A 72089-nucleotide genomic window follows, 5' to 3' on the forward strand; every position below is an offset into this window, starting at 1 on the left:
TAAAATGGCTTCTCTACAGCTAAGAGAGCTGGGCTTTCTGAATAGGTATCAAATTTATCATCATTGCTCCCCTCCATGAGCATTTGCATATACCTGACAACAATATCTGAGAATTCAGAATCATCTGGTGAATCAACTGCGGCGCCTGAAGCCAGCGGTGGCACAAGGTGGGTGATTGGGTCAGAGACAGAGGGCAAAGAGCTGGGCTGCACACTTGTGAGGTCGAACAGCATACTCTGATTAGAAGACTGCAGTTGCCCTCCCAATTCTAAGCTGCTAAAAGCGTTCTCCTGACTGATGAGATTATCATAACAAAATTCCACATTTAGGAGGCTGCTAAACGAGGGCATGACAGTGGCACTGACGTCGGGCGCTGAAGGGGTTTGAAGAAATGTATCGTTAGGGAGTTCAAAGACACTGTTTGGGATAGAGGCAATGGTGGCTGACGCCGACTGTGATGGCTGCGGCCCTTTGGCTTTGAAGCTATTTGCAGTGGATGGATCAGAAACGAACTGGTTATTATCAAATTCCTCTAATAGTGCTCGCAGATCTCCAATTCCACTGTCCATGGCTTGCGGATTCTCATTAGCAAGCCTGAAAGACGACTATCACAAGTCAATAAACCCTAATCGAACAACACTCTTCGCAGCAAATCACAGACACGGAAAAAAATAGAGACTTTTACGAGTCAAATGCAAACTCCTACTAATGCATAAGAAATCTGGTGCACTTTTTTTTTCAATTCCTAATTTTGAATAAGAAATCGTGTAAACTTAACAAAACCTAGAACCAAAAAAAACGGAACTGAGATCGCCAAGCACCATCCAAATACCTCGATAAGCCAATCGAAAGTAGAAACAGCTAAAAGCTTAAAATAGCATTAAGATTTCTGGGAAACGCAAGCAATCGCATCTTTCAGAAACCAACCGATTGGGAATCAATGGGATCACCGACAACTAGTCGAAACGAATCGACAACAACAAGAAAAAAAAAACGAACTGATTCAAAGATGCCGACATAACCAAGGGGAGGGAGAAGGGCTTACCCTAAACCGGGCGCCGAAGAAGAACTCCACCAAAAGGGGCAATCTTCGTTGACTACTTCCTTTATCTGCGCCTCGCTTTATATACGTGTGAGACTGATAGAGCGATTCCGCGACCAAGGTTACAACAAAAGCCAGGGCACTAAACACTGCAAGTTCAAAGCCAGATTACGATCCTGCCCTTCTCGGATCGATCGTCCACACGGCGGCCATCGTGAACGCGGAGTTGACCGGCGACTCGTCGTCACTCGGCGCCGACGAACGAGGCCAATGGAAGGATGAGGACAGATGGCTGGATCAAATTGGTGGTCGAAAAGATTTATATATTTATTGTTTATAAAATTATCAAAGACGCCCCTTCATTATTAAAAATTTGTTTTCCAACCCTCAAAATTGACATAATTTTTTATAATATATTTTATCTCATGTGAAATCGTCACATACCATTTAAATAGGTCTCACAAATATAAAAAAAATAAATATATATATATACATAACTGAAAGCACATAAACACTTAACCTCAAATAATGACATTTCGATAATTAAACCTTAAATTTTTCAACCATAAAATCATGCCCCAATCTGTGTTACTAGTCTAATTGCATCACACATCAAGATATATATATTTTGTCTCGTGTCACTGAATGGGAACATACAAACAAAAAAACGTACGAAATAAAATATTTGATGTCTTTATCAATTTTATATGTTTCTTAAAAAAACTATGACAATTTTTCTTACAGTAAAGTGTAGACGAATCGAATATGAGGAACAAATCTGAGGTTCAATTTACTAAAAATTTATTTACGCTGATCCAATACACATAATATTAATTAGATAAAAATGATTCGTTAAATTAAATGAATAAATTTAAATATATATTCAATTAATTAATATTTGTGAATTAAATTTATCAACAACCTTTTTATTCATTAATAAAAAATTTTATCAATATGTTAAATAAATAAATAAATAAATTTTTATTATCAATTTTAATAATTAATTAATTAAATTTAAAATATAAAAATTCTAAACAATTTAAATTAAGAGTTCGACTATATCTAAATATTTTAACAACACAAATAATTTTAAATTTGACTTGATTTAATTTAATTTAATTTAATTATTTAATCGAAAAAATTAATATGGTAAAATTAGACTTGATTTAACATATTTATTGTAGTATGTATCTAAGCAAAATATATATACTATAAAATAATGATGGTAATAATAATATTTTGTATAATTTCAAATTTTTTACTTTTAATAAAATATTAGGATTATTTCTATCTACTTGGATGAAATTGTTAGAATTAATCTACTTTCGGCAATTTACCAAAACGCGTACTACGGTTAATGTATTTACCAAAAAGCGCATCACAGTTTTGTATTTACCAAAAGGCGGATTTTACCAAAATCAATCCCCAGATTACCCCTCTGGCTAACCTGGCAACCGCCTTTTTCAAACACATTTTTTCAAGCATCCAAGCCGAAAGTAGAATAGAAAAATAATTTGTGGTTCGGATACACGTCTTCTCACCGTCTCTCTCCCTTCGTCCCTCTGTGTGGTGTTATAAACTTGAAAGAAAAAAAAATAAAAAAAATATGAACCCTGCGCTTGCCATTACTGCTCGTGGTGGTTGGCGATTGCAATAGACCAGTTAGGTTTATGGCATAATTGCGTAAGAGTTGCTAGAGGAGACCAAGGACAAATTAAGTTAAGAAGGTCAGCCGAGAAGGACAAACTTCTTGCAAGAGGGAAATGAGTAGAAGCACACATTTAAAGATTTAGACATGTATGTATGGATTTTTTTTACTGTAAAATAGGGTAGTGAAGGTAAATAAAAAGTACATCATTTGTCTGTGAATGGTGGCAGCAAAAAATGATTTTATGGTTAATTTTGGTTGTGTGGGGAATAATATTCAATAACACCTGAATTATGATGTAATAGAAGACTTAATCGATTTAATTCATGTTAGTTTTTGACGTTGATAGTTAAGTTTGGCTATGGTTTAGTCAGTGGTGGTCCTAGTTTACAAGAAGTATCTGCTTCAAAAGTGGCTTGATATCTATGAGATCAGGCCCAACGTGGGCCTGATATCATAGATATCAGGCCTAACGTGGGCCTAATATCTATGATATCAGGCCCACGTAGAGCCTGATATCGATAATGTGTTATGTGGTTAAAACTTTACTTTTGCATCAGACCGTTCCTAGTTTGAGCAAAATTACAATTTAACTACAAAAAATGATTATGTAGTTGCAAATTTACTAAAATAGTTTTTTAATTTATTTATCAGGGATGATCATATAACTGACGAAATTCTATCTGAGATATGGAATACTCTTGATGCAACTTCTAGCATTGGACATGCAGATAATGTAGGAGAAGTATCCAGAACAAATATTCCATCATCTTCACAGTATACTTGTGTGCATAACACAAATAGAAATACGAGCAGTAATTTCACATTTGATCTAAATGAAGAAGCTAGTATTCAAGAAGATGAGGTTCTGAACCCGTGTGCAACACTTGTTGATTACTATGAGCCTAGTTGGAGTGAGGAGGAAGGGTATTATAACCGAAATGAAGAGGAAATGCAATGCAATACAAATGTACAAGAATTCTTTGCTGATGATATGCAGATTGAACAATATGAAATATCTCAAGAGCAGTATAGTGACTTAGAGGAGGAGTTCCCAATAGCTGATGATCCATATATTCTAAATTCTCGATTGCTCCAAAGGCCAATTGAAGAGGCAACAGATCAGCATGAATTTTTTGTAGGACAGATATTTCAGTCTCGACAAGAGTTCAAGAATCAACTTGTGAAGCATGTCATGGTTAAACATATGAAATATAACCCAGTTGACACTCGGAAAAATAAAGTAAAAGCTGTCTGCTTCAATCAACCGTGTAAGTGGAGAGTAGTTGCCAGGGGGGATGTCGAGTTCATTGTTACGAAATATATAAAGGAACACCAATGTGACACAATTAGGGAAAGTGCTGATCATCAAGCATGCTCTTCATCCTTTGTAGCTTCTTTTGTTGAAGAGCAATTTCTTGCTAATGAACAATACAAGCCAAGTATGATTATAGCAGATATAAAAGCCAGGTTCGGAGTGACCATATCCTACAGAAAAGCTTACATAGCTCGAGAGAAAGCGATAAAGAAAGTTGTTGGAGATTATGATCAAGCATATAGAGATCTTCCACTATATCTGCGTGAGTTAAGAGTAAGGGATCCTGAAACCTATGTTGCACTACACAGGAATGGGGATAATCAGTTCCAACGATGTTTTGGGGGTTTTGGAGCTTGTAGGAGAGTATTTAGGTCTTATCTGCATAAATTAATTGGAATTGATACCACACACCTAAGAGGCAAATATCCGGGTGTGTTGTTGATGGCTACATCAATAGATGCTAATGACAATGTCCTCCAGTAGCCTTTGGAATCGCTGAAGTTGAATGTGGGTCTGCATGGGAGTGGTTTCTGGATCATACGAAGAGATTCTTTAATGTTGATCCAGAGTCAATGAGTATAATATCAGATAGACATCGTGGCATTATAGCAGCAGTTAGGAAAGTATACCCTACTGCTCATCATGCTTTTTGTTGCCACCACATGTCTTGCAATATGATAACAGATACTGGCAGTAGGTCAGGTTTAGGGTTGTTTTGGGCAGCTGCTCGAGCAAACACAACACTACAATATGATCTCATAATGTAGTCCATGCTTGAAAAACATCCAGATGCTCATAAGTGGCTTCAGAACATTGACCATAAAAGATGGGCTAATGCACACTTTAGTGGGAGAAGGTACACAATGCTAACCACCAATTGTGTAGAGAGTTTAAATGCTTTGTTCAAGGAAACGCGTGAACTTCCGATAAACAGGTTAATTGATAATACCAAAAGAAAGGTAGCTCAATGGTTCTGTAACCGTAAGGAGGAAGCGTCGAAATGGTATGTAGCGTTGACACCTCATGCTACCAAAGAAATGCAATCAAGGAGGGAGAAAGCTAGACGATATAAAGTCCACCCCTACTCTCAATCCGAAATGGAAGTAGAGACATGGGGTGCTTCATACATTGTTGATTTGGAGAGGAAATATTGTAACTGTGGGGAGTTTCAAATTTCAGGATTGCCTTGCTCACATGCAAATGCCGTCATAATTCACAGGAACATGGATACACTCTCATATTGTGAGCATTACTTTCATTCACATAATTGAAAAACGACATACATGGATCGTATTTACCCCTGTCGAAGCAAAGAATTTTGGCCTAGGGGTGTCAACAACATTATAGTGCTATGTCCCCGTAGCCTTGTGCAGCCTAGTAGGCGAAAGAAGGCAAGGATCGAGTCAAAACATAATGAGAAGGTAAAAATCAAATGCAGCAGGTGCAAACAACTGGGCCATAATCGGAGGACCTGTAGAATGCCGCCAGCCCCTGGATCTTGACTGAATTGTAAATTGGAGGAGTTGAGGCATATGTTTTGTATGAAGTACATAAATAGGTTTGTAAGACAAACAGTTGTTAAAAGTGATGTTTCTGTTATATACGTTTATGGAGTATTTAGTTTGTGTTACAGTTTTATGGTAGGTATGAGAAGTGTAAACCATCACCTGCAAGGCAGAAATAATACTTCACACCATATCTCTATTGTGTCAAATAAAAATGCGATACATTTTAATTCAACAGGAAGGGGTTCGTAATTTCAAAGTCACATTAATATGTAGTGAAATATAGATGTGTTAAAACATGCACAAAGGGAGTGTAGTAATCCATTCCATAGGGTAGAAAAAGAAAAGGTGGCACGGTGCCATACTTCCTAATCCATGGTATATAAATTATGTTTGACACCATAAATATCATCTCCCCACCAAGACCTTCACAGGGGACTTGATTTCATGAAAATCCAAGTAGGGGAGGGTCATCAGTGGGTTTTGGTCAAAACCCACTGATGGACCTAGACACATCGGATTGGACCCATTTCAGCTCTAGTGGTATTCTGGAGTTGCAAGGACTCAGAATCTGGTGGCAAATCATTATTTAAATATTTATAGGTGCTGGGAAAAATTTAAAATACAATCAGCCTCCGTTGGGCCTGATATGCTTGGATATCAGGCCCAACGTGGGCCTGATATCCAAGCATATCAGGCCCAAAGTGGCCTTGGCACTTATAAATGGCAACTGGCACGGAGCCATACTTCGTAATCCATGGTGTATAAATTATGTTTGATACCATAAATATCATCTCCCCATCAAGACCTTCACAGGGGACTTGATTTCATGAAAATCCAAGTAGAGGAGGGCCATCAGTGGGTTTTGGTCAAAACCCACTGATGGACCTAGATACATCGGATTGGACCCATTTCAGCGCTAGTGGTATTCTAGAGTTGCAAGGACTCAGAATCTGGTGGCAAATAAATGTTTAAATATTTATAGGTGGTGGGAAAAATTTAAAATACAATCAGCCTTCGTTGGGCCTGATATGCTTGGATATCAGGCCCAAAGTGGCCTTGACACTTATAAATGGCAACTGACACGGAGCCATACTTCGTAATCCATGGTGTATAAATTATGTTTGACACCATAAATACCATCTCCACACCAAGACCTTCACAGGGGACTTGATTTCATGAAAATCCAAGTAGGGGAGGGCCATCAGTGGGTTTTGGTCAAAACCCACTGATGGACCTAGACACATCGGATTGGACCCATTTCAGCGCTAGTGGTATTCTGGGGTTGCAAGGACTCAGAATCTGGTGGCAAATAAATGTTTAAATATTTACAGGTGGTGGGAAAAATTTAAAATACAATCAACCTCCGTTGGGCCTAATATGCTTGGATATCAGGCCCAACGTGGGCCTGATATGCTTGGATATCAGGCCCGACATGGGCCTGATATCCAAGCATATCAGGCCCAAAGTGGCCTTGGCACTTATAAATGGCAACTGGCACGGAGCCATACTTCGTAATCCATGGTGTATAAATTATGTTTAACACCATAAATACCATCTCCCCACCAAGACCTTCACAGGGGACTTGATTTCATGAAAATCCAAGTAGTGGAGGGCCATCAGTGGGTTTTGGTCAAAACCCACGGATGGACCTAGACACATCGGATTGGACCCATTTCAGCTCTAGTGGTATTCTGGAGTTGCAAGGACTCAGAATCTGGTGGCAAATAAATGTTTAAATATTTATAGCTGGTGGGAAAAATTTAAAATACAATCAGCCTCCGTTGGGCCTGATATGCTTGGATATCAGGCCCAACGTGGGCCTGATATCCAAGCATATCAGGCCCAAAGTGGCCTTGGCACTTATAAATGGCAACTGCCACGGAGCCATACTTCGTAATCCATGGTGTATAAATTATGTTTGACACTATAAATACCATCTCCCCACCAAGACCTTCACAGGGGACTTGATTTCATGAAAATCCAAGTAGGGGAGGGCCATCAGTGGATTTTGGTCAAAACCCACTGATGGACCTAGACACATCGGATTGGACCCATTTCAGCTCTAGTGGTATTCTGTAGTTGCAAGGACTCAGAATCTGGTGGCAAATAAATGTTTAAATATTTATAGGTGGTGGGAAAATTTTAAAATACAATCAGCCTCTGTTGGGCCTGATATGCTTGGATATCAGGCCCAACGTGAGCCTGATATCCAAACATATCAGACCCAAAGTGGCCTTGGTATGGTATCCTTTCTTATAAATTTAATTTACAATAATTTTATTCACCATAAATTTTAGTTACACAAACAGTAAATCATTACTACAATAAATTATTACAATTGTTCACTATTTCTATAGTTTAAAGTTTTTGTCAGACATGATTTTGTGTCCAAGTCTAAATCTATAAGCTCTCATATCAGCTTGTACAAAGTCTGTAGATCTCCGGAACATCAAACTCTCTGCATAGCGCATTATAAAAAAAGCACAATCCAACCTACAAAACAAATGCACAATCCATCATAGAAAAGGCAAATAGAATTATTATGGAACATACACTAATACTTACGATTTGCTTTGTGTGGGGCCAATAACTTGCATCGTTTTATACTCTCTCCCGGAGAATGGTTCTAAACCTTTATGCCATATGTGATAGTATGACCGGTTCAGCTCCTTATAAAACAACACCTACAAATATCAAACCATAGTAATTAATACATAAACAATGATTATTGGATATAAGAAATTTGTTACTTACAGTTTGATTAAAAACAGAAGTGTAATTTTCTGTGGTGCCAAGAGAGTTATAATGAATTATTTGTCGTTCCTCCAGGTCCATGACCATTAGATGCCAATGATCATCTTGGTTATGTAGAGGACAAAAAATATATCTAATGTCCTTGTCGTCATCTGTTTTTGCAGTTTGTTTCAATGCATCCACGTGCATCATTCCAAACAAGTCCTATACAAATAATAGAGCTATTATGGTGACTGCATCCAATATATAATTTAAACAATTTACAATGAGATAAGGGACATACTGGGAATCCAACCCCACAAAATATGGATGGGTGGTATGGTGAGTTAGAGTGTTTGGCTTCATTAGCAAGAATATTCCAATAAACATTTATGCAATCCCCATTGGTATATTGTGTCCAATCAAATATTGTCATAAAAGATTGCATATCTAAGGAGAAATTATCATTTGCCCATATTGGTTGCACCGTCACCCTACACACAAGTATACAGTCAATGGTATTTAATAAATTGAAAATAAAAAAATTATCATTAAACTCCAATAATAATCCTTTGTTGACATGTGGGTTAAGAATTTAGGTTGGCAACTACGTTACCTTAACTGACTGAGCTTCAACAATGCATCGGCTATCACATCATCTTTGCTCTTTTTAAAAAATGTTTTTGCTTGCTGAGATAATTAAAATAATACTATGTCATTAAGGATTCTAAAATAACAACTTACCTACTCTCGATCGTACCTTCAATATTTTGGTTTTGACCTTGTTAATTTCATGACATTGTGTTTCTATCTGTGATGAACTTGTATTTTCTGTCTTTGATGGTGCAGGAGCATCTGGTTCGACACTAAGAACAACCTGTTTGCCTTTTTTTTTGGTGCATTGGGATATCAACCTTCTCTGGGTTCTCTTTCTTTTGGGGCCTACCCGAAAATTAGTTGGAATTATAGGCAGATTAGGGTCTATGCCTTCTGATGCTGGGTCTATGCCTTCTGATGCTCTTGGCTCCCCTGATATGCTCTGTATGACTTGTTGGAGCTCTTTAATCTTATTTTCGGCATCGGCTATGATTTTGTCTTTTACAGTTAAAATTCTGTTATCCACGTCAGAATTTATAGTGTCAGCCTTGTTGCCACTCGTATCCCGTTCTTTACGCAGTTCACTTATTTGTTGATCCTTTTCTTTAAGCATAGCTTCCATATCAGCAATCACAATATCCTTTGCTGCTACTAGACTATCCTTTTCTTCTATCACCGTTGCCAGGTTTTTATTAGCTTCCTCCAAACTTTGAGAAGCTTTATGTAATTCTTGCTTTAAACTCTCAATTTTGTTATCCTTTTCCTTGCACAAACTACAATCTACGGTATCGTCACACTGGAGTTGGCCTTCTTCGGCTTGATGTAAAGATCCTTGGCCAACCAACTCAAGATACTCAGATGGCTGAGGCCGGTTTGGTAGTAAATTAAACTCTGATTCTGTCAGAATTAAATCTACTAAAATTTTATCTGCAGTTACACAGTCTATCATTTTTTTTACTGTGTCAACATGATAGTTAGGCCACCTCCATCGTAGTATTCTTGGCAATTTTTCTGGATGGTCTGGATCAATAATGCTGATGTGCTCACACACTCATACCTACAATATGATTATAAAAATAATTCATAATCTTTACACATATCTTGCTATATATGTAATCGGACTTACAGCTAAAATATTTGGAAATCCCTTTAGCAAGGGGGCCTTGGGCGTTACATCAGCAACCTGTGGTTTTGGTCTTAATGTAAGCTCCAATCCAATGGAGTCTAATTGTTGAGCCATGAAACTGTATACTGCATTGCACCAGTTAAACCTAGCTAAGTTCTCAAAATCATCTACACAGTCAATTAGGGAGAGCACAGGTATTCTGAGAACACTGCTACTCCCACAAAATAGAACTGTTGTAAAAAAATACAGGATAAAAAGCTGACAGTACAGCTTGTCGTTTGATCTAGACTTCCTAATCAGTTTCTCTAAATGTTTGGCAGAACAATATGATTCTCGGAAAAACTCCATGTACAGTGCGCTTGAAGCCTCATTTAAATCGAGACGAACTATATCTCCATTGTTGGGTAGGCCAAGAATCAGTCCCACATCTACCTTTGTAAAATTGAGCTTCTTCCCATGGAAGATAAAGTTTTTTTCCTCATGATCCCAGTTATCAAACATATTTTGTACCTGAGCTCTTACAAAAGAACTATCAGGGAGGTCTAGGATCCAGGAAAAAGGTGTGCCTCGAATCATCTGTTCTTGTTCTGCAGTCGGGTTAACAGAAGAGATAAACTTTCTGAAGTGGCAAATGGTACTTTTCCAGTTCATTCTTTTAGTTCTTCCTCTGTTGACGTAACTTTGATAATTTGGTCGATCAGCACACAGACTTGTGGAGACTTCTTTTGTTGCCATTGCGAACCTACGTACTATATAACCACACACAGAAAAACAACTCTTAGTTCCCGTAATAACGACTACGCTCTTATTCTAACACACCCATACAAACCCCTAGGTTAACCGGTTATAGAAAGCTTAACTACATGAGCAACCGACCTCCGTACGGAAATGATTCTTGAACGCCGGTGAAGGAAGAGTGGGTTTTGGCCCGGAGCTGCGTTGAATGGCTTCGAGAAGAAGATGAAGACCGAAGCAGGAGAGTGTGCGTTTTTGCAGATTGAAACTTGGGCCTGATATCTCATTAATTTATTTTATTTAATCGCCTCGATTTATGTGTAAGATTATTTATTATTATTTTGAAATAATAGTTTTTATATTATCAGCCCCTACGTTGGGCCTGATATGCACTCATATCAGGCCCACGTTGGGCCTGATATCCAAGCATATCAGGCCCAACGGAGGCTGATTGTATTTTAAATTTTTCCCAGCACCTATAAATATTTAAATAATGATTTGCCACCAGATTCTGAATTCTTGCAACTCCAGAATACCACTAGAGCTGAAATGGGTCCAATCCGATGTGTCTAGGTCCATCAGTGGGTTTTGACCAAAACCCACTGATGGCCCTCCCCTACTTGGATTTTCATGAAATCAAGTCCCCTGTGAATGTCTTGGTGGGGAGATGGTATTTATGGTGTCAAACATAATTTATACACCATGGATTACGAAGTATGGCTCCGTGCCAGTAGGCACGGAACAGTGCACACCTTTTCTTTTTCTACCCTATGGAAGGTGACTATTAAAATTGATGTTATTTTATTATTTTGATCAGGCCCCTGTAAAAATGCTTGGAGTTTTTATTAGGGGGAGATAGAATACTGCTTTATTAAATGATATTCATATCAGGCCCACGTTGGGCCTGATATCCAAGCATATCAGGCCCAACGGAGGCTGATTGTATTTTAAATTTTTTCCAGCACCTATAAATATTTAAATAATGATTTGCCACCAGATTCTGAGTCCTTGCAACTCCAGAATACCACTAGAGCTGAAATGGGTCCAATCCGATGTGTCTAGGTCCATTAGTGGGTTTTGACCAAAACCCACTGATGGCCCTCCCCTACTTGGATTTTCATGAAATCAAGTCCCCTGTGAATGTCTTGGTGGGGAGATGGTATTTATGGTGTCAAACATAATTTATACACCATGGATTATGAAGTACGGCTCCGTGCCAGTTGCCATTTATTTTTTCATAAGGAGCATGGTAGCACATTTTGAGTTTATAGAAAAGGGGAGATAGTATAAATTTATAAGAAAGGATACCATACCAAGGCCACTTTGGGTCTGATATCCAAGCATATCAGGCCCAACGGAGGCTGATTGTATTTTAAATTTTTCCCAGCACCTATAAATATTTAAATAATGATTTGCCACCAGATTATGAGTCCTTGTAACTTCAGAATACCACTATAGCTGAAATGGGTCCAATCCGATGTGTCTAGGTCCATCAGTGGGTTTTGACCAAAACCCACTGATGGCCCTCCCCTACTTGGATTTCATGAAATCAAGTCCCCTGTGAAGGTCTTGGTGGGGAGATGGTATTTATGGTGTCAAACATAATTTATACACCATGGATTACGAAGTATGGCTCCGTGCCAGTTGCCATTTATAAGTGCCAAGGCCACTTTTGGCCTGATATGCTTGGATATCAGGCCCACGTTGGGCCTGATATCCACAACGGAGACTGATTGTATTTTAAATTTTTTCAGGACCTATAAATATTTAAATAATGATTTGCCACCAAATTCGAGTCCTTGCAACTCCGAATACCACTGAAATGGGTCCAATCCGATGTGTCTAGGTCCATCAGTGGGTTTGACCAAAACCCACCGATGGCCCTCCCTACTTGGTTCTACAAATCATGTTCCTGTGAAGTTCTAACGGGAAGATGGTATATCTGTGTCAAACGTATTTATACCCCATTTCTAATAAGGTATTGCTCCGTGGCACGGAACCTAGTGACGTGCTCTGGAAACCGACTGTTGGTCCGAGCCTATTTGATTTTTTAAACAATTCCAACCGTTACCATGTTTTCAGTTTTGAGAAGATAGAAATGGTGTGCATTACAACTTATATACATTGTCTCTTTCCACTGATAAGCACCAGCATTGCATTTTGTATTTTGTGATTTATATTTCTGACTAATCACTATGCAATATTATTAATATTCCAGTGACAGTTTCTAATCTTCTCATACACTACATACCACCGTATTATACAACAAAGACTACATACAAAGATATTAAAAGTCCTACACTACGTAATAATTGCATTTACATTCTATACAAGTTTTTGCCTTACAAGACTGGATATTTAATCCAATGTTTGAAAATATTTATCCCTCAAAATTGCTACCATTACATCAATTCTAATCTTTTTCATGTCTCCTTGTTTGAAGTCCATCTTCATATCATATAGGAGACATCGAATGTATTGCATCACAAAGAAGCCACAGTCAACGCTATAAAGAACAACAACATTTTAATTGTCAATAATTTTTTATCAATTATTTATATTCACACCTTGTGCTCGATTTACCTTGCTTGTTGTTGTGGACATTCAATTGTGCGAGAGACCCATCTATCAAACGGATAATGCCTTTCCAAGTTTGGATGAATAGCAGCAACGTGCTCACGACTATATAATTTAAAATCTGATACCTGAAGATTGAAGAGAAAATTTTCATTTTCCATCAACTAGCATTTATATTAAAATACAAACAATATCATTATTATTAGATGCTCACCGCTGCTTCAAATTCATATTTGTATTTACTTCCACTTGCAAGAGAATTGTACTGATTGAACGTCATTGATTTGGTGTCCACCACCAGCAAGTGGAAGTGTGCATTATCACTGCACAAAGGTATAAATATATACCTTACCTCTTCATCTCATCTATCCGTCTTTATCATGTGTTGGAAGGCAAACTTACTTGACGATTTCATTAATGACTACAAATATGCAAAGTCATACATACATAACCAACTAATAAAAAGAATTCTATTTTTTACTATCATCAAATCAATTCCTTACTGTGAAGAATGTTGAACAATATATTGACTTGTTGTATGTGCTTCCAGACGGGAACGCCCCCCTAAATAAAATTTTACAATACGTGTCGATTACATCCCCTCTTGTCAACATTTCTCCATTCACACCAGATAAAAGGGAATACAAATTTAAACAAAAGGGTGGTTCCTCCCAAACTATATCATTTGTAAACCTACAAAGTAAACAAATCACAGATTATTTTTACAAATTTCTTTTTGATAACCTTAGCCCAAATATGTAATCAGATATGCATATATTATACTTTACTATTCAACTATTTAATTTACATACTTTATTTCCTCCAAGGCTTTTAACAAGTACGCCACCTCTTCGTCTTGTTTTTTTTTCTTGGAAGACTTAAATTGCTTCTTCACATACTATGCATACAAACAAAAAGGCAATTAGATAATCCATTATATCTAACAAATTGCAAAGAAATTTGCATATATCGTCTTACAGCAATTGTTTGTTTTCTCATTTTGTCATATTTAGCAAACATTTCTACATCCTTGTCTGTCTCTTCATCAGATTTATCTTCCATCATTTGTACAATATTAATTTCTTCTTCCATTTCATCCAAACCTATTTTTCCTTTCCTCTTGCCCACAACAACATATTCTTTGATAAATTTTTTTCCTTCTCCTATACTTGTAACTTTTTCCGCAGGCTCACTTATATGTATATTTCTACGCTGCCTCTTATGTAAAGTTTTGAGCCACAATGGACTATCAATTGGAGTATCCCTGTAATCATAGCGACTTCTGTCACGTCCTCTCCTACTTCTTGTTGTAACACCTACAGGTTCAATTTGAGGATCGTCTACAGGCTCGCTATATTGAGATTTCATGCCTTTTTTTTCAACTATTTTAAGTAACTCTTTCACCCTCTCCTTCAATTGCATGTTCTCCATTGTTAGCTCTTTATTTATGTTTGCTTGAATAATGCAATTACAACAATCCTTATTAATCTGCCTTCCTCCTACACTCACTTCAATTTGTGATGCCTCCATTGCATGTGGACTGTCCTCAATGCCAGCAAGGTTCTCAACCAATGATCTTTCATCTTGGTTAGGGATTAGGTCAATCACAACCTGTAAGAATATTAAACCACATGTTAAAACCATACTTTTTTACCAAACTATAGTCAAAGTATTCTAAATTTACCTCTTCAGATGAAACTTGGTTAATCATTTCTCTCACCTTACTAATATGTGAAGGAATATTCCTCCACTTATTTATTCTGGCTCCTTTTATTTTGTATGGTTTTTGGATTGGAACATGCTCCAAAAACCATGCCTGATTCACCATGACAACGGTTAACTATTTTATAATTGTTCGCAAAATATTAAAAATTTTCACACAAATTAAACACTTACTGCCAAAAGACCAGCAAATCCCTTTAGGTAAGGGAGGTTGGTGTTAGCATGTTTTGTCTCAGTTGATGAAAATATGTCCCCAATCTTAGGTAATTGTGGAGCCATAAATTCATGGATTGATTCAACCCAGTTGAATCTATCAAGATTCTCAAAATCATCTACTATATCTACAAGACTTAACGGGACCTTATATGTACTAGAAGAAAATAAGACACAAACAAATATATACAAAATATAGAATTTGTAAAATAATAAAACATCATCTTCGACTTCAACGCGATTGCCATAAAATTTAAGCAACTCCTCAATTCTTGATCTAGTAGTTTCTTTTTTGTTTGAGAAGTAAGTTAGAAAAAGGTCACTGGATGCTTTAGCTGAATCAATCGGAATTGAAGCTCCTCGGTCTGCAATACCGAGCAGCAATGAAACATCTCCTCTTGTGAAGCAAACCGAAACACCTGACCAAGTTAAATTATTATTAGAATTCTACCAACACATACAAAAGTATTAGGAACACCGTGGACATGATACAATGTCATATCAAGAACTGATACTCCATCGTATCAGGCCCACGTTGGGCCTGATAAGATGTCGTATCAGGCCCACGTTGGGCCTGATACGATATCGTATCAGGCCCACATTTAGCAAAAGCTTAAATTTTATCATACAACTACTTTGTAATTAAAATACAAATTTATAAATTGTACCTGAGAATCTAAAGGTTTGATTACTTGAATCCCAATTTTCAAATATATTTACCAAAATCCCACGGATGTGTTGCATATCTTCTATGTCCAAAAAAATATGAAAGGGTGACTGTTTGATCAACACTATGTGTCGGTCATGTAAAATAACACCGCCTCCATGCGTTCCTTTCTTCGTGGATGGTTGAAAAAACTTTTAAAGTGACCGAGGACACTGTTCCAATGCAGTTTCTGTCCAACATCAACTGAACCCTATACTTTATAAAAATAAAAAAATTTAAATCATACTAGTTCGGCTTCTCAATATCACAGAGTTTGTAAAATGATAACCTTTACAACTAATTGATGTGGCGAGGATGATGATTCACCCGATCGACGTCTTTGCGCCATTATGATACTAGCTGATTAATGTAATGTAAACCCTAGAATCCTTCATTGATGGCTCACGAACACTCCTGGTTTTTAATTAAACTGAAATGCTAGCTAGATGGCGCTTGAGAAAAACTCGAACTGATGGCTCACGAACACTAAACTAGGGTTTCACAAGACCGAGCTGCACTCGCTCGCATGTCACGAAGAAAGGAGGTACCCTAATGATCGTTTTTTTTTTAATATCTAAGTTCGTTTTTAAAAATGTGGTTCGGATGCCTGGGAATTGATGACTGATCAGAGGTGTTGGTTGGCGGTAGGGTTATATTCGGTAATATACATCACTTATCTATACCTTTTGGTAAATATAAAATCGTGATACATTTTTTTGATAAATACATTAACTATAATACGTCTTTTGATAAATTATCGATCTACTTTTGACTTCTCAATCATAAACAGTGCCACTATAAATCTTAATCATTATTGTCAGTGTGTCATAGCAACAATCAAATTAACTGTCGTCCTTATCTGACATTGTTGCATCTTCCTTTAACCTCAGACAATGACCGATCTTTCTCTTTGCTACCGTACGTATGATTCTATAGCTAATATAATTATATAGTTGGAAGAGTTATGATCATATAAGGGTATTGTAAGACAATGTTAATTAAAATTGATTAGAAATAAATTATTTATATTATAACAATTAGGATTTGTAACTATTATAAGGTGATGTTAACGCTTTCATAGATTGATACAGTTAATATTTATATATAGTATTATTATAATAAATCATGAGATTAATTTTTAATATATAAAAGATCCATCACAAGCCACCTGACTCTCCTGCAAAAGGTTACAGTACTAAATAAAGGTTTTTTTTATGATTTATCTTCCTTCTATATTATCTTTTACTTCTATAAAATAATGTTCATGGGCGAGAGATAAAATGTTTATATTATAATAATATACTAACAGTTATGATATTGCAGTAGTTAGGATTTATAATTACTACATTAAAAATAAAAAATAAAATAAAAATTAAAATATGGATGAGACATCTTTCTGGTAAAAAAAAAAAATAAATAAGGGACCATTTCAACAATAAAAAAAGGGCGTCCTCTTATTTGTTTTCCCCTTATTATATAAATTCCTAATCATGTGCCTCCAACCTTGCGTACCTCAAGCGATGACCGGTCTTCCTAATTCGAGTAGTAAACGTAAGACGGAAAATACATTTTACCTCTCCTCCCATGTCCTTCCGCGGAAGCCATTTCCATCCGCGGAGATAAACGAGCCTAGTCCTCATGCTCAGCGTTTGACTCGGCTCAGCTCGGCCTATCACGTCACCCTCATTAAACCGTTGACTTTGACCCGAGCTAATTTTGACTTTAGAAGCTGAAGAATCTTAAAAGGACAAACATGGTCCACGCGATCAATGTCTCCTTCATTTCCTCAATTTCGCTCTCTCTATTTAATGTCCCTTCAATGTTTTTTAAATCTTCACAAAATTAAATGTTACAATATTAAATCACTTTCATGGTTCATTCAAAATTCTTTCTTAATCATTATTGATAAAACAAAAATGTTACAGTATTAGGAAATTATTATATTCTATTATTATTTTTTATTTATTTACTTTTTGGAGATAACATGAGAGAAATGGTAAGAGATTAGGAGACATTCAAAATTGTTATTATGATTTTATATTTAGGGAATTATTATGAGAAAATGGCAAAAGATAAGGAAACATCACGATAATTATATTAAATTGGATATGCTTAATAATTTATATAAAAGATTAAGAAATCTTCCAAATGAGATTTTAGAATAATGGGATATGCTTGGGTTCACATATGTATAAGTCCATTTTTAAAAAATTAAAACAAAAAATAATCATTTTTTAATTGGCTAACCCAGTCAATTTATTTATCTATCTTTTATTTAATAATTGATATTTACATTTTCTATTATAAAAAAGTAAAAGATATATTTTTTTTTTACTTTGGAAATATTCTTATTTCAATAATATTTATTAAAAATATAATCAATCATAATTGTTATAAAAATGTTTAAATAATTTTAATTAAATTCAATAAAAAATTATAAAATGTATTTTTAATATAATAATACTATTATATATAATATTTTTAATTAAATTAAAATAATTTACTCTGTTTTAATATATTTTTAACATTAGATTTTTTTCAAAATGAAAAATCTGATAAATATTTTTTAAAACATATTTTAAAAAATTAAAGATCATTTTAGTTATAATAAAATCTTTTTGATTTTGTCTTTTATTTTTTATAATATTTTCATGACATTTAATCTTACAGAAATTAATGAAAAAAATTCGGTGAAATGATCTTTTCTTTTTTAAATAGAAAGTTATATTAAATAGATAACTAAATACAAAAAAAAAAAAAAAGTGTATTTTGACGGCGTGGATCAGGCGTCGGCGGGGAGATGCGAAACAGCAAGCGCAGGCAGTGTGGGCCCGACGTGTTTGATGGGCCCACCATCACGTGCACAACAACACCAACCGCGGTGCCAACACCGCGTCACGGATCCGCTCACCGCCATCTCTGGCTTGAGGTTCGCTTCCTCCGGTCGGGGGAAAAGGATCCATCGTTACAAGCACCAGGCGGAGGTAACCCACGACGCTCAGATTCCGATTCGCCCCCGTCGTCGATCCGCCGATCGAGGGTGGGCGACCGGATCGATCCCTGCCGCCACCATGCAGTACCACGCCTACAACCGCCTGGGGAGCGGCGGCGGTGGCGGGGGCGGCGGTGGGGGCACGCCCTCGCCCCCGGCGTCGCCCCGGAGGTCGCCCAGGGTCTACCGCCGCGGCAGCGGGAAGGGGATTCTCGGTAGGGGCGGCGTCGGGCCGCAGGTCGGGCCCCGGGCCTTCCCGCAGCGGATGGTGTGGATGATTCTCTCCCTCCTCCTCCGGCGACAGGCGATCTTCCTGTTCGCGCCGTTGTTGTATGTATCCGCCATGCTCGTCTACATGGGCACTCTCTCCATCGACAGCGGGGTGCGAATAATCTCCCGCTCGCCTCCTGGTTCCGTATACCGGAGCCCTAGACTCTACGAGCGCCTCCGCCCCGACATGGATGCCGATAACTCCACCGACGGCGTAAGTTCCGGTGCCCTGACTTACCATCTTCTGCTTATTGTATTCTCAATTGATTTGGATCTGATTGCCTGTCTCCTTTTTTTTACTTTCTTTGCCTTTGGGTCTTTGCATGAAGTTTCCATTTATCTTCGTTTAGATTCGTGGTATTGTCAAGTTTAGCATTAGATATGAGCTGATGCAATATCACTTGATCATCTGGAGAACCGGCTACGAACATATGCATCTCGATTGAGCATATGGAAGAGGAATTTCTCATACAGATTCTAGAATATCAATGTGGCTCTTTTACATGTTTCCTGGCTAAACCAAGTTCAACAAGCATAGTTTTTATTCCAATTTAAGTTCTTCTACACTAAGATCTACTTTTTATTGAGTTATTGTACAACTCCTGTGTGGCCATTAGGTTTAACAGATAATCTGTCTGAGTATTATGGTTGATTTTTTCAATTATAATCCCTAGAGAACAAAGCAACAAATTGACATAAAAACAATTACTAAACAGATTGACATAGACGTTCCAAATTCTCCACCTTGCTGCATGTCACTAGTACTTGGATAGAAGTTCCCTCGGGATGATATAGTGGCTAGCATATGAGGTGCTCTGGGATTCAAATCTCGGCATAGCCGAGGTAAATGTCTCCCTCATGCATCAATCACTATTCCAAAGGCTAGTAGTCACTCGTGATTTATCTCCTCCGTATTGGCCTTGGGACGGATTGGCGGGGGCACTCGGGCGAGCACAGTCACCTTTTGCCAACTAGTACTTTGGATAGAGGTAGGCGCATGTGCTTGCCAACAGATTATAAGTAACGAAAGAATTGAAATATGACTAGTAGTTTGGTGGCACTGAGATGTGTAGTGATTATTTTCTTTCTTTGTTTTGGTTGGAAGATCATTGTTGACATGGTGTTTTTATTTTTTGTATATTAATTATAAATAATATTTCTGTATATTATAACAATTCTGCTTATGAGGTTTGTGCCACTATTTTTTATTTGTTAGCATGGGATAATAGATTCAGAATGTCATTGTGTTCTTTTTATTATCACGCACAATAAAAATTGCACTCAGCTATGCTACACAAGAATAGCATTTAGTTTCCTATAGCTGGTATATGAGTGTGTGATCTAATTGAAATTATTAAGCAATTGTAGTTTGACAAGGGAAGGTAGGAGCACAAAAAGGGAAGTGGTATATATATAAAAGACACTTCTACTCTCTATGTGAGTTAAAATCTTTCGTGAGAGATAAATCAAGTGGTGTATAGTCAGCCACATCCATCAACACAAGGAATAGTAAAACAAAGTTGCCTTTTTTTAATCGACTTTAACTTAGAAGATTGGTCTTTCCTTGTTACTTTAGAATGTTTCTGTAGTTTTCATCTTTTACATTCTAAAGTGATTATGTTTTTATCAGTAGAATGAGCTAAAACATTTCTTAATGTGTAAATTTTATCAAGCTTTCATCTTCAGCAATTGAACTAGGTGTACTCTATTCTGTAGTTATCAGCTGTATGGAAACACTCTCACAGAGGTAGTGTGTGGCAACCCTGTGTAAAGACCTCTACGCATGGTACGTTCCTCACATAATCTCCTATTTTTCACCTCTATGCATGAATTTTGTTCATACGAAAAGGTCTCATTTTACAGGCATATATCATCAAAGAATTAATTACAATAAGGTTTATCTTTAGTTGTATATGAATTTTAGAAATTTAATGACAAATGCTTAGGTACATCCAATTCATGAAAATGACTTCTATAACATGATGCCGATATTATAAACTTCTAAAAATTTATTCTTTTTATCTTAATGATGGCCGGGGATGAGACGCCTAGATCTGGAATTAAAATCCAAGCTCCTATCATAAAATAAATCTGCTAATTGTCTTAACATTGCCTTAACTGGAGCTCTCATGTATGATAAATCATTTGTTTGTTTGAAATAATCTCGGAAGAAGCCTCTTTTGAGAGTTACCTTTTTGCACACTCCAATTATATCTTGGAACATCCTTGAAAATTGAAATACCATGTGATAGGCTTTCTGAAATAAAAAATTGATGTTGTGAGCTTTTTACAACATAATGAGTTCTTTGTCTAATATGAAATAATTTTTTCAAATTTGGCATATTCCATACTTTAAATTGCAACTATTACTCTTGATATTAATAACTCAAATCCAAAAATCTTTTATGCTTGACATATCATAAAAGAGAAATCGCCTATGATGAAAAATATAGTTAGCAACCAAAGGATTTTAAAGAACCTTTATGTACTGGGTTGATGGCCAGTTTATGCAAATTGAGGTTCAATGATCATCAAGTTCATTTGATGCTTGCATTTGGATAGTGATCGATGTTATACTGTCCATCCTATCCGATTGGTCATTTCCCCTGAAGCTGGTTAATCTATACATCATGGCAATACGTTTGACTCTCCTTTTTCCTAGCACTCCCTTTGACATTGTACTGTTTTTATTTCAACCTACGTGTACACCCAGTCATTCTTGTTTAAGATGTCCTGCCTTCTGAAAATAGGCATACTCTGTCAGCTATGTATCATACATGAGCCACAAACCTCATGGTTTTCCTTAATTGATGCTTGCAAGTTTTCTGAGTATGACAAATGTTTTACATTTTTTTCTATTCAAGGACTTGATTGATTTGTTGCTCTTTATCAAGATGCTTCTTCAACATATTTAATTTATACTCAGAGATCTTTTAGTTTTATATTTGCAGGCTTGCCTGATTCAAATGGTTATATTTATGTTGAGGCAAATGGTGGCTTGAATCAGCAAAGGACATCGGTTGTTTGCTTTCTTTTTTTATAATCAACATTCTCGTTGTTTTTTATTTTTGTTATAAAACAGAAAATTACAGTTATTTGGGCTTTTATTCATACCTTTTATACTCTTTTACAGATATGCAATGCGGTGGCAGTAGCAGGATATCTGAATGCAACACTTATTATTCCGAATTTTCACTATCACAGCATTTGGAGAGATCCTAGGTTATTATCAATATTGCTACTTCTCAAATATTTATAGTTTAATTCTGATTCTTATTTTTTATTTTTAATTCATTATCACATGCATCATCCATGATATGAGCAAAGTGAAGGCTTTGTTCTCTTCTGAGCACCTGTTAATAACACATACTTAGGTTGCATTAATCCTTTGCCACAATCAGGCGAATCTTTTCTTATACGGTTTCTGCCTTATGTCACACTTAATGTAGTTTGGTTCTGGCTTAGAAAGAAGATCTAGCATTCTGGACACACAAGTAGGATGAAGTGGATAACACATACTGCATCTCGTACACGGAACCTTGAGTATTATTTGTTTACTCAGCAGTGAGATTAATTTGAAATTATGACTAATATTTACAATTCAAAATTCAACTTATTGTTGCTGTTTGAAACTGTTTGGCGTTACCAGTGTTCAAGCTGGCCAAATATTTGTTATATTGCTTGACATATCCGATAATTGGTGCAGCAAATTCGATGACATCTATGATAAGGATCACTTCATCAACACTCTGAAAAATGATGTACGAATAGTTGACAACGTTCCAGAGTTCATAATGGATCGGTTTGGTCACAACATGAGCAATGTCTTCAACTTCAAGATAAAAGCTTGGTCCTCGATTCAGTACTACAAGGATAATGTTCTTCCTAAATTGATCGAGGAAAGGTGAGCCCTATAGCTTATTATGTCTTTCCATAATCACATATTAGCATTCAAAACTTCCTCCTTTCTTGTTTTAAGTGTGGCAAGAACTCTCTTTTAGGATCTCATCACCCAAGAATTATTAGTGTTAAGGCGATGCCATACTAAACAACTGTTAATAAGATTTTTGTAGTTTTTCTATCTAACGAGACATGGCATAGGTCAATTTTGATGTTATTTATAAGAATTGGATGGACATCTTGTTTTTGCGGTAGATATAGAGATAGATTGGAATTTTTAAACCTTGAATGTATATGAGAAATTGTGTAAACAATGTAAATAACATTTAAAGCCCTTAAAAAAAATAATTTGATAGAAGTTGCTAAAAATCCTAAGAAGTATGCACATTATATATCATTAAATATATAATACATAATAGCAATTAATAAACAACATAATTCATACGATCAGATTATTAGTACATTACGTTGGTGCAGTTTTCGATCCTACACATTATATGTTCTCATGGCTCTAGTAATATCCAATTAATATTATCAAATCATTATTTATAATCAAATCATAATACTATTTAATTAATAAATAATTTTAGATTGGTAATATATGCCTTATATTCCCAATTTAATTATGGCACTGTTTTAGGGGTGTGTTTAATTTGAGCTTGGTGGACGGCCTACACCTAAAATGAACCAAATTAAACTGAAAAGAATTTACTTAGAACCAAGTGTCCAATCGAGTCTTAATCTTAGTATATGATTTGAGCTTTATTAAATCAGTTTGAGAGGTCAATGAGTCACTGTCAATCTATCTGTTTCTTTTTTAAATTGTAGTACTAATTTGATTCCTATTTAAATCGAGATCACTATTGATCAGGAGAAAGCAATCCTCCTTTTATCAATAATGACCAGGGAGTGCCTGTGAGGTGCTGTGTTTTCTTCGAGCTTGTGATGGATCACAAACAGTGACAAGGCTGAGCCAAGAATCATGTGTTTGATAGAATGGCTGCTGCTTTTGTCATTTAAGAGTTTGATAGAGTGGCTGCTCCTCTTGGCATTTGAGTAGTGGCTTGTGTTTGAGATTGAGGCGGTGATCCGATCAATGGGTGAATGATGACAAGATTGAGCAATTGATGAGCAACTTCTTCAAATGGGAGTTAAAGAAAAATTTGCTAGTCAATTTCTTTAATCCCTAGCCATTTTTTAAGATTCCCTTCACATGTTCAATTTCTTGTGAAATTTAAGATTGTCCTTTACCAGTCCCAACCCAATTGGTCTGGTTTCGATAGGATCAAGCAACCTTGTCGACCTTGAACAGTAGGGTAGGACATATCATGACAGTAGTTGAAGTTCTGTAGTAGTTCAGAAGATCAATCCATCAATTGATTAATGAGTAGTTTACTTAATCTTAATTAATTTATATTTATTTTGAAATGAAAAGCTACCTAATCTTGTATAGAAGTGCAGTATTTGTTATAAATTGTGATATTATTCTTTGCATAAAAGCTATCATTCATTGTACGTATTCTTCTAGTGCATTAAGGTATATTGATAGATGTGGTGTCACAAATTACATAGTTAATAGTTAGTTATTCTTCTATATCATTTAAGTACTTTGGTACATGAGTTTTACAAGTCTTCAATAGCTATACTTCCATGATTACTCAAATAATTTATTTTACTATTGAATCAGGCTTATACGGATATCTCCTTTTGCAAATCGGTTATCATTTGATGCCCCTCCTGCAGTTCAGCGCTTAAGATGCTTGGCAAATTTTGAAGCGTTGCAATTTTCAAATCCTATTGCAAATTTATCTGAAAAATTAGTCTCTCGAATGAAAAAACACAGTAAAGATACTAACGGGAGATATATTGCAGTGCATCTACGTTTTGAAGAGGTTATATAGCTTAAGCAATATTGTATTCTTAAATTATACTGTAGTTGATTCCCTAAAGCTGAATGTACTTTGTATCTTGTGCAGGATATGGTTGCATTCTCTTGCTGCATATTTGATGGTGGTGAAGAAGAGAAACAAGACATGGATGCTGCAAGAGAGAGAGGCTGGAGAGGAAAATTTACTAAACCAGGTCGTGTTATTCGACCTGGGGCAATTAGAATAAATGGAAAATGCCCACTAACACCTTTGGAGGTATCCTCTTATTTAATTTTAATATATTGGGAAGATTATGTTGTTTGAATGATATCATGATCTCACATTGCAGAAATGGTTATGTTGTACCTTATATTCCTTTATATGGGCTATAATTCATCACTTATAACACTGCCTTCTTTTTTTACAGTGTTCTTTTGGATATGAAGAATGTGATGTTTTTTGTTATTAATAAGATGATTTTATGTAAATAAATTAGAATCTGCTCCTGTCAAGAAAGAGTTTGCCCCTTTTTTTTCAATTGCATGTTTACATAAGAGCAAGCTAGCTGCAACTTTAGGAGCCTGTGGTTCTAATGATTGGTTGCTTTAGTGAGCAATAAATGTGTATGAATTAATTGCTCAGATTTTGAAAATAGAGATTGATGACAGATTCATCTTTTTACTGGGTTGCTGTAACTTAAGAGAAGTTCAATAAAATAGCAGAGCTTTAAACTGTTAGAGGCTTAACATTGATGCTTGAATCTAGATGTATTCCAATAGATTTTAGAATAGCATATTTGATCCACGTCCTTTTCAAATAGTTGTACCTGAGTCCAAGTAACATAGTATGCATTATTTTATTGTTCATTCGTGTCCTTTCAAATACATTCTAGGTTTTCCTTCCTGGCTTGAGTCTTCCATTAATCAGAATCCTATTTTTACCATTCTTGATGTCTAAACATTTAATTCTGGTTACTGTAACTCCTAAGCACAATAATGCACTCTGTAATACTTCCACTTATTATTTCACTTGAAATTAGGTTGGTTTGATGCTTAGAAGCATGGGCTTCTCTAATGATACTGCCATTTATTTGGCTTCTGGGAAAATCTATAAAGCTGAAAAGACCATGGCTCCCCTCCTTGAAATGTTTCCCCTTTTACAAACTAAAGAAACATTGGCGTCAGCTGAGGAGCTAGCCCCGTTTAAGGTATTATTTTATTCTTGAAAAGATCCCCACGTTATAGTTTGTGGCTTGTCTTCGATTAGTTTTTAATTGGCCATTTTTGCAGAACTATTCCTCCAGAATGGCTGCGTTAGACTACTCAGTGTGTCTTCACAGCGAAGTGTTTGTGACTACTCAAGGTGGAAATTTTCCTCATTTTCTGATTGGCCATCGGAGATACATGTACGGTGGACACTCTAAGACCATCAAACCTGACAAGAGAAAATTGGCATTATTATTCGATAATCAGAATATGGGGTATGTATATTCATGTTGCTACTATCAAGCTTGCATTTGCAGTATTTTATCTCCTATGGTTGGTTGTATGGCTTATTTCTTTGGTAGTTACTTCATTTACATGTTCAATTGTTTTATTCGGTTAAGTTCTGAAGTTTGCTCACTTATTTTTTGTGCTAGTGTTCATGTTTTTTGTTTAAATTCACAATTTAAGGAAACGACATCTTGGAGTGTTTATCCTGTAGCCAGTTTTACCCAATAGATTCTAAACTCAAATGATGGCATGGTTTTGTAACTCAAACCATAGTTTATATTGGAAATCCAGATTTCGTCTTGAAAGTTTTTTTATCAAACACTGATAGCATTTCAGTAAAATATCAGGAATTTACATGAATGCATAAAACTAACGGTACCTCAACATTTTCCAATTCATTATATTTTTTAATGCAATATTTTCTTTCCACTACTGGAACAGGTGGAAATCTTTGAAACGACAAATGCTTAATATGCGAGCTCACAGTGACGCCAAGGGAATCGAGATGAAAAGATCAACTGATTCAATATTCAGTTTCCCTTGCCCTGACTGTATGTGCCATGCAAACAAAACAGAAAATGCAAAACCATCATCAGCTCGGTAGTATGAGATCAGAGAATTTTGGCTAACATTTGTTGCGATTCACCTGCTATCAGAATGGGTGCATCCTTCATTCTTTCATTTGCCTCTTCTGGGAGTGCTGTTATTTCCAAGTCTCGATTACCCGAGCTCGTAGATACTATTCTTATAGCCTGGGCATACTTTGTATAGCCGAATAGTGAGTGAAGATGGTAGCCCATTCGTTGTTGCCCGGGTGCTGACGGACACTTTTAACTGCGAATGCCAATCTCTGCACCTGGAAGTAGTCTGTCCTAGCTATTCAGTTGCTTGTCTGTCGGCAGAGGCTTGTACATTAGTCAATTCTTTTCGCAAACTGGAGATTCATCGAGCGATTTGATATGTAGCTCGAATTCACCCCACCGACACTTGGCCATTCGTCTGTTGGCAACCACAGAAATCAGCCTTTAGGGTTTATCTTCTTCACCCCAGAGTGTGGGGGGCGTTTATTATTCATTTGTTCGATTAGTTTCTCAATTTTGATACTAATGCTGCTGTAGCATTGGTGTTCCGTGGTCGCCATTTTTCTTTTCTTCTTCTTCTTGTGTCACACTCGTTTTGATCGTCAAATTATTCTTATTTTTCCCTGATGTACAGATTGCTCTTGTACTTTACTGAGAAAAGTAAAGATTATATGCCTCACTATATTGTGGATTCATTTTTTTCATGTCAACTTGAAAGTGGACTGTGAGATCATCTTCAATTTTTGCCCTGATATCTCAGGATAATCACCATTTATCTCCGAAAATCTCAGAGAAAATTTTAAAAATAAAATGCTTATCCCTTAGCAAACTAGCTATGCTTCAGGAATCCTCCGACCTCAGTTTTTGTTGGCTTGTTCAGACCAGTCTCAATCTTGCATCAAGTTTGCTCAATGTCTCATTCCACCTCCCTACATGTGCCCCTACATAGGACTATAAAACTGAACGGGACTATATAATATTCAAATTTATTTGATAAGAAATGATCAAGTCGAATGATTGTTGAAACTTGATTTCATTCAAATGGATCTCACATATCATTCGAGTTGGTATGTGGTGGGATGTTTGTCACATAAAGTTGTGGGGTCAAAACTCAAGGTAGTCGGGAAATAAATCTCCGATCCCTGTACAACTCACCCCACCTGCCACATGCTCACTCAGGATGTTGTGATTTACCTCCCTTGTGATGGCCTTGGGTCGGGTGCAGCGAGGGCACTGGGGGTGAGCGATTTTGCCTTTTACCACTTGATTTCATTCAATTGAACTTTGTTTATTTAAATGTTATCAAAATTTAAACTTATTTAATTTTTTTTATTTTAAACTTGGTCGATTGTAGCAAATTTATTTATTTAAAAAAATTATTTATTTGTTAAGAGAAACATAATTCATAAATTTTATTTATAAATATTATTTATGAATAATTTATAATATCTGTTCATGAATTTTAATAAATTATTTAAATTTATTTATTTAATTAACATTGAACATAAATATACACTTATCACGTAAGTCACTGATGCATCAAAAATATTAATCGGGCAAAACCGAACACTTAAATTATCAAAATAATAAAAAAAGAAACAAAATCTATTTATCTTCAGGCAACCCATAGTAATGTGTTTTTAGCATGCCAAGTGAATCGAATCAAACAAATGTCATCCTCCATGAACTTAAATAAGGATTTATGAACCGTGAAAATCATAGAGAGAGAATCTTAATAAAATTGAATAAAATGTGAAACTCTTATAAAACTCCAATTTTTATTTCCAAAAGCATCGGGTTAAAAGCACAAACATAACAACAGTCGTCAACCCAAACATTTTAGACTTACATCGATAACAAAATAAGCAACCAACCACAACATAACAAGTTTGATAGGGATGGCACGCTAATTAATCGACTTCCTCGATCTTTGGCCCCGCGCCGCCGCTACTACCAGCCGTCGGGATGTCTTCGTCCATGCCCATACCGCCGCCGCCGCCGCCCTGATACATCTTGGCGATGATGGGGTTGCAGATGCCTTCGAGTTCCTTCATTTTGTCCTCAAATTCATCGGCCTCTGCCAGCTGATTCCCCTCCAACCAGCTGATCGCCTTGTCGATGGCGTCTTCGATCTTCTTCTTGTCGTCCGCTGGCAGCTTGGCGCCGATCTTCTCGTCTTTGATGGTGTTCCTCATGTTGTAAGCGTAGTTCTCGAGGGCGTTCTTGGCCTCCACCTTCTTCTTATGCTCCTCGTCCTCGGCCTTGTACTTCTCCGCCTCGTGCACCATCTTCTCGATATCTTCCTTGCTCAGCCTGCCCTTATCGTTGGTGATGGTGATCTTGTTCTTCTGCCCGGTGGTCTTGTCCTCAGCTGAGACGTTGAGGATACCGTTGGCGTCGATGTCGAAGCAGACGTTGATCTGAGGGACGCCTCTCGGCGCTGGAGGGATGCCGGAGAGCTCGAATTTGCCGAGCAAGTTGTTGTCTTTGGTCCGGGCCCTCTCGCCCTCGTAGACCTGGATCAGGACGCCGGGCTGATTGTCGGAGTAGGTGGAGAAAATTTGCTCCTTCTTGGTGGGGATCGTCGTGTTCCTCGGGATCAAGACGGTCATGACTCCCCCAGCGGTCTCCAAACCGAGCGAGAGAGGCGTGACATCGAGCAGGAGAAGGTCCTGCACCTTCTCGTTGCCCTCGCCGCTAAGAATAGCCGCTTGGACGGCGGCGCCATAGGCAACGGCCTCGTCCGGGTTAATGCTCTTGCAGAGCTCTTTGCCGTTGAAGAAGTCCTGGAGCAGCTGTTGAACTTTAGGAATCCTCGTCGATCCGCCGACGAGCACGACGTCGTGTACGTTACTCTTGTCCATCTTTGCATCCCTCAAGCACTTCTCGACTGGCTCCATACACTTCCTGAACAGGTCCATGTTGAGCTCCTCAAATCGAGCTCGGGTGATCGTGGAGTAGAAGTCGATGCCCTCGTACAGGGAATCGATCTCGATGGTGGTCTGCGCGGTGGAGGAGAGAGTCCTCTTGGCCCTCTCACAGGCCGTTCTGAGCCGCCGCAGAGCCCTTGGATTTCCGCTGATGTCCTTTTTGTGCTTCCTCTTGAACTCCTGCACGAAATGGTTCACCATCCTATTGTCGAAATCCTCGCCGCCGAGATGGGTGTCTCCGGCGGTGGCCTTCACCTCGAAGATGCCCTCTTCGATGGTGAGAAGAGAGACATCGAAAGTGCCACCACCGAGATCAAAGATCAGCACGTTCTTCTCGCCGGAACTGCTCCCCTTCTTGTCGAGGCCGTAGGCAATAGCCGCGGCAGTAGGCTCGTTGATGATTCGCATGACGTTAAGGCCGGAGATGACTCCGGCGTCCTTGGTGGCCTGCCTCTGCGAATCGTTGAAGTAAGCCGGGACGGTCACCACGGCGTTTTTCACGGTGGTTCCCAGATACGCTTCTGCGATCTCCTTCATCTTGTTGAGCACCATGGAGGATATCTCCTCCGCCGAAAACTGCTTCTCCTCGCCTTTGTACTGGACTACGATCATGGGCTTGTCGCCGGGGCCGGCGATCACCTTGAATGGCCATAGCTTGATGTCACTCTGGACCGAGGGATCACTGTAGCGCCTCCCAATCAAACGCTTTGCATCTGTGGAAACCAAAAGTCACATCGAATTAAGTTAAAAATCATTTCAGCACACCCCAACCAAATCAAAACACGCAAAATTCAAACCGAGATCAAAACCGAAATCACAATAAAAATACTAATTAGGCGATAGGATGGAGCAATACAAAGGTTGATCTTCAGTAAAATCTGGGGCAACAAAGAGCTCAATCCAAATCAAACAAATAAATCATCGACACTCCTTGAACAAAAGGAGCAGAAGAGGGCAAATCCCGCACTTACCGAACACAGTATTAGTAGGGTTCATGGCGACCTGGTTCTTGGCGGCGTCGCCGATCAGGCGCTCGGTGTCGGTGAAAGCGACGTAGGAAGGGGTGGTGCGGTTGCCCTGGTCATTAGCGATGATCTCCACCCGGTCGTGCTGCCACACCCCGACGCACGAATAGGTGGTTCCCAGATCAATTCCGATCGCCGGACCTTCGCCCTTTACGCCGGCCATTGCTTTGCAAATCGAAATCGGAAAGCTCTTTCTGCTGCTTCTTTCTCTTACGGAACGAATCGAATCTCAAATCTCACACTATTGCTCGATGATGAACAGAGAGAGGCCAGGGGCTTTATATAGAATTTAGCCGGTAACTCTGGAAGCTTCCGTCGGGCATTCGTGGCCATTTGATTCATTAATGATCGGAGTTTGGACGGTAACGGATGATCCCGCTGGCCATCTCTGGCTACTTCGAGAACCCTCCAGCCATTTCTCAACAGTTCGCCTCCGCACGAGAAAATTCCACTATATATAATTTATGTTCCTTTTAAATTTCATTCCGCTTCATGCGTATTCGACTATATAAGTTAATAAACTAAATTAATGAGGGCAAAATGATATTTGTTTGCGGAGCAAAATGACATTGTTTAAACTATGAGAAGTCGTTTAAAATTTCACTTGCTTACGTAAGCAATCGAGTTTGCGATGGCCATCAAATTGGGCCTCACAATTCCAAAGCCCGAGCCCAGATGGAAGACCGTTTGAACCCTACGCTAGCAATTGATCTCCGCAGCAAAGACGAGCGATGGCGATGGCTTCCCCTCTTCGCTACGGCGGCGGCACTCCCGGCGATCCCCGCCTTCACTCTCCCGCAGTCCCCTCCGTCTCTACCATCGTCGTCCCCACCTTCCCTTCCATTCTACCGTCTCTGATCACAAGATCCGCCGCTTCTATGTCCTTACCCACCTCCTCCGCTTCGCCGCCTTCTGCTTCTCTCTCGCCGCCATCATCTTCAACGCCTCAAACTCATCGGCTTCTACCCCTTTGGGTAATAATTTCACCTAGCCTTGTTTAATCCAAATCCACCGCTCATTTTCCATTTTTTCCGATGGCAGGCTCGTGTTCGCGGCGAAAGCCGTCATCTGCATCTACTCCCTCCTCAAGCTTTGCGCTTGGATCCGTGAGGATCCCCGTGGCACCACCCTTCCGCGGGAGTTTGGTTCAGCTGTGGTCCGACTTCGCGCACGACCAGGTTCGCTCGCTCTCCCTCCTTCTGCCCGATTTCCTTTCTCGGTGTTGACGATAGCCGGAAACGGCAGCTGCTAGCCTCCTTGGCGCTGTCGGCGAGTTTGATGGGGGCGATGACGGCGAGGGGGGTGGGCAGGTGCTCCGCTGGCGATCCAGACCCCTCCATTGACATGCAAGCGTGCATCTCCGTCGCGCTCGGGCTCGCCGGTTTCGGCTTCCTCGCCGTCTCCGCCGTCGTCTCCGGCTTCTGCATCGCTTCCTTCGTCCTCACCGGTTCCCGCATCCCCCTCCCGTGAGCCGCGCGTCCGCCGTCGATGTTTCTCGGTGCGAATCTTAAAGCGCAGCGACTCCGTCTCCACGCGCCGACGTACGAAATGCAACGCAGGTTACGCGTAAAGCAGCCAGGAACACAGACACGGTTGGTCTTGATATGAATAGACTCGAACCGATTAGATCGGACCGGAAATGGGTCGAACAGGATGGGATCGGCTCGCGATTTGTGCTGGGTTTTGCAATAGCGGCCGCAATTTGCTATCTCAACGGTCTTCTAATATCAATTCCATAGATATGAAGAAATACACAGATCATAAATATATGATGCGATTATCTTTATTCGGAGTTTGCATCGGTGAGTTGGCTTCCCATAGAGAGAGACTTGTCCGTCAAACGACGAAGCGACTCCGTGCGAATCCGCTCCATTGTCAGAATTTTTTTTTAATTATTTTTTTATATTTGTTACTAAAAAAACACAAATAATGATGATATTGAGCATTGAAGAGATTGAAGAGATGTTAAACATGAGCAGAAATCTTCTAGTCTATTTTTAGCGGATTAAATCATGGTCCATTGTAATGATTAGAGGGATTCAATAATCTCCATTTGTTAAATAAGTAGGGATCATTAAATCTCTCCAATCATTATCCTAGTCCAGGATCCTGATTAAATTTGATAGTTGTTGTTTAAAGTTTAATTTTTTAAAAAATTTTAATTAAAAAGAAATTATAAATACATCATGAACTTTTAATTTTTTATTCATGTCTTCTATTTCTATTTGATTCATCCTTTCATTCTCAATTTATATTTGAAATTGATAAGAATTTTAATATTTTTTTTTATAAATCTTTTAAATTCTTCAAATGTGTAAAAAAAATATTTCTTAAAATGTCCACATTTTTCTAAACTATGATGTTTAATATCCTTAATTTTTTTCTCTCACATGTAATACTATTTAAATTTTTAAAATATTTCATAGGATCTATAAGGTCTTTCAAATTTTTAAAGATCTTAAAAAAAATTTCTTCCCTTTTAGAGTAACGTTGGCCCGACTTCATTTGACGTGTATTCATACTTAGATTGGTCAGTTATGAGCAATCAATTTGGGATATTTTCTATGTCTTTCGTATTTTCACCTCCTAAACTTCCAATCATGTTTTAAAATGAAGCAAGAAGGACTATTATCGACTTATCTATCAGCGACAAAGAACCTCTAACGTCATTGTCTGTTTTAACATCTCAGTAGCCACTAAGAGTGTGAGTTGAACCGGAGAATGATGATTCAAAACGAAGATTTGGTTTCTTGATGAAGACATGGTCTTTGTGAAGTCATGGACAACTCAGCACTGACGTAGTTATTGGTAATGACCAGAAAGATCAAACTTTTTGAAAACGTATAGCTGATTACTACACCAAGCATTGAAACTATAAAGAGAAGCTATCAGGTGCTAAAATCACATTACTATAAGTTTGTGCTAATGATAAATGAATTTTCTGCTACTTATAATAATTTGTATATTCATCGTCAAAGTAGATGGAGTGTCGAGAATGTGTTGGAGAACACATTAAATATATAGAAAGCCAACAATAAAAATAAGAATTTCAAGTATATGCATGTGTGGAGGGTTCTCAAATAGTATGAGAAATATACTTCATAATTAGTTGCACATTCCTCTAACAAGAAGACAAGAATATCCGAATCAAGGGGGACACTTCAGCATCAAATCCAAATTTAGATACGAGTGTTGATGTGAATGACTCTGAAGCCCACATTCGTCCGATAATGCAAAAGGCAGCGAAGAGGAAGGTAAATACAAAGTCAAAGAGTGTGGCACAATAAAACAAATTTTCGACAAAAAATGACAAGATATAAAGAATATATAATGAAAAAAATGACTTTACGAAAAGAGTAGATTTTTTGTGTTTAAGTTTATTTTTTTAGATATTGTTATAATTTATATATTTTTATTTTATGTAGAATAATATTTATGTATTTTTTAAATTATTAATATTAGTTCATGTGTTAATAATTTATACTACCACAACAACAACAACCAAGGATTTTCCCACTAGGTTGGGTCGGCTGTATGAATATTTTTACGCCATTGAGCTCTATCTCCTATTATATCATCATCTATATTTAAATAAATTTTATCTTGTTTTATTGTTACTAACCAAGTCTTTTTTGGTCTTCCTCTTCCTCGTTTGATATGTATGTTTATCATAGTTTCACATCGCCTAACTGGAGCATTTATTGATCGTCTAAGTACATGTTTGTACCATCTTAAACGTATCTCTCGGAGTTTTTTCTCAATAGATGCAATTCCGACTTTCTCTCTAATGCTCTCATTTCTTATTTTGTCCATCATCGTATGTCCACACATCCACCTTAACATCCTCATCTCTGCAACTCGTATCTTCTGCTCATGTGCTCGAGTCATAACCCAACATTCAGCTCCATATAACATAGCAGGTCTAACTGCGGTTTTATAGAACTTACCTTTAAGTTAAGAGGTACTTTACAGTTACATAAAACACTCGACACTCCCCTCCATTTCACTCATCCTGCTTGTATTCTATGTAAGACATCTCTCTCAATCCCTCCATTGTTTTGCAAAAATAATCCTAAATATTTAAATCTTCCGGTTCCGGGCAACTCGTCCTCTCCTATCTTAACAATTGTTTCATTACTTCTAATATTGCTAAACTTAAATTCCATATATTCTGTCTTTAATCTGCTAAGCTTAAAACCTTTCCCTTCAGTTAACTCGTCGTCTCCTTTTCTGCTAAGATTCACGTGTTTCATCTACCAAAATAATTTCATCTGCAAACAACATGCACCACGGTATTGTGTCTTGAATGTGCACAGTGAGTTCGCTCATAATTAATGTAAAAAGATAAAGACTTAGAACTGATCCTTGATGTATCCTATCTTTATTGGGCATACTTCAGTTACTCCGCCTGAAGTATTTACTCTGATCGTTACATCCTCATACATATCCTTAATTAGTTCAATATATGTTACGCTAACATCTTTTTTCTAAAATTCTCCATATAATTTCTATTGGGACTCTATCATAAGTTTTTTTTAAGTCAATAAATATCATGTGTAGATCTTGTTTTTGCTCCCGATATTTTTCAATTAATTGTCTAAGAAGATGTATAGCTTCTATTGTCGACTTTTCCAAGCATGAACCCAAATTGATTTTCTATCACTATGGTCTCTTTCCTTGATCTTTTTTCTATTATTTTTTCTCAAAGTTTCATAGTATGATTCATTAGTTTAATACCCCTATAGTTTGTACAATTTTGTGCGTCTCCCTTGTTCTTATATAAGGGAACTAGAATACTTATCCTCCATTAATCAGACATTTTTTCGTTTTTAATATAATGTTAAATACTTTTGTAAATAATTCAATATCTTGTTTCCCTAAGCACTTCCATATCTCTATCGGAATATCGTCTGGTCCAACGGCTTTTCCATTGTGCATCTCATTCAAAGTTTGTTTTATTTCTGAAGTTTGAATTCTATGATAAAAATTAAAATTTCTATGCTCATTTGACCTACTTAAATTACCCAAGTTAAGTTGGTCACCTAAATCTTCATTAAAAAGTTGATGAAAATACATCTTTCACCGCTCTTTTATTTCTTCATCGTTTACTAATACCCTATGATATTCATCTTTAATACATTTTATTTGGCTAAGATCTCTAGTTTTCTTTTCTCTCACTTTAGCTATTCTATAAATATCTTTTTCCCCTTCTTTTGTATTCAATTTTTGATATAATCGTTCAAAAGTTTCATTTTTTGCTTCATTCACTACTTTTTTATCTTCTTTCTTGGCTATTATATATTTTTTTAAGTTTTCCTCGTTCTTACAAATATATAATTCCTTATAAGCTATTCGTTTTTTCCTTCACTTTCTCTTGTACTTTCTCATTCCACCGTCAAGATTCTTTACTTAGTGGTGCATGTCTCTTTGACTCACCAAGTACACTCTTAGCTACTATTTTCAACTTTGATACCACCTTATCCCATGTTGTATTAGAGTGATCGTATATTTTACCTAATGTTTGTACTTCTACATTGTCCTTAAATATATATTGTTTCCCATCTTTTAATTTCCACCACTTAATTCTAGAAATCGTATATATTTTCTTTCTATTGATACTATGTTTGAGGTGTATATCCAACACTACTATCCTATGTTGGTAGTTAAACTTTCTCCAGGGATGACTTTGCAATCTTTACAAATCTTTCTATCTTTCTTCCTAACCATAAGAAAGTCAATTTGCGATTTATTATTCCCACTTTTAAATATGATTAAGTGTTATTCTCTTTTCTTAAAAAACGTATTAGCTAATATAAGGTCATATGTTATCGCAAAATCTAATATAGTTTTTCTTTCCTCATTCCAAACCCATAACTCCATGTACTATCTCATTTTTCTCTCCGACATGCCTATTTAGATCACCTCCTATTAAAATCATTTCATTTGGTGGAATATTTTATCTAAGTCCTCCCAAAACCTTGATTTAGTAGCTTCATCTAATCCTACCTGTGGTGCATATATGCTAATTATATTCATAGTTTATTTCGCCACTATTATCTTAAGGGCTATAATTTGATTCCCTTTTCTAACTACTCCTACAACTTCATCCTTTAACAAACTATCTACAATAATACTCACTCCATTTTTTGTTTTACTCTTTCCAGTGTACCATAACTTAAAACCTGAGTTCTCTATCATCTTTGCATTCTCGCCTGTCCATTTTGTCTCTTGTACACACAAAATACTAATTCTTCTCATAATCATCATATCTACTACCTCCATTGATTTACCAGTGAGAGTTCTATGTTCCATGTTCCAAATATTAGATTATTAATTTTCCTATCATATTTATTTTTATCCAACCTATGGTGTGAGAATTATTATCTATTTAACACTACACCCAAGTTCTCATGGAAATGTAGCAATCCTTGCTGAGACGTTACAGTCGGATCCTACAACACGTTCCTTCCGGGGAACAACCTAGCATTATCACAATAATTTAATGGATCAATTCATTGAATATTTATCATAATTTTGACACTGACTAACAACCTAACGCAATCCTCCTCCTTTATCCGAGTCTAGGACCAACCATGACTTGTTGTCATGAACGGAGTTTGTTAATAATTTATGGATTTAAATTTTATAAAAATTCAATTATATATAAAGTAAAATATAAAATAGATAAAAAAGAGATATAATAACAAATAAACAACGATTTGGTTTTTTTTTTTTTGGTTTAGTTATCGAGGAACAACAAATTGCAGCCCATAGCAAGGATTCTATGCTTTGCAAGTCAAAGAATATTAGAATGGTTACTAAGCTAAAGTATCATATTATTCAAATTTAACTATGTTCCAAAATAAGAATCTTATTTACATGAATTGTCAATGGCATCAAACAAAAAAGAAAGCCCTCAAGAAAAAAGATAAGGTCTGAATAAGCTTTAAATTTTATCGATCAGATTGCAATTTGTTTATCCAATAGTGGATGAATCTCTAACGTTCAGCAGCATATTCAAAAGGTGTTAAGGAGACGGAGCATCAGAAGAACATGGGTAACCATTTTTCATACAATAAAATAAGGGTTTGCCCAAAAAGAGGAAATCATAGGAAGGAAGCATCGTCTGTGGCGTTCCAGCCACCAGATTTATGTTTCACCCGTGGATTCAGATTTGGCATGTTCCACAAAAATCAGCCTCCCACCATATATCTGCCAGTATGAATTCATATTAGTATATATTATTTGAATAACATAACAGGATTATCATGCTGGAGATCATTTCTTTAAGTTCTAGATGCAGTTCCAATTTTCAAAGAAAACCTAAGCTGAACCCATTTTTATAGTGCTTTGAATCAAATTTACTCTAGATACTAAATGCAAAAGGAAATTCATCAAACCAAAGGCCTCGAACCTTAGTGTCGAAAGCTCATAGCCTCTTGCATTTGAATACCATAACATAACATAACATGTAACTTTAAACCTATTAACATGTTGGCCCATACAGTCCGACTGTAATCCTCCAAGGCAGAAGTGAAAGACTACATTAGAACAGTGCACATACCTTTCCATCCATAGATTTTATTGCCTTCTCTGCTTCAGCATCGGTAGAGTACTCGACAAAGCCATAACCTTTAGGCCTATTGGTTCTTGGATCCTTGATGAGCCTGGCTGCCATAATATCTCCACAACAGCAAAATTAGAAACTAAACAAACAGAAGATAATGTAAGCAACTCTCTTTTGAAAGGACGTGGCATACTAACAGGTTTTGGTAATTAACCAAATACGAATCAGTATTCTAGATAGTGAAGAGAATTACGTTCATGGAATAAATACCTTCTTTAATTTGGCCAAACTGTGAAAATGTATTTCTGAGCTCATCATCAGTTGTGTAAAATGATAGTCCTGAGAATCAATTAGCAACCTAAATTAGTAACTTTTTCGTTGGTTTACTAAGAAGAAGCATCGCCGCTCCATCATGAATAAGCCAGTGAAGAATAAAAAAACAGAAAGAACAAGTTCAACTGCATGGAATTCAAGGAAATAACTGGGAAAAAAAAATACATACTGCTGATGAAAATCTTAGAACTGTACTCTCGGTGGGAGAAAAATGCTCTTCCAGGATGGATAACTCTCCTCAAGATTGTATTACTCCACATAGTTTCCGGCTTCCTGCTTCTCCGCAACCTATTCCATTGGCAAAATGAATCCTTAATTGGGACTTGGGAAGGAGCATAGTTATCAGACCAAATTGGAAATCAACAGAGCCAAGCAACTGGTTCAATCGTCATGAAGGTGAGTCAACCTTTGAATGGAATTCCAGCCCCAATATCGACCCAGTGTAGCCCATTGGCCAAATCTATCTAGTTCATCCAGTCAAACTACAGATCCATTAAATCTGTTTATAAATTATATATTTAAGTAATGAATAAGAAAAGTTATCTCATATTTTGTTTTACCAACTAATTCAAACACACAAGAAAGAAGCACAAGTTAATGACTCAAGAACAATTGATTGCTTATACTATTACTACTGCACCAAAAGAACGAATGCAACTAGTAACAACAAAGTAAATTTTTAATCATCAAAATGTCATTCAGTGGTTCTTCCGCATTTGGTGCTAATTTTCCTCTACAAATCAGAGGTAATTTGCTAATATTTGTTAGCTCAATTTCCACAAACATTTATTGAAGAAATATGAAACTTTCGCATGAGATCAATACCAGAATTTTCCAAAAATTAAATAAAAATACCAATATCTAAAATCTTCACTGCCAGGTTGCAAACCAGTGATTACACGAATATCACATGAATAAAGATATCAAGCTACAAAGAAAGTGGCGCGAGATTGCAGTCACAATCTATTGTAACGCACCTAAACCATATTAACTAAAGATACTACAATAGATTGGGGGTTTTGCATGAATACATGACTATGATTCATTTCATAGTTTATGGATGTTCTAGAAGTTGCATGAGAAGCCGCCTAAATGAAACTTACAATAGCGATAATGACAGCGGCGATCTCCGGAATAGAAGGGAGGGCGTCGGGGGTCGGAGGTAAGCTGCGTCGGAGTGGTGGTGGGAGGAGCAACGGTTGGCGCTGGGAGCAATGCTCGGCGATGATCTGCGGAGTATGGGCGACGGCGAACGTCGGGAGTCGAACTCTTCGAAGCGGGAGGGCGGCGGCGGTAGAAGGCGCAAGGGTAGGGATTAGGGATTACAAAACATCTCGTTGATATTGTTTTGATAAATTCACTGAAATGGTCAGATTTGCCCTTCTTGTCGTTGGTCAGAGAAGATAGAGGTAATAGACTAATAGTGGTGTAAATCAATCATGGTGACAAAAGACGAATACGTTTGTCCTAGTATCTCCGTCAATTCGTTTCAGGGTCAATACGAAAAAGATAAATCACAGACGACTATTAACCTTTGGAATAGTAACTAGTACATAAGGGAGACATTTATCTTGATGTAAATCAACCATGCTAACTCCTGAGTTATTCGAATCTTAATTCGATAAAAATATATTTGAGTTTGTTTAATGAGACTCGTTAAGATAAATGAACTAAATTCAAATTTCATAATAATCAGTTCGTTAACTCATGGATATGTTTGTTAGTACATGAATCAACTTTTAAATAAAAAATAATAATTTGATATTAAATTTATTAATTTTATATGAAAAATATAAATAATTTTATAGCCAAGAAATGTCATATTTTTTAATAAAAAAATGTCTCATCCTACTAATAATTCATGTACAATTACTCGGCTAGCATCCTGTGCATTGATCCTATTATTATTTCAAATCCAAATCTTAGAGGTGTGTTGTAATAATTATAATTTTATAGTTACTGTAATATAAATATTAGATAAACAGATCGAATTCATATTATAATAATTATAAAATTGCAATCAAACTGAAGTACTCCTTATATATTGATCAAAGTTCTATCCCTAAATTCCTTAATATTTTTTTAAATTGTATATTAGTGATCTTGTAATAGTTATAAAATCGTAATAAAATTGAATTACTCCTTATATATTGATCAAAGTTCTATATGTAGATTCCTTTATTATTATTATTATTATTATTATTATTATTATTTTGTATATTAGCAATCCTTATATCAAAATGTCTTTTGTATATAGGTATAATATAGTTTCTAGTGTTTTCAAAATGACCTCTCCAAGATATGTTTCTACACTTTGCAACATCTTGATGATTTATGCATGCTCAATGAGTTAGCTGGCCTCTGTTATCAGACAGGCCAAGACATAGAGAATGTCATGTGAGATTTTGTTAATGTCCTGTGAGATTTTGTTCATACAAAGACAAACAAATAAAGTAAGCTAAAGTTAGTAATTTGTTGGATAGAGATCAAGATTAGTTTTTAATTCTATCAAATTCAAACTTGTCTACTAATTATCAATAATTTATCAACCAATCTACTGTAGCACTTACTTTTATATTCAGATTTAATAAATGGTCTAAATTTATCAACAATGGGAGAAAATAATAAACAAACAATCTTCAAATCACTGATCTAGAATCTTTTACACCCTGTATTTTCGTGTTATCTTACTTTTTATTTATTTATTTTCTGGGAGGAGGAAAAAACAGAGGTTCCAACTATGTGATGGGGACTTAGTTAGCATTGGATTTGATGTGTATCATGTATTAGATCTTTGGTGGGATTATGGATTATGGATTATGGATTATGGGATGCTGATGTTACATGGATTTGATACTCTATATTTGATGTTATGGGATCTTTGGTGCTATGTATCACTTGTGGATTTGATACTCTCGATATTTGGTGTTACGTGGATTTGATCTTCGTGATAAGTATATTGACTTGGATTGTTTGGATGGTATATATCATTGTTGTATTTAGATTATGATCCTGTCTGAAAATTATTAAAAAGGTTGGCTGGAGATGTGGCTTCTGGGTTGATCGTATGTAGACTTCACTCCACTGTACAATACAAGAAACATCAGTGTCGAGCTAGGGAAGGATCTTCGGTGTTAACCCTCCAACGCTCAAGTCAGACTAGTCAGTCACCGGAATAGTAGAAGAAAGTGGAGCAAGAGTAAGCATAAGCATGAATAGTGAATAATGCGTACCTCTGTCATTGAATAGACCCCCCTTTATATAGTGCTATAGAGGATGACGTGCATGCTCCTCAAGGCATGGACATGTTCTTCAAATTGTCTTATGAAAGGATATGTCAGAAAAGTATCTCTGACATCATACCTTAACATGGTATGTAAATCCCTGACAAGACATTAGAAATTTTCGTTGTACGATCCGCCTGTTGATTATGCCCTGTTGTCAGCAGCATTATCTTCCATAGGGATATTAAGAGATATGAGAGGGGCCCCACTATTTGACCGAGCGAGTAAGCCGCTCGGCCAGGGATCCCTGCCCGGTCGACCTCAGTTGTTCTTCTCTGTAATCTCATAGCTCAGTTGATTGTTTCCGCCCGACCGAACCAGCGCTCCAGTCGTCTAAGCGTTGCTCCGATCCGTGATGAGCATTTGATGTTCTTTCTATATGACCCGTCCGAAAGAGCGATCTACTTCAACAAGTTTCATGGTCGATTGAACCCATCCATCTTGATCGACAGCAGAAGTCGACCTCCACTTAGCCTACTTTTGGTAAGCCCGTTGGTTCCTTGGTGTTGACCGTCTTGACTTCGACCTCCGCGTTGCCTGCTATCTCCGTCCTTGCCCCGCACTTGGTGGACCCCCTTTATCGCACCATCACAAGCATCCCCCTCAAGTCTAGTCGAAGGAGGCTGTAAGTCCAACTGACTGGACGAGCAATGTCTTCAGGGGCCTTTCCCTAATCGGGCATTCTCTGCTCACAAGCTTCCGATCAGCTAATTAATTACGCACCTGAGTTTATAGCCGCCGCTCGACTGTCCATTTCTTGCTAACCTGGATTTAGAGTCGCTGCTAAGCTATCTTAGTCAGAACTTTGTGTCGATCGGGATGGTTGGCTATAACACTTAGCTAATTTTCACACCTCTTCGCTTTCTCAGACAAGCGCCTTATAATGGTTGCTGACGTCCTCTCAATTTCTGGAAGACTGTATAAATCTTTGGTCATTATGGCTGAGTACATCACTCATACCTTTTAATTAAACTCCATTAATACTTCCCCATCGGCGACTGTCATGTGCCCTGATTTCTGCCACCGCACGCTTGATGTAACAGACGGATATCTACAGATGATGTGACAAGCGCCTTTTCAAATTCCACGATCAGATTTTGACTTTGTTATCTGCAATCCTTGATCGAACGACTCAGAGAGATTGTTCGCTGGGCTTTATAAGCCCTTATTTACTCACTGTCATCTTCATACTTCCTCGTGTTTTCATTCTCGGGCACGTTCTGTGACACTTCTTCTTCTCCTCGTCTTCGCCATCAACCTTTCTCAGTAAGCCTTTCCTTTCTTTCTTTCGTTGAATTCGCAATTTGCTTCTTTCTTGGTTTTCTATGGTTGTCTCCCCTCAACCTCCTCCGTCCGTCCTCAGACTTTGGTATTCCATCGGGTCCAAGTTCAACAAGGATGAGATTAATTAGATGAAACTCATCTACCATTTCCCCTTCGACTATCAAATCACCATCTCCTCTGCCTATGACCGACACCATCTACCTCCCGTCAGTTTCTTGCCCTTCTTTAAGGACCAATTATGCGCTGGTCTTTTTTTTTCGTTCACCCTTTCTTCTCAGCCGTATGTAAATACTTTTGTATCTCATTGTACCAATTAATGTCGAACTCCTTTAGGTTGCTGTGTGGGGGTAGTCGTGTTGTTTAGTCTGCACAACATCTCTTTAGTGCCTTGGGTATTCCATTATTTTTATTATCCCAAATTGTTCGAGCTAAGGACCTTTCTGTTTTAAGCCCGAGTGGACTTTGTCTTTTTTGAAAAAATGTTGTCCTCCCATAAGCACTGGAGGGAGCATTATTTCTTTGTTCGCTTCCCCGATCGACTTGACTTCCCGACCAACTAGCAAATGGAAGTGATGAAGCCTCTGTCGCTTAGCAGATATCGAAGCCGATCGGACTATCTTCAAGCAGCTTCCTACTTGCCCAGTCAGAAGTATCATATCCATCGGCTGTTGTTGGAAAGTGTCTTATATATGTTCGGGCTGAGCCCAATCCGGACGCGGTTGCCTCTCACCCTAGGTATGCTCTTTCTTCTCTTAATTTTGAATCTGACTATTTTGTCCCTCCTTTTTTGCAGTTCAAATCATGTTGAGGGCACGTCTAAGCGACAAGAGTAAACTCACATACGTAGAGATTAACGCCATTGGCGTTGTCGAGCTGCAGAGTCGTGGCCTGCAGCTGGTCAACCAATCCAACGATTTGACCGATGAATTGGGAGGGAGCCACGTGGCAGCCAGTGAGACTGGAGCAAGTCAGACAGCGGCTAGCGATGTCGCGGCGTCTACAGCTGACCTTCCTTCTAATCGGCCTTCAATGTTGCTGATCGCGGTGTCCTCGGAGTTGGCCATCTCAAGTGATCCGGTGGTAAGAATCCGGAACCCCATAACGAGGGATCAACACCACGAGGAGGTTAAAGGGCCCAGTGGCCCGCTGGAGAAGGACGAGCCGACCGGATTTAGAAGGAAGGGACATCTGGTAGTAAAAGGCACCCTGGTAGGGACTAGGGTTCCGACGCTCAAATGAAACAGTACATAATGGCCGAGCGGAAGGACGTGCCGCCCGGCCGGCGCAGGGAATTAAGGCCGTCCGGACGACGTTCTTCGGCGGGCCGGGACGGGAATTAAGGTCGTCCGGACGACGTTCTTCGCCCGGCCGGCCGGACGTCCCGGCCGGCCGGGCGGTGGGTAAAAGACGGGAACATCTTCTGACAGCCGTCAAGTCGTATGGCTACGCCATACTCCTAATCTGACAACGGGGTGTCCTGTTGTCCCATCGAAGGCATGCTCGGACTGTAGCAGTATGGTGTCAGGTAAGCTCTCTGACAAGTGCATACCAAGGTATGGGTTGCTGACACGTATGCACCTCGGTGGATGTGCATTAGTTCCTTCCCCGCCGACTGCAGGTTCGCCGGAGATTCGTGCGACCAGGCGGAGGCCTCGACTAGGAGCGCGCCACGTGCCCAGCGTCCTTTCGGTTTCGGACCGGATCAATTTGGCGCCGTCTGTGGGAACACTCCTGCATCCGATCGGGAACAATGGACGAAGCTGGACGACAACACATGGTGACGCTTTCGAACGAGGAACTCGACGCTCTGATCGAGACAAGGGCCGCTAAGCTCGTGGAGCAAAAACAGAAAGCCGCATCCGAGCGGCCGGAGCAGCAAGCAACATCAGCATCTGGTGGCCGAACGGAAGCACCACCTGCCAACGTCGCATTTCATCGGGCTCTGTTCCGAACCCCTGAAGCCTTACCAACTCACAAAGATAAGGGGTCTTCTTCGGAGGAAATGCCTCGACGAGACGACAGACAGGAAGGGGAAAGCCCCCCGAGCGGACGCCTCGCCCGAGCGGATCAATCGCCAATTTTCAGAGGTCATTCTACGAGACCCTCTGCCCAAGCACTATACGACCCCGACGATCGGCGAGTATAATGGGACAACCTGTTGGGACCTTGACGTCCGCTAGAGGGGGGTGAATAGCGGCTCACCCAAATCGTTCGCTTCCTACGTTGTTAGCTTGCGCAGCGGAATAATACAAAAATAAACAAGCTAAACAAAATACAAGACAAGAAAGAATGCAAACCAAGCTACACGATCATTTACGTGGTTCGGAGATAAAGCTCCTACTCCACGGCGTGTCCGTAAGGTGGACGATCCCTATCCGTCGGTGGATTACTCCCCGGAAGACCTCCGACTAGCTCAAACTCCTTGTGGGTGGAGAAACCTCACCACAATCTCACCAAGACCTCTTGGACACAAGGAAAACTCTTGAGCACTTGTAGACTACTAATTAGACCTTAACCAAGTCTAATTTCGTCAACTCAAACCAAGCTCCCAAGCTTTGGTTTTATAGCACGCGGGTTGAAAACCCCGCCTACCAGTCGACTGCTAAAACATGCAGTCGACTGCCCTCTGTGGAAATTCGACCGTTACACCCCAACGGCTCGATTTCACCAGTCGACTGCACCAGTCGACTGCCAAAACATGCAGTCGACTGCTACAGTACTGCTACAGTAGCGCTACAGTACGCTACAGTACTGCTACAGTAAACCCTAATTTTGGGATTTTACCCCGAGTACATCCACTCAGCACTCGTTCTCGCCCGACCAACCTAGACCTAGCCTTCTAGCCTCCTCCATCAGCCTTGCGTCCCTCGGATGCCTCCCCATCCTTCACGTCTTGCCTTCTGGAGCTACCATCGGCCTTGTCATTGTTGTCGGGTCTTCATTTGCCAAGAGGTCGCGCCTCCGGGACTTCATCCATTGCCAAGTCACACTTGGACTTACGTTGCCAAGACTACATGCTTGGACTTACACTGCCAAGACTCATCCTTGGACTTTCCTCTTTTGCCAAGATCACACTTGGACTTACGTTGCCAAGACTACATGCTTGGACTTACACCGCCAAGACTCACCCTTGGACTTTCCTTGTTGTACCTGTATCCTGCACACTCACAATGCATATCAAATACAACAATAAACCTAACTTAAACCTTTGCCCAAACATCAAAACCTAGGGTACCCAGATTGCTCCAACACAACCGACCCGGATGATCACCTGGGTAAGTTTGATAACATGGCAACCCTCCATCAATACACAGATGGAGTGAAGTGCCGAGTTTTTCTAACCACTCTCTCGGGATCGGCTCAACGGTGGTTTCGGAGGCTGCCAGACGGATCCATCACAAGCTTCAAGGACTTCCGAACGGCCTTCCTCCACCACTTCGCCAGCAGTCGGCGTTATCAAAAAACAAGCGTGAGTCTGTTCGCCATCAAGCAAGAGGCCCGGGAATCGCTTCGAGCTTACATCCAGCGATTCAACCAAGTGGCGATGGACATTCTAACGGCCACTTCGGAAACCATGATGAATGCCTTCACACAAGGCCTAGTGGATGGAGATTTCTTCCGATCGCTCATCCGAAAGCCGCCCCGGGATTATGATCACATGCTACATCTGGCCAACAAGTACATTAACGTGGAAGAAGCGCAAGCCGCCCGGAAAAAGGAAACTCCAACCGAGCGGGCACCTATTCAGGCCGAACGGAAACAGCACGCCGCTCATCAACCGCCGAGGGGACCAAGGGCTGAAGCAATCCGATCTTCCCATGACCGGTCCCATGTGCAGGAGGTAGCCGCCGCCCGGCCCAAACCGAAGAAGAGGTGGACCCCGATGTTCTGCTCCTTCCACCGGACGGATACGCACAACACAAGGGATTGTCGAAGTCTTCCCTTCGTGGCTCATCCTGTGCCACAGAATGCTGGACGGCGATCTCCCTCAGTCGATCGGCGACAGAGAACTCAGGAAGCCGATCGGACGCGAGTTGATAGGCCACGACAACAGACTCCCGATCGGCATCGCTCTCCTAGGCAAGAGAATCGCCGAGCGTCCAGAGAACGATCCCGACCATCCGCTCGGGAAGAGGAAAATAAAAGCAACACTTCCCGAGGCGAGATCAATGTCATCGCTGGCGGGCCGACCGGAGGAGACTCCAATCGAGCTAGAAAGGCGAACGTGCGGCAACTCCAAATCCATGCCGTCGGTTGCAGCAGAGAGATAGCAAGCGGACCTGAAATCAGTTTCGGGCCCGGGGACTTGGAAGGAGTTGAAGTGCCTCACGACGACGCTCTGCTCATCAATGCGGTAATAGCCAACTACACTATTCACCGCGTATTTGTTGACACAGGGAGCTCAGTCAACATCATATTCAAGAGGGCGTTCGATCAGCTGCAAATTGATCGAGCCGAGCTGCTACCTATGACGACTCCGCTCTACGGGTTTACGGGTAACGAAGTTCAGCCGGTCGGCCAGATCCGGTTGGCTACCTCGCTGGGAGAAGAGCCGCTCAGGAGGACGAGAACAACAAACTTCGTAGTGGTTGACTCTCCCTCGTCCTACAACGTCATTTTGGGACGACCGGCACTAAGCGAATTCCGGGCGGTCGTCTCAACCTTTCATCAGAAGATCAAATTCCCCGTGGAGGACCATGTGGGAGAAGTACGAGGAGACCAGCTAGCAGCTCGGCGATGTTACATCGAGATGGTCCGAGCAGAGGCCAATTCTGCTCGAAAAACGCCCCGAATCGAGGTAAACGCCATCACCGAAAGGCCACCCACTTTAATTTATGAGGAAAAAGAAGAAGTGCAGATTCATCCAACCCGATCGGAGGCCACAACCTTTATTGCGTCCGATCTGGAGGAGAAGCAGAAAGAGGAGTTGATCCAGTGCCTCAGGAGAAATCACGATGTCTTCGTCTGGACGACACATGAGTTGCTCGGAATTTCGCCAAACATAGCGCAGCATGAGTTGCATGTCCGACCGGATGCTCGGCCGGTAAAACAAAGAAAAAGAGATTTCAGCGACGAGCAGAACGCCATCATCCGGACGGAGGTAGAGAAACTTCTGGAAGCCGGCCATATACGTGAGGTGCAGTTCCCGAGCTGGCTGGCTAACGTAGTATTAGTCTCCAAGCCGGGCGGCAAGTGGAGAGTCTGCATCGACTTTCGAGACTTAAACAAAGCATGCCCCAAAGATTTTTATCCCCTGCCCCGGATAGATCAGCTGGTGGACTCTACGGCCGGCTGCGAGTTAATATGTATGCTCGACGCCTACCAAGGCTATCATCAAGTGCCGCTCGCCCGTGAAGATCAAGAAAAAGTTAGCTTCGTGACTGCCGACGGCACATATTGCTACAATGTGATGCCGTTCGGATTGAAGAATGCCGGGGCCACCTATCAACGCTTGATGAACAAAGTGTTCAGGGAGCAGATCGGGCGGAATCTGGAAGTCTATGTGGACGACATTCTTATCAAATCAGTCCGAGCGGCCGATCTCTTCAAGGACATGGAAGAAACCTTCCGAACGCTACGCAAATATGGAGTCAGGCTAAATCCCCAGAAGTGCCTGTTCGGAGCAAAAGGAGGACGCTTCTTGGGATACATAGTGACCGAGCGGGGCATCGAAGCCAATCCCAGCAAGGTGAAAGCTCTGCAAGATATGCCGCCTCCCAGAAATACAAGGGAAGTTCAGCGATTGACCGGTCGGATAACTGCTCTGTCTAGATTCATCTCTAAAACCGCCGACCGGAGCCTTCCTTTCTTCAAAATCTTGCGCAAAGCCACAAAGTTTCACTGGGATGAAGAGTGCGATCGGGCGTTCGAAGACTTGAAGGCATATCTGAACTCTCTTCCGGTGTTGGCCAAACCAACGGCGGGTGAGCCGCTTTATATGTATTTGTCTGCAACCGAGCATGCGGTCGGCTCAGCATTAGTAAGGTCGAGCGGAGAAGAGCCTGTGTATTTCCTCAGTCACGTTCTAAAAGATGCTGAATCTCGCTACACTGGGCTCGAGAAACTAGCTCACCGCTCGGCGCCTTCGTCCATACTTCCTGGCGCACACGATCGTTGTCAAAACCAATAGCCCGCTCGGACGTGTGCTACTAAATCTAGAGGCGTCCGGATGGCTCATCAAATGGACGACGGAGCTGAGTGAATTTGACATCCAGTATCAGCCCAGATCGGCGATCAAAGCTCAATCCTTGGCCGACTTCGTGACTGAGGTGCAAAGGCAGGAGTCGGAAGCTATGTGGAGAATATATGTGGATGGATCATCTACTCGGCTTGGAAGCGGAGTCGGAATATTGCTGCTCTCTCCTCAAGAAGAAAAGATGCACTTATCCGTCCGACTGGATTACAAAGCGACCAACAATGAGGCAGAGTATGAGGCCCTCATAGCTGGCTTGCAGGCTGCCAGGCATGTGGGAGCCGGTCGGGTAACTATTCACTCGGATTCGCAGTTGGCCGCTCAGCAGCTCTCTGGCACCTTCGAAATCAATAGCGCTCGGCTTAAACTCTACGCTGAAGCCTTCGAGAAGTTCAAAGCTGAGTTTAGAGAAGTCATTGTCCAGAAGATACCCAGAGCGGAAAATCAAGCAGCTGATGAGTTAGCCAAACTTGCGAGCTCAATAACGCCGGTCGACATACAGCAACCCATCGAAAAAGTACTGTTGGTAGCTCATGTCGACCGGATGAAAGGCCTCACATTTCCCAGCGATTGGCGGACACCCATCATAGATTTCCTCCGTTCGGGCGCCACACCATCCGATGAATATTCAGCCCGGCTCCTCAGAAGGAGAGTCGGTCGGTTTACACTCATCGGAGATCAGCTTTACAAGAAAGCTTTCTCGCGCCCGTTACTGAAATGCGTAAGCTCGGAAGACTCAGCTTACATCCTCCAGGAAGTACATCAAGGATCATGCGGGGGGCATCCGGGCGGGCGCTCGTTGGCCAAGAAGATCCTCTTGGCCGGATACTTTTGGCCAACTTTACAAACAGACGCCGCTCGGACAGTATCTACCTGCCTTTCATGCCAGAAGTATCACAACTTCTCCCACCGACCGGCCGAAGAAATGAAGGCGTCAAGCGTTTCATGCCCGTTCGACCAATGGGGAATGGATATTGTAGGTCCATTTCCGATGGCGTCCGGACAGAGAAAATTTTTACTAGTGGCGGTCGACTATTTCTCCAAATGGGTGGAGGCCGAGCCGCTGGCAAAGATCACTGAACAAATGGTTAAAAAATTCATCTGGCAACACATCATTTGTCGGTTCGGCATCCCTCGCCGACTAGTGTCCGACAACGGGCGGCAGTTCACAGGGAAGATGTTAGAGGAGTGGTGCAAGAGCTACGGCATTGAACAACATTTCACGTTCGTAGCCTATCCCCAGAGCAACGGTCAAGTCGAAGTAGCCGAATTTTGCGCGCTCGGCTCGACCATTTGGGAGGAAGTTGGCGGATGAAGTGCCAAGCGTCTTGTGGGCCGTCCGAACGACGCCAAAAGAAGGAGTCACACCGTTCCATTTGGTATATGGCGCGAGGCGTCATTCGGTTGAAGTCGGCGTTGAGTCCGCTCGGATCGAGCTACGATGATGACAACGCTGAGCGGAGGAACATGGAGTGGATTTGGTAGAAGAGGAGAGGGCAAAGGCGTCAGTTCGGTGATGGCATAGCGGATGAAGCGAAGTACAACCGACGAGTAATCCCGAGATCGTTTGGTCGGCGATCTCGTTTGGAAGAAAGTCAAACCGATCGGCGACGCGTCGGCAAGCTTGAAGCCCCATGGGCGGCCCTTCAAGGTTATTGAGAAGCTCGTTCGGGAGCCTATTATTTGGAGGATGAAGACGGACTGGCGACCGTGGAGTGCAAATCACCTCCAACCTTTGCACGGATGTAATTTATTCTATTGTATATGCTAGCTGCCTATGTACTTGTGATGCAGGAAGCAAAGAGATGGAAACACATTAAGCATTCTCCGATGAAAGGATTGAAGACTGCCGTTCGGTCGGGGCATATAAATTATCCGCCAAGCGCCAGAGAAGGCCCCGCCGATCGGTAGGGAGGTATATATTTAAACTCGTAGCGAATGACCCGTCTTTGTTATGGGCATAAATATTGTTCGGGATATAATACCAGCCGCTCGACCGGTAAGGAGTTAGCCTTGAAAGCCGACGACCCGTAAAATCGAGAGCCGCCCGATCGGCTATAAATAACCACGAGCATCGACGTTAAATATCGAGAGACGAGGCGGCGTCTATAGCCTGAAAAAGCCGACGAGCCCCGTTAAAATCGAGAACCCACCGGCCGGAAAACCGCCGAGCACCGACGTTAAATATCGAGAGACGAGTGGCGTCTATAAACGTCCGAGCGGAAGCCGACGAGCCCGTCGTTAAAATCGAGAGTACCGACCGCTATAAATAACCGCTACGAGCACCGACGTTAAATATCGAGACGAGCCGGCGTGTATCCGCGTAAAGCGCCGACGAGCCCCGTCGTTAAAATCGAGAGCCGCGCCGACCGACTATAAATAACCGCGCCACGAGCACCGACGTTAAATATCGAGAGACGAGCGCATGTATAAATGTCCAAGCCGACGAGCCCCGTCGTTAAAATCGAGAGCCGCGCCAACCGGCTATAAATAACCGCCGAGCACCGACGTTAAATATCGAGAGGAGCCGGCGTCTATAACAGCGCAAAGCCGACGAGCCCCGTCGTTAAAATCGAGAGCGCCGACCGGCTATAATAACCGCGCCGTCGAGCACCGAGCGTTAAATATCGAGACGAGCCGCGTATAAACGCCAGCGGAAGCCGACGAGCCCCGTCGTTAAAATCGAGAGCCGCTCCCGGCTATAAATAACCGCGCCGTCGAGCACCGACGTTAAATATCGAGAGACGAGCCGGCGTGTATAAACGTCCGAGCGGAACGCCGACGCGCCCCGTCGTTAAAAATCGAGAGCCGCGCCGACCGGCTATAAATAACCGCGCCGTCGAGCATCGACGTTAAATATCGAGAGACGAGCCGGTTATAAATAACCGCGCCGTCGACCACCGACGATAAATATCAAGAGACGAGCCGGCGGCCGAGCGGCTCTCATCCAGCGAAAACCCCTTTTGAGGTAAGGCGCGGAGCAAAGGATGGTTAATCGGAATCAAAGAGGCAAACAAGTTTGCGCGCTGAGCGGCTGATCAGGCGCGTAATGAGACATTAAAGATAATTCTTGTCACAATAAAGAATACTTAGTAAGTTCTTGTCACAATAAAAGGTGAAAGGAACAGAAGATCATCTATTACGCAAGCTAAAAAAGTCATTACAGAGATAGTCTGGGCCGAACGGCGGGAATACAAAAAAGTTTATAAAAACGCTCCTCACACATCAAAATCAAAAAGAGCGTCGGGGATGGTGTCCATCACGCTCGCTAGATCCTCGGGGGGGATGGTCAGCTCGGCAGGCAGGTGACCTTTGGTCTTTAGATATCCCACCGCCGCCTTGATCGCCTCCTCGAACGTGAGGGATATCTTGTCGGTGAACTTCTCTCCGAAGCCCTCCGAGCAAAGGAACGCTTTCCTCACTTCGTCAAAGCGGGCCGACTCCCCCTCTTGGTATTCCTTGAGCGCGGCGTGGGCGGCATCGGTGGCGGCTTGGAGCTCTGCCAAATCTCCGTCGAATCTTTGGAGATCCGCCGAGCGGCCCTCCTTCTCGGTGGCCAGCAGGGCGTCCAAGTCTTTGATGCGTTGTTCCAACCCCCGATCTCCACCTTCATATGGTCGAGCTCCTTGTCTCGCTGCTTAATCATTGTTTCAAGCCGAACGACCTTGCTCGCCAGATCAGAGGCTCGTTTCCGTTCGGCTTCTAGCGATTTCTTGGCCTTCTCTAGAGCGGCCATCGACTGCCTGGCGTCCCCCGCTGTTTTTTGTTTTTTCAACTCGTCCTCCAGCTCGGCCAATCGATTGCTAATAGCGATCTGCTCCACCCAGTTCTACCAACAAATGTCCACAGGTTAGAAACCTAATTCGAATATGCAAATAAAGAAAAGGAGAGCATACCCCGGTGACCTGTTGAAGGTTGCTATCGCCGAGCTGCCCGGGAGTCATCTTGGCTATGCGACGCCGAGCATCTATCCAAGCTTGGGCAAGAGGGCCCGTCAGAGTAATCTGCTGCTCGGGGACCACTGGCCGATCAGCAGCAGCCATGTACGCCTCTGAGGGGAGGCGCAGAACAGTCTTTATCAAGTTTTGGCCGCTAAGCAGCGGCCTTATCGGACGGCCCACCGTGAGAGGAGGAAGCTCACCCACGCCTGATACGCAAAGTTCGGAAGGGCTGACGGCGGCACCTACGCCTAGCCCTGAGAGCCCCGAGGGTTGGGGTACTCTCGAGGAAATCGTCCGACAGACGGCGCCAGGCCCGGGCAAAGGCTCATCAAGTTTAGAGGCAGGCAGATTCGGTCGCCGGCGCCCGAGTGCGTGGCACATCATCGGCGAACGACCTCTACCTCGGCCTTGGTAGGAGGTTCAGTGCCCTGTGGCCTCATTGTGAAAGCGGGGACATCCGAGGCTTCGGTTGGTGCCCCTCACCTTCTCCGTCAGCCGATCGGATGGAGCAAGGCCCGCTCGGCGGCCTCCTTGTTGCACCTCCTCAACTGAGCGGCCTTGTTTGAGCTTCTCGGTAGCCCACGCCACATGACTTCAGGTGCGAAGCAAAAATAAATCAGTTAGAACAAAACAAATGGGAAGATAAGGAAACTTACTCATGCTGTAGGGCGGATCGGTGGGATAGAAGACAAGCCGAATATATGCATTACTCCCGGAAGGAGCATCTCGTCAATATGATAGCGCTGACCGACTAGCCGTTCGACTGCATGGAGATAGTCCGCGTCGCCTCTAAACTTGCTGAGCTCCGGTTGCGCAGGCATAGCCGTCTGCCACTTGGTGCGGAAAGTCGGCCGCTCGGGAAAACGTATATAGAAAAATGCTCCTTCCAATGTTTGTTGGAGCTCGGCATATGATCAAAAAGCACGAAGCCTATCCTAGACTGGAAAACAAAGGTACCCCACTCGGCTTGCTTGGGATAGTAAAAGTAGTGGAATATTTTTGGGTCCAAGGGGATGTTGTTCAGCTTGAACAAAACTATCACTCCGCCCAGCAGCCTAATAGAGTTGGGAACTACCTGGCCGAGCGGAATGCGGAAATAGTTGCAGACTTCTAAGAAAAATTTGTGAGGTGGAAAACACAGTCCGGCCAGAAATTGGTCTCGGAAGAAAAGCACTGTGCCGGACGGCGGTTCATGAGGCTGATCGGCTGGTGTGGCTAACACTATTTGGTGGTCGGTCGGCAGGTCATAAGTCCGGACGAGACGCAAGGCGTCTTCCTCATCAAAACGGCTCTCCATGGTCGTGTACCATAGACCTGGAGCGCCGCCGGTCGACTGTGAAGTGCTAGTCATGGTCAAGGGACGAGAATATAGGATTCCGAGGGAAGGGGTGAGCAAAGAATGGAGAAAAAGCCGATTGAAGGAAACGAGTAACAAAAAGAAGAAAGCGCTGGGAACAAGAGAAAAGGCCTTACAAACAAAGAAGATGATCGACGAAGGGCCGAGGTTTGCCGAAGAGTTGAGGGGCGAGGTCGCCGGAAGAGAATACGAGCAGAGAAGTGCCGGAGGAGAATGAAGCAGCGAGGCGGCGGCGGAAGCGGAGCCGCAAGCTTTATATTGCCGCCCGGAAGCAACCTCCACCGTCCGATCCAGGTCATTGATAACGAGGTCATCATCCAACCGTTCATTTCAAACGGCGGCTATCCCATCGGAAGTGACGCCACCGCCATGCGCTGACAAGCGCACGATCGCCACGCGTCAGCAAGATACTGGCCGCATTTAATGAGCTCCCCTTACCGTGCGCAGTGCACGTGATAAACAGTGGGGGGGGGAGCATTGGACATGGATTCCGAGAGAAGCACAAGGCACGGACAAGATACTGCCGAACGGATGAGCATCCTTATGCCCGGCCAAGCGGATTAATGCAAGGATCATTGCTCAGTCAGATCGGCAGTCCAGTTAGTCAGACTTCGCCTCCTTCGACTAGACTCGAGGGGGAGGCAAGTGATCCGGTGGTAAGAATCCGGAACCCCATAACGAGGGATCAACACCACGGGGAGGTTAAAGGGCCCAGTGGCCCGCCGGAGAAGGACGAGCCGACCGGATTTAGAAGGAAGGGACATCTGGTAGTAAAAGGCACCCTGGTAGGGACCAGGGTTCCGACGCTTAATGAAACAGTACATAATGACCGAGCGGAGGGACGGGCCGCCCGGCCGACGCAGGGAATTAAGGCCGTCCGGACGACTTTCTTCACCCGGTCGGCCGGACGGACGTCCCGGCCGGGCGGTGGGTAAAGGAAGGGAACACCCTCTGACAGCCGTCAAGTCGTATGGCTACGCCATACCCCTAGTCTGGCGACGGGGTGTCCTGTTGTCCCATCGAAGACATGCTCAGACTGTAGCAGTATGGTGTCAGGTAAGCTCTCTGACAAGTACATACCGAGGTATGGGTGGCTGACACGTCTGCACCTCGGTGAACGTGCATTAGTTCTCTCCTCGCTCTATATATAGAGCCTCTTACTTCGCCGCAGGTACGCGGAAAATCATCTCTGGAGCCACCTTTTGCATTATTTGCTTGCCTGACTTGAGCGTCGGAGGGTCGACACCGGGAACCCTTCCCGGCCCGACTTCTGTGCAGGTTCGCCGGAGATTCGTGCGACCAGACGGAGGCCTACGTCCTCGACTAGGAGCGCGCCACGTGCCCAGCGTCCTTTGGTTCGGTGATTCGGACAGGATTATCAAGTGAGCCCCTAATATAGTGACGCAAGAGGCACCGTGGGGAAACTTCATCCCGCTTGCCCATTTTTGCCTTGCAGACCCTTGTCCGTATTGGCTAGCGTCCTTTTTTCGAGCGGGGTGAAACCTCATCACCTGCCCTTCCTGAGCAAGGGACCATCGTGATTCCCACTTTTGTGTCATTCGACCGAACACCTTCGCTATCCGGGTTGTCATCGGGGACCATATGTGCACTGCTCGTTGCATATATGCCTCCTCACTCCTCCTTGTCGGTCGCTTAAGTATCAACTATCTGGTCTTCCCCCATGCCCAAGTCCACCGGCCAAGCAACCTCCGAGCCTTCTGGTTCGAGTGGCTAGAGACAAATAATGACCATCATCCACTTGCCAACTAATGAATGACGCCACCCGGACGACACTGAGCCCAACTCCCCTGAACACTAGATTAAGATTCAAGGACCGCCAGCACAAGTTTGGGCCGATGCTCGGGCCCGTGTGACGACCATTTCACCGAGGGAGCTCGCGGGCGACCATACCTAGAAGGCCACTCGAGTATGTATATTACCCTCCTGTTTACTTTCTTATTTCTCTATCAGCACTTACTAACTTATTTTTTCTACAGTTCTGAGTCGAGAGTCTGGCCATGTGCCAAATGTTAGTATTTTTGGAGTACGAAGTCCAACAGTTGCGCCCCCTGAGAGACCCCTCCGAGACCTCTTGGGCTCATTTGGAACAACTGACCGCAAAGGTGGCTCAATTGAAGGCCACCTTGGAAAGAAGCTCCGAGCAGCTCAGTACAAAGAGAAGCAAGAATGCCAAGCAGGCCTCATAACTCGAGCAGTGCACCAAGCAGGCTCATTCCTTTGTGGCGAAGATCAACTATGCTAATGCCAGGAAGCTACGAGCCATCGACGATTTAGATATCAAGAAGAAGGAGACTCAAGTCTTGGTCTGCCTGCTATCTCCGTCCTTAATTCATACTTGGTGGACCTCTTTTATCGCCGCATCAGATTGTATGGATCTTAATTTGTTGTATGGATTTGAGTTTATAGATATTATATGTACATATGATAAGAAACAGAGTTGCAGTCTGTGACTGTGGAAAATTGACGAGTTTGCAATGAATTTTGTAAACAGAAAACTTTCTTGCAAAATCGGTAATTTGCAACCAAAAAGAGGTACGAATTTTGAGACAAAGTTATAAGTTGTTGTAAATTTTAGGACAAAATTTGATTTTTCATCGCAAAACTATTACAACGAGATATTGCAAATCACGAATTTTGTTGTGATGTATAGCTATTACAATAAACTACTATAATGCACTCGATTCCATATTTAAATGAGAAATAAGATGAGAGATAATAATACAATAATAACAACAATTAAACTTTATTCACTAAATGAGATCGGTATATAGATCCTTTTATACCATTAAATTCTATCTTATACTATATTGATACGGTGCATAAAGGTAGAACATGGTCAAGGGGACGTGACAGTCAGGAGTCAAGGGGACGTGACAATAAGTCAAAGGGGTGTGGTAATCAGGAGTCAAAGGGGCATAGTAGTCAGAAGCCAAGGGGGTGTGACAGTTAGGAGTCAAGGGGACGTGACAATCAGAAGTCAAGGGATCGTGGTAGTAAGTCAAGGGGGTCGTTACCCAGCTAACACTAAGTCTGGAGTCCCAGGCCAGAAACTAAGATAGTTTACTCAGGCAAAGGACCCAGATTAGGAGTTAAGGATGACTGCTCGGTCGGGGTGTCCAGGTCAGGATCCTAAAAAGGCTACCCTAGCAAGAGGCCCAGGTCGGGTGGGCGAACATGTGCGCTGGTCGAGGTGCTCTGGTCAAAGAGCCGGGAAAATAACATCAGGAATAAGGAAGAAGGGGAAGAAACCATACCGGGTAGGATTTACAGAACTGGATTTACAGACCAAGACTTATAGGTCAGGATTTACAAAGCGGGATTTGCCAAACAGGTCAAGATTTACAGATCAAGGTGCACTGGTCAAGGTGTTCTGGTCAAGGAGCTGGGAAAATAACATCAGGAATAAGGAAGAAGGGGAAGAAATCATACCAGGTAGGATTTACATAACTGAATTTACTGACCAAGGCTTATAGGTCAGGATTTACAGAGCGGGATTTGCCAGACAGGTCAGAATTTGCAGATCAAGGAGTACAAGTCAGGATACAAGTCAAGATATGTGGGTCTGGATAGATCGGTGGGGATTTTCGGGACAGATCTCCTCGCAGAGTATACAGTCAGAGCAGAGCCAAGCCCTCAGGCAGCTGGTCAGCCAGATTTTATCCCTTCAAGTTGGTAGATCACTACACGACAATTAAGTTAGAGAATCGCAACCACCTGTCAGGGAATAACCGCTAGGTGTCAGGGTATATTTCAATGGTTTGTGACTCATTACCAGACGAACTTTCCTGTAACCTATGATAGGATGTCACGTGGTACTTACCCCAGACAGGGTCTGACACCCGACATTCCCTAACATTTGCCACAAAATAGAAATACGCATTGTGATATAAAAGGGGGGTCCTCTCCCTTATGCAGGTAGGCTCTTGTTGGTGCAATATTCCCCAGGTCAAGGTTGACCAAGTTGACTGAGCTTGAATTGAGTCGAGCTCGAGCCTTGATGTTTGGATTTTGATGTTTGACAATACATATAGACAACACATGAAGATTGCAGGTGCAATTGTTCATATGGGAAGATTGTGAAGGAAAGTCAAGTAGGTCAAGGTTGACTGGATACTTAACTAGAAAATCCTAGTGAGTGAAGCTAGGTGAAAGTCCTGGTGAGTGAAGCCAGGCAGAATGAAAGTCCTGGTGAGTGAAGTCAGGCAGAAGGAAAATCCTAGTGAGTGAAGCTAGGTGAAAGTCCTGGTGAGTGAAGCCAGGCAGAATGAAAGTCCTAGTGAGTTAAGCTAGGCAGAAGTGAAATCCTGGTGAGTGAAGCCAGGTGAAAGTTCTAGTGAGTGAAGCTAGGCAGAAGAGAAATTATGATCCTGGTGAGTGAAGCCAGGTGAAAGACCTGGTGAGTGAAGCCAGGCAAGGAAAATCCAGATGGATCAAGGATGATCGGACATCTGGTGTTGGGAAGTCCAAGTAGGTCAAAGGGATTGACCGAATACTTGGCACGAGGAAATCCAGATGAGTCAAGGTTGACCAGACATCTGGTGGAAGTTCAAGTGGGTCAAAGGAATTGACCGGACGGTTGGTAAGGGAGTCCTAGCAGGTCAAGGTTGACCAGATGCTAGGCATGATGTACCAACGGGTCATAAGTGACCGGATGTTGGTTTAGGGGGTTTTGGACTTGATTTTGGGCAAAATCAAGGAGCTGGATCGATCAGCCGATCGATTGGCTCATGCCCAATCGATCGGCCGATCGATTGGCTCATGCCCAATCGATCGGCCGATCGATTGGGAGAGTCCCCGCGACAAGCCTTCTCCCAATCGATCAGTGGATCGATTGGGGAGAAGCATCGCGCAAATAGAAGGCCTCCCAATCGATCGGTCGATCGATTGGGAGCCTCCAATCGATCAACCGATCGATTGGGAGTCGCTATTTTGCGCGATAAGCCCTAGATCGATCAACCGATCGATCCAGGTATTTCCCGAGAGCACAGAGACGCTATGGATCGATCAGTGGATCGATCCAAAGCCTCCCCGATCGATTGGAAGCATTCTAATCGATCAGAATTCGACCGTTGGCGTCGTATTTAGCTGCAGGCGTTCGATTCCTTCAGCACAACTTCACGCATACAGCTCCGATCTTCACAGGCGACTCCACAACTTCTCCACAGAGCTCTCCACGTCAGATCTTGAAGATTCTTGGAAGTTTTGTCCAAGTCAAGAGGCGAAGAAGAGAAGTTAGGGTTAGGATTTTTATTGCACTTCTTGTAAGCTTTTGCTTGTTCTTTACTGTCATTTTCTTTCTTCTTGTATTGAGAGTCTTGTAGGACTTCTCTGCCTTCGGTAGTTACCGTAAATGAGTGTTTTATTAGTGAAGGGTGCGTGCGTGTATGGATCCTTGGATTAGTCACCTCTTGTGAGGTGGATACCAAGTAAATCCTTAAGTGTTAGCGTTGTATGTTTTTGTTTCTTGTATTTCCGCTGCACACCATCAAAGAAACAAACAATGAAGAACACGAAGCGTGTGACGAGCTATTCACCTCCCCCCCCCCCCCTCTAGCTACATTTCGATCCCACCAAGTGGTATCAGAGCAAGGCCGCTCTTCACCGGAATCATCGCCGGAAGGGGCAAAGCTAGAGGGTGAAGAAGTTGGAGCAAATTCTACAAGTCGAAGACTTCATCACAAGAAGCTCAACTTCAAATGGAATTCTGAGATGGACTCAGATTCGACACGAGGGTGCCTCCACCATTCACCATGATAAGCTTCGATCTTTGGAGATCAAGGATCGAGAATTTCTTGATGGTGAAGATAGAGCAATGGTTTGCTCTCATAGAAGGTTTCGAGGCTCCAACAAATTCCAAGGGCAAAGTCCTTAAGAAAAGCAAATGGAGCCAAGAATAAATCCAAAGATGTGAGGTCAATGATAAAGTGACCAAGCTTTTGGTCAATCTATTGCCTAGCCACATTCTTGGAAAAATTAGAGAGTTCAAGGATGTCAAGGAGCTTTGGAGCAAATTGACATCAATTCATGAGATCCCCTCCACTATACCAGACCAAGAAAAATCCAAAGAGGGTGACTTATTGGATCAAAATAAAGAGCAAGAGGACTTCGAAGTTGAGAGATGCTCAACTTCCAAAGAAGAGGAAGTCCAAGAAGCTTCATCTTCAAAGGAATGCAATGAAGAAGGCAAGGAGGGAGCATACTCTTTGTTCCATGTACAAGGTTGCAAACATAGTCCCACATTGAAAACACATGAGAAAGATCATGGGTTTATAAGAGAAAGATATCTCCATTGGCATGAGGCCTTTTGGATAGAGCCCAAGAGCAAAACCATGAGAGCTTAGGCCCAAAGTGGACAATATCATGCCATTGTGGAGATATCTAATTTTTTTTCGATCAAACAATTGGTATCAGAGCACGGACTACCAGAAGGTTTAACCGCCGACTGTGCACAAAAGCTATGGTCTGATTGAGCCATGTGGGTACAATATTGACCTCGAACAAAGAAAGTCGGGGCTCCTATGTTCGGATCAAGAGGACCAAACACCAGGCAGGAAGTCCTAATTGCGGCTAGGCAAGAAAGTCCTAGTAGGTCGGGTGGACCGAGGGGCAGGAAGTCCTGGTGGGTCGAGGATCGGACGTGGGAAGCCTGTGATCCTTTGTTTGAGGGGGGGATTGTTGGGTTTGCAAGGTTGCAAATATAGTTCCACATTGAAAACACATGGGAAAGATCATGGGTTTATAAGAGAAAGATATCTCCATTGGCATGAAGCCTTTTGGATAGAGTCCAAGAGCAAAATCATGAGAGCTTAGGCCCAAAGTGGACAATATCATGCCATTGTGGAGATATCTAAATTCTTTTCGATCCAACAGAGGAAGCCTCCACCTCTAGGGTTGAGGGGGAGCAATTTTCATTGACACCGGATCAAGAGCAAGAAGAAGCTTCCACATCCGGGTCAAAAGAAGAAGAGGATGAAGAAGCTATTGGTGCAACCTTAGGTCAAGGTTGACCTGGTTGACCTGACTCGAGTTGTGTTTTGATGTTTGACGATGTTTGACGAGAAGAGAGTTGTATTCTTGATGTTTGACAAGAATAGGTGTTTGGGAGATTGTAGGTGCAACCTTAGGTCAAGGTTGACCTGGTTGACCTGATTCGGGAAAAGTCCAAGCAGGAAGCTTGGCACGCGAAAAGTCCAAGTATGGAGACTTGGCACTGGAAAAAGTCCAAGTACGGAGACTTGGCACGGGGAAAAGTCCAAGCAGGTAGCTTGGCACGCGGAAAGTCCAAGTATGAAGACTTGGCACGGGGAAAGTCCAAACAGGGAGTTTGGCACGGGGAAAAGTCCTGGTGAGTGAAGCCAGGCAGTCGGAGAAGTCCTGGTGAGTGAAGCCAGGCAGTCGGGAAATCCTGGTGAGTGAAGTCGGGTGAAAATCCTAGTGAGTGAAGCTAGGTGAAAGGGAAAACCCTGGTGAGTGAAGCCAGGTAAAAGTCCTAGTGAGTGAAGCTAGGCAGTTTGAAAGTCCTGGTGAGTTAAGCCAGGCAAGGGAAAATCCAGATGGATCAAGGGTGATCGAACATCTGGTGTTGGGAAGTCCAAGTAGATCAAGGGAGTGATCGGATACTTGGCACAAAGAGGAAAGTCCAAGTGGGTCAAAGGGATTGACCGGACACTTGGTGGGGAGTCTTAGCAGGTCAAGGGAGTGACCGGATGCTAAGCATGATGTACCAATAGGTCAAGGTTGATCGGATATTGGTTTGGAAGGTTTGGGATTTGGTTTGGGCAAAAACCAAGCTCTGGATCGGTCTGCAGACCGATCCAATGATACGCTTGTGTATTTGATCGATCTGCTGACCGATCAGATGACAAATGTAAGGCGCGATCGATTACGATCGGTCGGGACCGATCAAGATGGAGCCCGATCGGTTGCGGACCGATCAGGCGATATCTGATCGGCCGCCGACCGATCGGTGACGATCTCGAAGAGTACGAGGAACCGCACTCAATAAGCCCCGATCGGTCAGCGGTCCGATCAGGGCCTGATCGGTCCCCACGACCGATCGAGCACGATCGATAGCTAGCGGAGTCGGGAAAGCGCCGATCGATCCGTGGACCGATCGGGGCACTAGCCGCGGCCGCTATATTCCTCGTGTTTTCTTCGCGGTATAAAAGAAGCTACGGGGCTTCGCTTCTTCGCCTCCTTAGAACTTCTGTTCTTGTGCTCTAGAGCTTCTGCTCTTACCTGCCATCAGAGCTTTGCTGAGCTCCTCGCAGCTAAAGCTTCGCGTGAGCTTCTCGACTGGATTCTCGTCAGCTGCTGCTGGTGTGAAGCTGCTGCTTCATCACTCCAGTCAACAAGAAAGGCAAGCAAGTGTTTCATATTGTCTTTTGCTTTCTTGTATCTGTTGTACTCCTATCTTGCTTGTGCAAGAAACATTGTGGCGAGGTTTCTCCACCCAGAAGGAGTATATTGTATTAGCCGGTTCTCCGGGGACTCATCCACCGACGGATTGGTAGACTTCGTCCACCTTACGGACTCGCCGAGGAGTAGGAGTTCATCTCCGAACCTCGTTACATCGGTTTGTTTGAGGTTTGTCTTCTTTTCCTTCGTTTCTACGTGTTATTTTCCGCTGCGCTAACCCTAGTGTGTAGAAACGCGACGATTTGGGGTCGGCTATTCACACCCCCCTCTCTAGCCTCCGTACGAAGGATCCTAACAGAAGCTTCCACCTCCACAAGTCAAGACAAATCTATTGGAGGAGTATCAAGTTCGGATCAAGAGGAAGCTTCTACCTCCGGATCAAAAGGAGAAGATGCCACCCCTACAAACAAAAGTATAACAATTTCAATAGAAAATAACAAAAATCATATCATTTGCTTTGAGTGTAGGGAAAAAGGACATTATAAAAGTAAATGCCCTAAATTGGCCAAGAAGAAGGGCCAAGTGGCACAAAAGGGCAAGGAGAAGCCCAAGGAGACTGCTCCCGGAACAAAAAGGAGCAAGGAGCACATTGTATGCTTTTTGTGCAATCAAAAGGGACATTACCAGAGTCAATGTTCCAAGGGGAAGAAGGCGGTCAAGGCTCAAGGAGAAAGCACACCTAAAGGGGGAGTCTCCAAGGTAAAAAGAAAGGTATCATTTATTGAGCCTACTCCCTTGAACAATGGTAAAAAGCATGCTAAGTCAAGTCTTTATCATTTTAATGCTATTTACCATAAGAATAGAGAGCATGATAGCATTAAGGAAAAACACATGGCTCTCCATGCTAAAACTACCACACCTAGGGTTAGGAAGGTAGATGAAATTTTAGGCAAGAACTCTAAGGATTTTAGCTACAAGCCTAGAAACAAAAATGCTCATGGACTTAATGGGAAACCAAAAACTAAGAACTTAGTGATGGAAAATCAAGTTTTGAGGTCAAGACTTGACAAACTAGAAAAAAGACCCTAAAAAGGATGGAAAATATCCTTAAAGGGCAAAATAAGCAAAATCTAGGTTTAGGACAACAAGGGTCATCCAAGGGACATAGAAGTTTGGGATACAAACCTAAAACCAAAAAGGATGTACCTACTTACCATAGAGTTCCATATAGTTATGGAACAAACCCTAGGTCTAGTGGTCAAGTCAAGAATACTAGGGAGGTTATTCCTAAGAGTATTTTTGCAACAAATGTGACTAAGACTTCTAAGAAGTCCAAGAAAGTCACAAAGAAGGTCACAAGGGAAGCAATCCCTAGGGTTGACGGAGAAAATGTGACCAAGGCTTCTAAGAAACCAAACAAGGTCACTAGGAAGGTATCTAGGGAAGTTATCCCTAGTGAGTACCTAGAGCATTCAAGGAGCACCAATAGGTTTTGGGTTCCTAGGAGCATCTTCTCTACCCCATAGATGGGTTAGAGAGTGTCAACTCTAAGTGGAAGGATAGTTAACCCAATCATGATGAAGTTAACACTCAAGGAGCATTTTCAAGGTTATTATTAACCTTTGAAAATGAACAGGACAAAGGGTTTACTCTTGGAAAGAGTAAAATGTGTCATATTTTGAGAAATTGGATGAAATTTTAAATGACACAATTTGAGAAAATCATAAGAACTACCAAGTTGGGATTTTGGTATGTTCTTAGGAAGTTAAAGGCAAATTTAAGCCTTAACTCAATTGATTACTCTTTAAAAGAGTAAATTGTGCCAAAATTTGAGGAATATGCTTAATGTAAATTGGCACAAATTAGGAAAAGCAAAAGAAATGTCAAATTTGGTTTTTGACATTTTCTCGAGAAATAGTGGGCAATCTAGGGTTTAAAATTTTAAGTTAGCTAAGGGTTAAGGATACTTAGGTAGGCAATCTAGGTATTTTATCTATGCTAACTTTCCATGCTTTGCTTTCCTATCAAATGTCATGACATCATATTTATTTATTTGTGTTTGCACTCATGCCTTATTATGAAAAACACAAAAATACCATGTCATGTCATCCATACATCATATAGTTATCGGAAATTTTCTTTTGAAAATTATTTCTTTTTGATGTATGCCATAACATTATCATGAATTATTTTAATTCCTTGTTTATTAAGGAAAATGGCATTAATTAACAAGTAACATCCTTGGTGGATGTCTATAATTCAAAAATGCTTAGATAGATATGCATGATCCCTAGATTAGGGAAAAACCAAACTTTACATCTCACAAATACCCATAAGGTGACTTGTATGTGTTTTAGTGCACATTAGATACAAGTGAGATGTTAGGATGATGAACAAAACTCAAGATGTTGATTTAGTGCATTCTTTTGAGTTTTAAGTTCATCAAAACGCATAGTTATGTGTTTTCCCATCATTGGGAAAGCTAATGTACAAGTCATGTGCATTAAGCCCAAGGAACATGGTGGGATATTGGTTTTGAAAATCATTTTAAAATGCTTTTGGAAAATCTTGATGAAGACTATCTTTTGATAGTAATCATCATTGAAGAGTTAGTCACAAACTTGAAGAAAACACTAAAATTTTTATAAGTTTTCAAGTTTGTGTCCATCTTTGAAAATATGATGTATTTTCTTAGAAAACTATTTTTCCATGATAATATATGCCCTAAATAGTCTCTACACAAATTTTCATGATTTTTAGAATTTTAGGGAATTTTCGGGGAGTTTCTGAAATTCACCGCAAGCGAATTTCAGAACTATCAGGCATTCAATCGATCACCCGATTGATTGAAGGGTCTCAATCGATTGGGCGATCGATTGAGAGCAAGCTTCTCGCGAATAGAAGCTTCCTGGATCGATCCACCGATCGATCCAGCTCTCCTAAATCGATCAGTGGATCGATTCAAGCTGGTTCAATCGATTGGGACCCAACTCCAATCGATTGAGGAAGCTGATTTTGGCTGGGAAAGCCTGATTTCAGCATTCCAAACCAAGTTTAGTCTAGGAAACCACTCCTAACCCCTCAAAACACATGTGTATACATTTAGGGGGAGTTTTCATGATGAAAATAAGGATGGATTGGTTAAGGAAGACTAAGTAGAGGTTTAGGTTGAAGTTTGGTTTCATTATTGAATTTATGGACCTCAAAACTTCTAAATTTGGGTTTCCTAAAGTTTTAAGGATTCCAAGTCATTGTTGGTGTAATGACAGAAGTCACGACCATGTCTTTAGGGGGAGTTACTCTTTAAGGACATGAAAATTTAATTTTCATACACCTTGAAAGGTGGTTAACATTCTTTCGTGAAAATGCTCAAGGTTGGGCATTTGACTACAATGGAGAGTGGATATCTTCATTGTTCCAAGTGGTGCATGCTCATGAATGAGCATTTGATGATAATGAAGGGTATGAGACCTTCATTATTGTGTTGTGACCAACGAATGAAGTTATGAACAACGTAGGGTAACTCTTCAGGAGGAGAGTTTGTTTTTGTTATGTGCCCAAAGATGAGGCATGGAGGGATTTGATGTGTGCCAATAGGGGGAGAATGAAAGGATTTAAGCTAGGCTTTCATTATCTAAGAGGGAGTTTGCCCTCTTAGGGGGAGAATGTAGGATTTAACTTACGTCTTCATTACCTAGTGGCATGAAGGGCGTTGAGGCTATGGGATTAGCCTAACTTAAATGTGGTATTGTCAAACATCAAAAAGGGGGAGATTGTTGGTGCAATATTCCTCAGGTCAAGGTTGACCAAGTTGACTGAGCTTGAATTGAGTCAAGCTCGAGTTTTGATGTTTGACAATACATATAGACAACACATGAAGATTGCAGGTGCAATTGTTCATATGGGGAGATTATGAAGGAGAGTCAAGTAGGTCAAGGTTGACTGGATACTTGACTAGAAAATCCTAGTGAGTGAAGCTAGGTGAAAGTCCTGGTGAGTGAAGCCAGCAAGAATGAAAGTCCTGGTGAGTGAAGCCAGGCAGAAGGAAAATCCTAATGAGTAAAGTTAGGTGAAAGTCCTGGTGAGTGAAGCCAGGTAGAATGAAAGTCCTAGTGAGTGAAGCTAGGCAGAAGAGAAATCCTGGTGAGTGAAGCTAGGAAGAAGAGAAATCTTGGTGAGTGAAGCCAGGTGAAAGACCTGGTGAGTGAAGCCAGGGAAGGAAAATCCAGATGGATCAAGAATGATCGGACATCTGGTGTTGGGAAGTCCAAGTAGGTCAAAGGGATTGACCGAATACTTGGCACGAGGAAATCCAGATGGATCAAGGTTAACCAGACATCTGGTGGAAGTTCAAGTAGGTCAAAGGGATTGATCGGACGCTTGGTAAAGGAGTCATAGCAGGTCAAGGGTGACCAGATGCTAGGCATGATATATCAACAGGTCATAGGTGACCGAATGTTGGTTTAGGGGGTTTTGTACTTGATTTTGAGCAAAATCAAGGAGCTGGATCGATCAGCCGATCGATTGGCTCATGCCCAATCGATCGGTCGATCGATTGGGAGAGTCCCCGCGACAAGACTTCTCCCAATCGATCAGTGGATCGATTGGGGAGAAGCATCGCGCAAACAAAAGGCCTCCCAATCGATCGACCGATCGATTGGGAGCCTCCAATCGATCCACCGATCGATTGGGAGTCACGATTCTGCGCGATAAGCCTTGGATCGATCAGCCGATCGATCCAGGCATTTCTCGACAGCACAGAGGCACTCTGGATCGATCAGTGGATCGATCCAAAGCCTCCCCGATCGATTGGGAGCATTCCAATCGATCAGGATCCGACCGTTGGCGTCGTATTTAGCTGCAGGCGTTCGATTCCTTCGGCACAACTTCATGCATACAGCTCCGATCTTCACAGGCGACTCTACAACTTCTCCACAGAGCTCTCCACGCCAGATCTTGAAGATTCTTGGAAGTTTTGTCCAAGTCAAGAGGCGAAGAAGAGAAGTTAGGGTTAGGGTTTTTATTGCACTTCTTGTAAGCTTTTGCTTGTTCTTTACTGCCCTTTTCTTTCTTCTTATATTGAGAGTCTTGTAGGGCTTCTCTGCCTTCGGTAGTTACCGTAAAGGAGTGTTTTATTAGTGAAGGGTGCGTGCGTATGTGGATCCTTGGATTAGCCACCTCTTGTGAGGTGGATACCAAGTAAATCCTTAAGTGTTAGCGTTGTATGTTTTTGTTTCTTGTATTTCCGCTGCACACCATCAAAGAAACAAGCAATGAAGAACAAGAAGTGTGCGACGAGCTATTCCCCCCCCCCCCCCCCCCTTCTAGCTACATTTCGGTCCCAACAGCTCTATCACCTTTTCGCATCTATCTTTTACTTTATGTCATTTTACTGTTCTTCTGGGGAAAAATTGTCTGACTTGAGCGTCGGAGTGCCTGCTCCGAGGACTTTTTCCATGGTTCTTGGTAGACCCGACCCCAGGCCGGGTCTGGCCCGGACCCGGCTTGGGCCTGTAACCGGGTCAACGGGCCGGTTGCCCGTTAACCCGGTTCGTCGAGTCGAACCCGAACAAGCCCGGCAAGTTGCCGGGCCGGTTCCGGTTCATTTGTTTTAAAATCGGCGAACCGCCAGTTAACCGGCGGGTTGAACTGACGGTTCAGCCGTAATTTTTTTTTTTTAAAAATGGCTTGAACCGCCGGTTAACCGGCGGTTCATAGCCGTTGGGAGGATTTTTTGGGTATTTTTTTTCAACGGTTAGGATCATTTGACCGTTTTTTGACCAATGGCTATGATTTAGTGTCCGTTACTATCAAAACTCTATAAATAGAGAGCTCATTTCATCATTTTTCACACACATATTCTCTACTCTTAATCTCATTTTCGTATTATCTAATCTCTACACGCTTTCATTTCCAATTTTCAATTATAATGGAAGGAGGCCACGGAGGTGCATCATCTCGAGCTCGGAAGGGAAAGCAAATAATGAATCCGCGGGAGGAGGACCCCAACATTCAATCCACCGATGATGAGATTGAGCATCTTCCAAATCCGACACCCGAAACACAAGGAAGTACTAATGCAATTACTTCTAAGGTTCGGGAACTTCCTCCTCTAAAGTCTTCTATTTTCACTAAACATTTTGAGAAGGTCACTCTTCCGTCGGGAGAAATGCGTGCAAAATGTAAGCACTGCAATGCTTCCTACAAATTCCAAGTCGGCGGCGGCTATGGGTCGTTGAAATGACATGTAGAAACGAAGCACCCGACAGAATATGGACTCGACCGTTCTCAAACACAATTATCAAGATTTTCTTCGACTAGCGGTAATACCGATTCCGATTTATTTTTATATTCGGATAATAAATTAAGAGAATCATTAGCTAAATTTATTTTCGTAGAACATCTTTCTTTTAGTTTTGGATCTAAATGCACATTTGAATATTTTTGTAAAGAATCTCTTAATCCATGTGCTAAACGTGTTCCTAGGACTACACTTACTCGTACAATTAAAAAATTAGTAAAACAAGGAAAAAAGAATTTAATTGATGAATTTAGTAAATTAGATAATAAAGTTTCTTTATGTTCCAATATTTGGAGTGATCATTGGCAAACACATTCGTATATGGGTGTGACTTGCCATTGGATCGATAACTCTTGGAACCTCCAAAAAAGATTATTAACTTATAGAGTTTTTGATGAATCACATAATGCTCATAATATCGCACAATTATTATGTTTAATTTTAGAATAATATGGTTTAACTCATAAAATATTTTCAATATCATTAGATAATGCTAGTTCCAATACCGCTTGTATTGATGATCTAAAATTTGTTTGTCAACTTATTATTGGAGGTTTATTTTTTCATATTCGTTGTGTATGCCATGTTTTAAATTTATGTGTTCAAGATGGTTTAAAAATTTTAGAAAGTTATATTAAACCAATTAGAATTGTAATTTCTTATTTATGGTCTCATCCATCTATAATGAAACAATGGGGTAGGTTTTGTAAAATTAATGGAATGAGACCTAAAAAATTTCCACGTGATGTACCAACATGTTGGAATTCAACATACCAATTATTACAAGATTCATTTCAATATAAAGAATTATTATGTTCATTTTTTGCACAAAACACTAATACTAATATATATTTATTTCATGGAATATTTGTAGTAGTATTTGTGAAATTTTAAAAGTATTTAATGATGCAACCGAACAACTTTCCAGTGTTTATTATCCCACTGCTCAATTACTTTTAGAAAATTTTTCTAATATATTATTAGTTTTAAATGAACATATTAATAATGAATCTTTATCTCCTTACATCTTAGCTATGACAACTAAATGGAAAAAATATTTTTATTTAATTCCTGAAATTTATTTAATTGCATTTGCTTTAGATCCTAGATTTAAATTAGAAGTTTTACCAAAAATGTTAACTTTATATTATGACGCTTTAATTCCAATTAAAGATTCTTCTTCCCCTGATCTAGTTAATATTATATATAATATTAGAATTTATTTATATGATATTTATAATCAATATTATGCAAAATATGGAACACAAATTAATATTTCTGAAATACAATAAACTACTAGTGGTAATTTAAAACTTACAAAAGCACAACTCTTATTAAAAGAACGGACAAAACGTCCACGAGGATCCTCAAGTTCCACACAGGAACTTGAGAATTATTTTATGACTTCTTTTGATTTTAATAAAGCAGATAGCGACAACTTCGATATCTTAAAGTGGTGGTCACAGAAGGCTCAAAGCTTTCCCGTTCTCTCCGTGATCGCAAAAGAAATTTTAGTTTGTCCAGTGTCAACTGTTCTTGTGGAGCAGACGTTCAGTGCTGGCGGCAACATATTAGATGAATGACGATCAACTTTGTCTTCCGACTCATTGGAAGCCCAAGCATTACTGGACGATTGGACCAGAGCGGAGAAAAGAATCCAAGGAATGCAACTTTCAGATGACAAAGTTGAAGATTTTGATACTGAAGGAACAAATACGACAGGAACAGGAAATGGAAGTGAATGAAAATGTAAAAGGATAAAAATGTAAAATAACTACGTGGGCTTTAATTCCCCTAAAGGGATACGTAGACAACTTAAATAAGTGCAAGCCCTTTTTTCAATAAATTTTAATTTCTAATTTTTAATGTTTAATGTTTAATTTTTTTTTAACATATTAATCTTGAACCGTGGCGAACCGTGACGAACCGTGAACCGAATCATGAACCGACGGTTCTGAACCGTGAACCGTAACTGTCTTGGGAGGTTAAGGTTAAGGGTCGACCTGCTTGGAACCGTCGAACCGGCGGTTCCGAATCGTCGAACCGTCGGTTCCGAACCGTGGTCAGGTCTAGTTCTTGGTCCCTAATGTGGAGGGTGCTTGTTTGAGTGTGCGCAGTGAACTCCCATTTTTGGACCCCTGTCATCAATCCTTGGAACTTGCCCGTGCAATACTGTACTCATGGAAAGTCTCCGTCTCCTTCCGTCAACGCTAACGAAAGTATAGCCGACCTCCATCTGACTCAGATTTCGGACGGGATCATATATCATCCTTTATACTTAAATAAATTTTATCTTTTTTTATTATTGCTAATAAAGATTTTTTAAGTCTTCCTCTTTCTCATTTGATATGTGTGTTTGTCATAATTTCACATCACATAACTTGAGTATTTATTTATCATATAAGTACATATCCGTACCATCTTAAATATGTCTCATGGAGGTTTCTCTCAATAGATGTAATTCCG

The 72089-nt window shown here is 41.2% G+C and overlaps 4 protein-coding genes and 1 pseudogene across 7 annotated transcripts in view; 2 read left to right on the top strand and 3 right to left on the bottom strand.

Moving 5' to 3' along the window:
* Window positions 1-1200, bottom strand: part of LOC122043353 (scarecrow-like protein 9) — a 3206-nt gene extending 2006 nt beyond the window's left edge. Inside the window, exons 1-2 of the mRNA XM_042603924.1 lie at window positions 1046-1200; window positions 1-594 (exon numbers count right to left, since the gene is read on the bottom strand). The exon at window positions 1-594 is cut by the window's left edge and continues 2006 nt beyond it. Coding sequence (XP_042459858.1) covers window positions 1-569 — 569 coding nt within the window. The 5' untranslated portion in view covers window positions 570-594; window positions 1046-1200. The remainder of the gene's footprint in view (window positions 595-1045) is intronic.
* Window positions 1201-18838: 17638 nt separating this feature from the next.
* Window positions 18839-27724, top strand: LOC122043357 (protein ESMERALDA 1-like). Its single transcript, XM_042603928.1, has 10 exons — window positions 18839-19401; window positions 20904-20973; window positions 22139-22206; window positions 22321-22409; window positions 22894-23091; window positions 24775-24979; window positions 25064-25231; window positions 25995-26162; window positions 26245-26435; window positions 26890-27724. The coding sequence occupies exons 1-10, from the start codon at window positions 18997-18999 to the stop codon at window positions 27050-27052; spliced, it is 1725 nt and encodes a 574-aa protein (XP_042459862.1). The 5' UTR covers window positions 18839-18996; the 3' UTR covers window positions 27053-27724.
* Window positions 27725-28785: 1061 nt separating this feature from the next.
* LOC122043356 (heat shock cognate 70 kDa protein-like) lies at window positions 28786-31263 on the bottom strand. Its single transcript, XM_042603927.1, has 2 exons — window positions 30931-31263; window positions 28786-30672 (listed from the first exon to the last, which is right to left on the bottom strand). Exons 1-2 carry the CDS (start codon window positions 31145-31147, stop codon window positions 28940-28942), a joined length of 1950 nt encoding a protein of 649 aa, XP_042459861.1. The 5' UTR covers window positions 31148-31263; the 3' UTR covers window positions 28786-28939.
* A 408-nt stretch (window positions 31264-31671) lies between these two features.
* LOC122043358 lies at window positions 31672-32889 on the top strand (annotated as a pseudogene).
* A 5011-nt stretch (window positions 32890-37900) lies between these two features.
* On the bottom strand, window positions 37901-40261 carry LOC122043359 (organelle RRM domain-containing protein 6, chloroplastic-like). Of its 4 annotated transcripts, none has more exons than XM_042603932.1 (6): window positions 39988-40261; window positions 39291-39366; window positions 39054-39172; window positions 38822-38890; window positions 38549-38667; window positions 37901-38196 (listed from the first exon to the last, which is right to left on the bottom strand). In XM_042603932.1, exons 3-6 carry the CDS (start codon window positions 39142-39144, stop codon window positions 38134-38136), a joined length of 342 nt encoding a protein of 113 aa, XP_042459866.1. In that variant the 5' UTR covers window positions 39145-39172; window positions 39291-39366; window positions 39988-40261; the 3' UTR covers window positions 37901-38133. The 4 variants fall into 4 exon arrangements, with proteins under 4 accessions (XP_042459866.1, XP_042459865.1, XP_042459864.1 ...); XM_042603931.1 differs by having other exon boundaries at window positions 39291-39383; XM_042603930.1 differs by lacking the exon at window positions 39291-39366 and having other exon boundaries at window positions 39988-40257.
* Window positions 40262-72089: the final 31828 nt, after the last annotated feature.

The sequence above is a fragment of the Zingiber officinale genome, chromosome 2A (assembly GCF_018446385.1).
Source record: "Zingiber officinale cultivar Zhangliang chromosome 2A, Zo_v1.1, whole genome shotgun sequence".
Taxonomy (NCBI): Eukaryota; Viridiplantae; Streptophyta; class Magnoliopsida; order Zingiberales; family Zingiberaceae; genus Zingiber; species Zingiber officinale.

Coding starts and splice junctions, on each gene's coding strand:
- LOC122043357 (XM_042603928.1), top strand. CDS start 18,997: ATGCAGTACCACGCCTACAACCGCCTGGGGAGCGGCGGCGGTGGCGGG. Junction 19,402..20,903: donor CCGATAACTCCACCGACGGC/GTAAGTTCCGGT, acceptor TCTATTCTGTAG/TTATCAGCTGTATGGAAACA. Junction 26,163..26,244: donor AGGAGCTAGCCCCGTTTAAG/GTATTATTTTAT, acceptor CCATTTTTGCAG/AACTATTCCTCCAGAATGGC.
- LOC122043356 (XM_042603927.1), bottom strand. CDS start 31,147: ATGGCCGGCGTAAAGGGCGAAGGTCCGGCGATCGGAATTGATCTGGGA. Junction 30,673..30,930: donor CCCTACTAATACTGTGTTCG/GTAAGTGCGGGA, acceptor TGGTTTCCACAG/ATGCAAAGCGTTTGATTGGG.
- LOC122043359 (XM_042603932.1), bottom strand. CDS start 39,144: ATGTGGAGTAATACAATCTTGAGGAGAGTTATCCATCCTGGAAGAGCA. Junction 38,891..39,053: donor TTCTAAGATTTTCATCAGCA/GTATGTATTTTT, acceptor ATTGATTCTCAG/GACTATCATTTTACACAACT. Junction 38,197..38,548: donor TAAAATCTATGGATGGAAAG/GTATGTGCACTG, acceptor TCATACTGGCAG/ATATATGGTGGGAGGCTGAT.